The 72,089-nt window shown below is 33.6% G+C and overlaps 3 protein-coding genes and 1 long non-coding RNA gene across 7 annotated transcripts; 3 read left to right on the top strand and 1 right to left on the bottom strand.

The window, feature by feature from the left end:
- The first annotated feature begins 15,244 nt into the window (after nucleotides 1-15,244).
- LOC121202945 (two-component response regulator 24) lies at nucleotides 15,245-16,512 on the top strand. 2 transcript variants are annotated; one of them, XM_041099111.1, is made up of 3 exons: nucleotides 15,245-15,354; nucleotides 15,484-15,753; nucleotides 16,320-16,512. In XM_041099111.1, exons 2-3 carry the CDS (start codon nucleotides 15,499-15,501, stop codon nucleotides 16,503-16,505), a joined length of 441 nt encoding a protein of 146 aa, XP_040955045.1. In that variant the 5' UTR covers nucleotides 15,245-15,354; nucleotides 15,484-15,498; the 3' UTR covers nucleotides 16,506-16,512. The 2 variants fall into 2 exon arrangements, with proteins under 2 accessions (XP_040955045.1, XP_040955044.1); XM_041099110.1 differs by having other exon boundaries at nucleotides 15,248-15,354; nucleotides 15,480-15,753.
- Nucleotides 16,178-23,008, bottom strand: LOC107909443 (uncharacterized). Of its 3 annotated transcripts, none has more exons than XR_001687251.2 (5): nucleotides 22,665-23,008; nucleotides 22,252-22,431; nucleotides 21,595-22,099; nucleotides 18,026-18,088; nucleotides 16,178-16,469 (listed from the first exon to the last, which is right to left on the bottom strand). It is a non-coding gene; the product is annotated as an uncharacterized lncRNA (long non-coding RNA). The 3 variants fall into 3 exon arrangements; XR_001687249.2 differs by lacking the exon at nucleotides 18,026-18,088 and having other exon boundaries at nucleotides 21,595-21,954; nucleotides 22,037-22,099; nucleotides 22,665-22,912; XR_001687248.2 differs by lacking the exon at nucleotides 18,026-18,088 and having other exon boundaries at nucleotides 22,665-22,918.
- An 8,161-nt stretch (nucleotides 23,009-31,169) lies between these two features.
- On the top strand, nucleotides 31,170-32,673 carry LOC107906635 (uncharacterized). The gene is made up of 3 exons (XM_016833687.2): nucleotides 31,170-31,514; nucleotides 31,903-32,035; nucleotides 32,144-32,673. Exons 1-3 carry the CDS (start codon nucleotides 31,170-31,172, stop codon nucleotides 32,671-32,673), a joined length of 1,008 nt encoding a protein of 335 aa, XP_016689176.2.
- A 6,376-nt stretch (nucleotides 32,674-39,049) lies between these two features.
- On the top strand, nucleotides 39,050-41,453 carry LOC107909453 (ribosome-binding factor PSRP1, chloroplastic). The gene is made up of 5 exons (XM_016836972.2): nucleotides 39,050-39,542; nucleotides 39,901-40,044; nucleotides 40,133-40,420; nucleotides 40,892-41,000; nucleotides 41,087-41,453. Exons 1-5 carry the CDS (start codon nucleotides 39,243-39,245, stop codon nucleotides 41,215-41,217), a joined length of 972 nt encoding a protein of 323 aa, XP_016692461.1. The 5' UTR covers nucleotides 39,050-39,242; the 3' UTR covers nucleotides 41,218-41,453.
- The last annotated feature ends 30,636 nt before the right edge of the window (nucleotides 41,454-72,089 follow it).

The raw sequence follows: 72,089 nt of genomic DNA, 5'->3' as shown, positions 1-72,089 counted from the left end.
ACCAAAGTAAGCTAATTACCTATGTCTTCATTTGAATGAGTTTAGAAATTAGTTTTTTGAAGTCCCATTTATTTATGCAGTTTTTAATTCTTTATTTATAAAAACCCCAAAAATCATTCCTTTATATTTTATCGTAATATAATTTATTTAAACTACTAATTAATTCTACTTGCATTTAGGTTAACTTTTATTTAGTACTTGCCTCCCTTGGGTACGATGCTCGGAGTACTCACCTACTTCATTGTAAAATTATATTACAACCTAACTCATATACTTTCAGACACCGCCTCAACTCTATATCTTCAGTTGCACTATTCACAGTCTGGATGTTAGTACGTCTGGAGGTGGTCAAGTTGTTGGCGCCATTTTTGGGGAGGCAACGTTACTGAATTAGTTTTAATCTTTTTGTTCAATAGAATAATTATGAATTTTTTTAATTATAGATATGATTTGTACTAATTTAGTTTACTATTTTTTCTTTTTCTTTTTCTTTTTCAATTTCAGTATATGCCTTAGAGGAGAAGAACACATGTTTAGTCAATCACTGATCCATAGAGACTAATCCAGCAAACTCATTCAAATATGGATGAAACTAATTACATGTTGTTTAACGATGAGGTGATCTTTAACGATGAAGCATACGTCGATGGAGTATATGAAGAATGAGAGATCATGAAAATAAAAAATTATTCATGATAGAGCTGAGCCAACACGGAAACAAAGTCTGAACTCCCCAGTGGAGAATGATCAAGGTACTAATATTGTCGAACATCCACATGAGTTCACTGGTAATTTGTATAAGGCACTTGAAGAAGATAATGATATGCCCAAAAATTCAGACAGGCCTCCTTGTGATTCTTGTAAGATGCTTTCATGTGAAACGACCAGGACGGACAACTCTAAGTTATTATCAAACATGTCAAACATGATAGCGCAAATGTTGAAAATGATGCAAGAAATATTTGAAATGATGCCTCTAAGGAAAGAGGACATGTTTGACATTCACAACTCGGATCATGAGAACCCTTGTACTATTGATGACCATGATGAGATTTACGGTGAGATTTGACCAGAGCTTGTAACTAAAAATCTTGTGGATAAGTTGAACATAGTTGAAATTGTCTCTGATCCAATTAACATAGCAGTAGAACTAACTGTAAATGTAGAAGGGAAAGATGAGCTAACCACTAACGTGGAGCCTAAACTAATATTGAATGAAAGTGTAGAACAGCTAATACACTTTTTGGCAGTAGTAGAGAATGTGCCAACCGATGAGGTCGAGGAGTTTGATTCATTCTCATTCAAAAATGATAGCAAGGCTTGAGTAACCAAAGTCTCATGCAACAGGGAGAGAAGGAAGCTTAAAACAATAGTACCCTGGAAAATAATTTCGGGTTGGCTCAAATTTGGTACAAAATGGCATACAATGTAGATGTCACATCGGTCGAAAATAAGAAACCATCAATAGAATTGACTGGAGAGGCTGGTTCATACACATCGATAAAGGAACAAATGTCAAATCAAAGTGTCAAGAACCAGTTGGAAGTTCTTCTATGGTGCTGACATGGATCGTCCAAATTTTTAAAGAACTTTTATTTCTTGCTGTAAATTTTGGTTTGTTTATTGTTTTACTATAGTGTTTATTTCATTTGATTTTATTTCCTTTATATTATATCACATATTTCATATTTCTTGTCATAGTATTTACTTGTAGGTACTGCCTGTCCGCTTGCAGCAAACAAATCCCAGTGTTACTAGATCAACAAGGATTCAGCCTTTACAGGGAAGTTTTCTTGTTCGCACCTTAATCATTTTATAATAAGGGAAATGTGTGCTCTAAAGCATGGGGAGAAGTACACTAGGACTCAATTATATTAGGATTTAATTTTTTTTCAAAGTAGGTTATAGTTGTTTTACACAGTTTGAAATTCGAAAAGAGGGATCGAAACAATGTCGGTGTTGTAACACGAAACCTCCATGTCTCAATACCACTAATAGGTTTAAGAAATTGGGCAATTCAGCTCAATGTCGCGACATAGCACCTCTGTGTCACGACAAATTAATCATTATACCCCTAATTTTTGCATTTCAAAGTGTGTCGCAACATTAGCATCCTACCAAGGGCGTCGTGACACGGAACCCCTATGTCGCGACATCGCTACAATTTTCTACAAGGTTGTCCCGACTCGTCACGCAACCCATGGCTTAACTGTTGTTTTAACCCAATTTTTAAGGACAAAATATAAAATTTAAACCTAAAAACAATTTTAAATAGATTTAACCATTCATTAACCTCAAAACCTCTCAACAACCTCTCAAAACCACTAAACCTTAAAATCTATTTTCTTCTATTTTCTCTTTATTTTTGCTATAATCTTTCTTCTCCTCTTTTTTTTAACTGTAGGTTAAACAATCCACATTCATAAGGATTGTGGAACAAACCTTCAAATGGAGTAACAAGCCTTCAAGTCAAGGTTAAAAGTTCTAACTTAGACTTTTAATATTTTGTTGCATTTGAAATATATTACTTGATATCTAGTTAGTTCTTCTAATTAAAAGTTTTATCGAAAATGCCTCCTAGAAAAGCTAGAAGAACTAGCGAACCCAAACCATCGGTGGTGACAAACCCCTCAAGTTTTTCAAACCCAAACGTCAAGAAATTTTTTTTAAACTTCAAGGAAAAATGTTTCTACAAGAATGGGGATTTGAACCATCGATGATTTTTGGTTCAATACCATAAGTGGGAACTATTTTGTGTAACCCCTAAATACTCTGTCGTAGTCCAAGTAGTACAAGAATTCTATGCATCTTTTAGGGACAAAGAGTCTAAGAGACCAGAGGGTTCCAATTGGGAAACTATACCAGTACAAAGGAAAGAGGTGCTCGTTACCCCTAGAGTGATTGTGAGTTTTATAACACTTCATATTATGAATCTAATTTTTCGGAAGAAAACAATTTAGAATATTTTAGAGATATTAATATGGATAAAGTTATAAAGTATTTAACGGAGGGTGAGGGTGAATGGAAATGTTGCCCTGGTACTGATATCCCCACGCCCTTTAATCAAGTCATTATGTTTCCAATTGCAAATATGTGGATACAATTTTTATGCACCCGAATTGCCCCTACCTTAATTGTTTTTAATGTTAATACTTTTTGAGCAGTTTTGCTATATGTTGTTTTGCAGAAGAAACATGTGTGCATCGAGACTTGGATCCACCATAATACGAAGCAGTACATTAATGGTCAGAAAGTCGGGGTTTTCTTCCCCCACTTAGTGATGGCCTTGTGTAAAAGAACAAGAGTTCCAATAAAAACTATTGAACATTTCATAAAGTCAACCGAAAGTATCATAGGGGATACATTATAAATGCAATATACGAAGCTTCAATGAAAACAAATAAGGGATTGGAACAAACGTCGAAAAGAAAAAATGGACGACCTGGCTTCGCTCAAACAAAAAGAAAAATCGAGATCTCAAAAAGAAATTGGTGAGAGTAGCATTCCACAAATAGAACGAATGATAGGATGGATTCAAGAAACGAGCCAAGTTCTTTAAGAATTTGTGCAGCAGAACAATATAAGAGTACAAAATTATCCGCCAAACATGTTTGGTCTAATACTTCTCATCATGAAGCAGAAGAGAAAGGAAGAGAAGAAAGGGAGGATAGCAAAGATGACGAAGGTGAAGAAGAATGGGATGAGATGGATTTCAAGGAGGAAGATGATTGACCGAAATTTTTATTTTTATTTTTGGATTATAATTAATTTTGGACAATTTTTATTTTTTAGGAATAGGTTAATATTAGATTTTTTATATAAATTTGTTTTATTTGTTGTTTCAATTTTTCTATGTAACAAAGAAAGAAGCACGCCATTTACAAGCTTGTAACAAAGAAATGAAGTACCCACTATTAGACTACGCCAATGTCACGATCAATCAGGTAACTTCTTTCCTTATCTATAGGAAATTTGTTTTTAATTTGTTTTACGCTTTTCTTTTAATTTCTATTATCAAATGTGTGCTTGAGCTTGTAGAAATACAATTGATTGGTTAGGAGCATGTATATAGTTTGACTGTATTTATTATAAATTTGACATGATAGTAGATGGTTTTAAATTTTTATTATTAGACTACCAAGTTCTATATATTACATTGTAAATAGGAATTGAGAAATTAGAGGTACCAAAGGATATAGAGAATACAGGAAAAGGAGCATGCTAGTATGTATGATAGATTATTGAATTTGTGATTGTTTGATTGATTAAATTTGTGAATATTGAGATACCTAAGGATGACCTAAGGTATTATTTTGGATACACCAGAGCCAAAAAGCTAACCCTATTTATTTATCTTTAGTACCTATCTTTGAGCCAGAATACATTTCTTGATGAACCTTCATACAAAACTCGGGACAAAAATGCTAATTTGTATTTACCTTTTTTACTTGGTCTTAAACTGCACGACTATAGACGTCTGGCCATACATATTGGGGGTTAAATAGATACATCAAGATGAATTTTGTAAAAATAAGAGTGAAATAGGAAGAAACAATTTTATATAGTGATTATAGGTTAGCCATTATGTGCCAAATAAAAGAAAATTACTAAAAGAAAGAAAGAAAAGCAAAACAAGTAGAAAAAGTACTTGAAAAAGAAAAAGAAAAGCATTTGTGAGTGAGACATACTAAAAAGGAAAAAAAATGTGACAAATTCAAAAAAGTAGAAAAAAAACCTTGTTCATTAGTGCACAAAAAATGTGACTTCCTATATGGAGAAATAGGGAAGGTGAGAAAAGGAGAAATAAGACGGTGAGCGGGTAAGGGTCACTAAGGGGGAGAATAGGGAGCAATACAATGTGCCAAACTATTTTCATGCTTGAAACTATTGTGATGATTCTTGTATTTGAATTTTATACCTATCTTAAGCCTTAGAACATTCAAGGCCGAAAAGCCCTATGTGATCTAGGTAGACTTTTTCATAAATTGACATCATACCAAATACTTACATTTACGACTATTTCTATTCTGCTAGGATAATCAAGTTACCTGTATAATTTATTGATGGATCTATACATTTGAAAACCTTAATTTTTGTATACTTTGTAATATACTGAACTTAGGTGTTTGGTATTAAAAATGGTAACTCGTCTACATATCATGTCAAGATTATGCATAAATATGAAATACCTAGTTATGTATTTTGAAGCCAATGTTGTACTATACTTGCTTAAGGGTCATCTCTTAATTGTTTGTTTTTGTTTGCTTTGCCCAAGGATAAGCAATAACTTAAGTGTAGGGGAGTTTGATCTGCCGCAATATGGTGTAGCAAATTAAACTAGTTTTTACACTTGAGGAGCTTGAATACAAGAACTCTTATTATGTTTTAGTCAATTTTTTATAGTTTAGTTTACATTTAATAAAAAAGTATATTTTGAGTATTTTATTAACCTTAGAGGCCAAATAAGGCCTAAAGGTGAGCTAACATACTTAGTCAATGTATAGGAGACCATGCAAGGGCATAAGAACACAATACTGGACGTTGTGTTGAAACACGGGGAGTTTGAGGTTGCAACATAAGGAGTAGAATGCAAGAATTGCCATATTGCCTTTGGTGTTGCGACACAGACATAGGATATCACGACACACCCCTGAAGCCATCCCTGAACTACAAATACTTCCCTCGATGTCACAACACAAGCACTAGGATGTCATGACATCGGCCCTGTATGGGAGATATTTACGAGCCAGGGGCATTTTGGTCTGTACAATCAAAACTTCAACATAAGAGCATCAGCTAACCTAGGGTTGAGGATGATGACAACCCTAACTCTATAAAAAGACTCCAAAACACTTGTTAAAGGACAAATTTTGATATTTTAAGTTTTACTTTGTAATTTAGTTTTCATTTTTTTTCTTTCTATTAGGGTTTATATTTTTTCAATTCTTTTCATTCATGTTTTTCGGAGAACTTGATTTGTAGACGCAATAAACATTTGAATATTTTTGCGCTTCATCAGTCTAATACAATTAGGATTCTCTAAACTTTATTCTTGATTTATTTTTCATGCTTATATTTATCATCAAGTTTACTATGTTTATGGATTCCATGAGGAACTAATCCTCTTATGGGGGATTAGCGAGTGGAGGTTTGATTCATTAATTGCTATGCAGGGTTTTCTTAGCAGATCAGTTATTCAAGAGAAGGAGAACTTAAACCCTAGACTTGACAATCCTAGGAAGTCATTTTAGGTAGGAATTAACCCAAAATTGGTATGGCCTATTAGTGAACATTTTATCCTTGAACCGATCTAGACTATGAGGTCGAAAAATACGTAGTTCTATCTAACTCATTAGTTTAGTGGAAGATCGAGAGATCCTGCTAGGGTAATGACTAATTGATTGAATAGAAACCCGAAATAGGAATTAGTTTTGATCACCAAAGCAAGCTAATTACTGATGTCTTCATTTGATTGAGTTTAGAAATTAGTTTTCTGAAGTCCCTTTTATTTATGCAGTTTTTAATCTTTATTTATAAAAACCCCCAAAAATCTTTCCTCTATGTTTTATCGTAATATAATTTATTTAAACTACTAATTAATTCTATTTGCATTTAGGTTAACTTTAATTTAGTACTCGCCTTCCTTGGATGCGATCCTCGGAGTATTCACCTACTTTGTTGTAAAATTATATTACAACCTAACCCGTATACATGCAAACACTACATCAAATCTATATCTTTAGTTGTAGTATTCACACTCTGGATATTAGTCTGTTTGTAGGCAGTCACTTACCATCCTAATCTGATTAGAAATCCTTGTCTACTTATTTCCATCTCATAGTCCGCCCATCATTTAGGCGACCACTACTACTTAGTCAAATATTCCTTCATGTGATTCCTTAATCATTCCTATTACAATGGGTCGTATAAATGGAACATTCTTAGTTTGCCTATTCTATATGCTAATATGGGCCTCTTTGGGCGAACACTTCTTCATGTGTCATTTTTCTATATAACTGTATGCCTAATTCAGAGAATTAAACACTCTTACCATTATTCATTGAATCGTCGTACTTAACTTAGGCATAAGTTTTGTTCCTCCAAAATACGCCAAACTAAGGCATCGCAAATGCGCTCAGAAAGCAACTTATAATTAATCCAATCCTAATGTTGGAAACTTAATGCTATCCTTTTAAACCTTATTCCTATGGACTATATTTCAAACTTTTAGGACTTCGTCGAAGGGCGTACTCGTGAACTCTTATTTCTTAAATGAATCCATCACTTTACTTATTCAGAACTCATTTCAAAATTCTTACGTCTAAAGCAGCACTCGAATACTAGGGCTTCGCCAGGTGGGATGTTATAACTCTCCCCCACTTAGGAAATTTTGTCCTCAAAGTTTCTCACCCTTCTCAAAGTTCTATTGCCTAAGTAAGACAACATTCATTCATCAAGGATAGTATTACTTCTTTATTAAGTTTCCAATATCTATCCTTTACTGGCATATCCTTTGAAAATCTCCTCGAAAATCGTCACTTATCTACTTTTGAGGACATAAATTAATTTTGGCAGTTAAACACTTAAAGGCGAATCTTATGCGATTTCCTTAGGACATTGTTAAACTCGTACTGAGGAATATAAGTCGTCGTTTTGACTTACTATGCATGTTTTTCCTTATTTATTGCTACCATTTCAGTATTTATCTCTTATTACAATTTTCAAGACCCTATTTGAAGAAGTCGAACAATTCCCACCAGATTAACTACCTTGGCAAAGCTGACTTTTCTTACAAATCAGCCATGCTTCTACCTTTAACTTTGCAAGGTTAATTGAAATCCCATCCTTCCTCTTGTTACACTCTTCCTACTTTCCTTATCCTCTGTTTCAATTTCCCTCTCCTTCTTTGTCACATTCTTTTCTTACTATTATTTCAGAAAAAGAGTGTGAATTTCCCTTTAAGGGAAAACAACTTCATTACAAAGAAAACATCATTCCTATCATTCTAATTCCATATGAATCTTTCCAAAATTGAGGATACTTTCCTCAGAAGAAAGGTCCATGCGATGAAACCAAGCAACTATCCAAACATCATTAAGACGACATTGCTCAAAGCCTTATCTCTCTTTTTCCTTAGGGGTCCCTAGCCAAAGGACAGATTTAGATCTTGGTGTGGGTTACTTAATTTCTCCATTATCCATTCTCATGAGGGACCTCCATCAGCACCTCGCAGCCAGAAGAGACTCTTCAGAAGATCACATGGAACCCAAGGAATAGCCACGTTACTTGGTATAAACTAGCACCATACATGTGAGACAATTTCTCACCGTTGTTCCATAGGGAGAAGCCATGAAGGCAATCACTATTGAGACCTTCTCTCAGCACCGGGCGTTAGCTTCTTGAAGTCTTTAGTGGTCCACTAGCTAGAAAGGCCACTCTTTTTCAGCACGTTCACCATATTGCTCGTTACCCTTCCTCCCAATAACCTTACTAATTGTTTCCTTAAGTGTTTACTAGCTCTACACAAACCTAGGGATGGTGAAACATACTTGGAAGACTAAGCCAGGGGTGATGTGCTATGTATACAGGGTTCCTTCATTTCCCTTCATCCGAGAACCAGCTAAACCATGCTTTAATACCAAAACTTGTAACACCTACGACCTAACCCGATCTACCAGATCTGAATCTTAAATGTTACGTCCTTCTCACATATGTAACTTGGAAATTTTCTTTTACTCATTATTGTAAACATCTCTATGAGTGTAACAAAATTTCTTATTGGCGTACATTTACATTTCGCCTATGTACAAACTACTATCTATGGCTATTACAGAGTTTCTTGTAAAAATACAATGCGTGGTTATTATTTCGACTCAATAAAACTTCAGACATTCCTAATTTATCTCTTAGTCTATTGGATATACTTTTGGGGCACTACTTAATGAACTTCAGCGTAAACTCTAACATTCCATTTAACTTCCTCTGTATGCATAATAGCCCAGCATGTCGCTTTCTTGGCGTAGCCCTGGCATTGTCTCTCGACGCATATTCCTTTACAGACCTGAAAATAGAAACAAATTTTGTAAGTTCGTAAGAACTGAGTGAGCTAAACCTTAGAATACATTTTCATTCATTCTACATTGAATATGTTATTTTGCATATCCTTGGGGTATTTCTTGACCCTTCTTCCTTCTTTGGCGGGTACAATAATGATATTACCATCTTTCTTTCTCCAGAACCATTTTCCTTTCTCCTGAGCATACTATACTAACATTTCTTTACTTACTACGTCATTTCTTAAATCTTACGTTTACATAATCCTTAACCTCTTAATTTACCTTATTATCAGGCTTAATACTTATTTCATACTTACTAGTCTTATCATTTTTTCAGGTGGGCTAAACTATGCCCAATACTTAACTCAGAATTTGCCCAGGTTTACCATACCTCAATGCACTCTCTATACATACTTTCAACACATAACTTTGCCTCGCCATGTACTCTAGCATACACTAGCCTTTCTATTCATTCCATCTAACTATATGGGGTTCGTCATTCATTTGGTGTCTACCCAAAGGCATTGTTTTTAAATGATCATCACGAGATCCGTTCTTCAGATTTCACCGCAAAGGTGTTCCTTTCCAAAGATAGCCATAGAGGCTTTCCTTTTAGAGTCTCTCCATATAGGTTTCCTTTTAATAGAGATAGCCACAAAGGCTACCTTTAATAAACATCGCCACAAAGGCTTACTTAAACAGAGATTACCCACAAAGGCTTCATTTAACAGAGATTAGTCACAAAGGATTCCTTTAACAGAGATTACCCACAAAGGCTTCCTTTAATAGAGATTAGCCACAAATGCTTCAATTTAAAAAAGATTAGCCACAAAGGCTTCCATTTAACAGAGATTGCCACAATTGCTTTCTTAGATTGCGCCACAAAGGCATCTCCTTATAGATTACCATAAAGGTATTCCTTATCATAGATTTTCCAAAAAGGCATTTCTTTAATAAAAAATAGCCATAAAGACTCACTTTTATGAAAAATGGTATTTTTGATAATAGGGATTCACCTAGACTCATCACCGTGAAGTTTGCCCCATACCGTCTGGTATTCACCCAATCGTCCTTTACATATTCCATATGATAACATAGCCCAGTCATGGTCTTAAACTATATGATCTTTAGAGTGCCATGGATTTTTCCTTTCACAGATTCATGTTTTTAGTCACGATAGACCCCTTTAGACGACTCTGAAGACAGATACAGAAACTTCATGCAGGCTCATACTTGATAGACTCTGTCAAAATAGACTTGTTCATATCCTAAATACACACGTTAACTCACTTTACTCATTCAGATACCTTAACCATTATCCACAAAGATCATATTTATATAAATCATTCATATAAGTTCATCAGACATACATTTTTCACAGAATCATCACATCATACATTCTTAGCTTATTTTTACTAAAGGTACTTAACATGTATAATACATTTGCAAGAGTCAACTTAGGGACTCACCTTATAACCTTAAAGGTAGCTTAAGTTTTAGATATATCCCTTTCTTCTTGGAATCAATCGCTTGAGCACCAAATCCTTCAATCAACCAGATGTTATGGCTTCCTTACCTCAAGAAACTTAGAATCTATTTTGGTAACCTATTTCATCACTTTAAACCCCAAACGTAATACTAAGCCTTATTTATTCAAGTGTACTTACAGATATGTGTTCCTTTAACAAGCATAACCTTAGAACGTACCTTAGGGGAGGAAAATCACAAATAGAAATCGGGATTTCAAACTTATCTGTTGGGAGGCAATCTTCAACTGCTCATGGCCCTCATCCTTAAAAATAAAGATAACCCCATTAACTTAACTCGGGTATCTTTTTAACTTAACCCAAGTCTTCATGAGAACTTGGTGAACGTCATGTCAAGACTAAGTGGCTTATCAAAATCTGCCATGTCTAAGAAACGTACCTAATATTTGTGTATCTTTTAACTCATCTGGTTCACATTTGGTTAGTTCCCAACTAATTTTTTTTACAAATTAACTGGTATGAGACCACAATGGTCACTAGAGGTATTTTACCTTCTGGCTTAGCCTCATACCTCATAACCATCCTTTTCGTAACCATCACTTTCATTTCACTTACCATCCTAATCTGACTAGGAATCATTGTCTACTTATTTCTATCTCAGAGTCCGCCCATTCTTTATGCTAAAAATACATTTAGGCGACCACCACTACTTAGTTAAATATTCCTCCCTATGATTCCTTAATTGTTCTTATTACGGACGGTCGTATAAACAGAACAATCTTGGTTCGCCTATTCTATATGCCAAGATAGGCCTTTTGGGAGAACACTTTTTCGTCTATCATTTTTCTGTATAACTATACATCTAATTCAGATACTTATACACTCTTACCATTATTCTTTGAATTTTCGTACTTAACTTAGCCTTAAGTTTCGTTCCTCTAGTATACGCTAGACTAAGGCATCACAAATATGCTTGGAAAGAAACTTTTACTTAACCCAATCCTAACGTTAGACACTTAAAGCTATCCTCTCAAGCCTTATTCCTATGGACTATATTTCAAACTTTCAGGACTTCACCTAAGGGTGTATTCGTAAACTCATATTTCTTAAATGAATCCATCAATTTACTTATTCATAACTCATTCCAGAATTCTTACTTTTAAAACAACATCCAAATACTAGGGCTTCACCGGGTGGGATTTTACAAATCATCTGACTTGCAATCATAGAATATGAAGGAATCTTCTACTTTAGATTCGAACTTTAGTTTTAGGCCAAGGACAACAAACCCTAGATGGCTTCCAAAGAAAGCCTTAAAAGCATTTTCAAAGGAAAGAAGAAGATAAAAATGTCTATCTCTTTATCCCATTTAACTAATATGTACTTATAGATAAGACCCATGTTCCCCTAATGAAACTTGACACATGTCATACTCTAATAACATGGTGTACTATGCCTCCAGTGAGTACTCCCTTTAAAATCATCTCTCTACCTAGTTGTTATCTCATTGAATGGTAACCAAATACTAGGGCTTCACCGGATGGGCTATTACATACTCTTAACCACTTAACACAATCTTCTCCTTAATATATAGTAAACTATCAGGAAATCAAGTTCTTACTTACTCTTGTGGTAGTTATTAAACATCCACATATACACACTAAATAATTATTTAGGCATATAACACTACGCCAGACAGACTCTTTACTATTATGCGCCAAATCTTTAATCCCGCCAAAACTGGAGTGTTACAATATAGGTGAGAATGAACCCAAATGTGGTATTGCCTATCCGTGAATACCTTACTTCAATTCGGTCTAAACTGTGAGGTCGAGAGATAAGTATTTTTTGCTAAATCATTAGGTTAGTGGAAGATCGAAAGATCATGTTAGGTTAATGACTAGTTGATTGGATAGAACTCGAAATAAGAGTTACTTATGACCACCGAAGCAAGTTAGTCTTTTGTACTTAAAATTGATAAAATCTGCAAATTGTTTTCTCTTTTGCATTTTTATGCCTTTTAATTATTATAAAATATGATTTTTCATCACCTTAGGATTCATCATATTATAGTTAAATTAAATTACTAATTAGACTTGTTAATATAGAAATTAGAATTAGTTTAGTTTAGTTTTGCCTCCCTTAGGTATGATCCTCGAAACACTCTAATACTTCATTGTATAAATCTAAATTACAACCTAACCTATATACTTGTAGAAATCATTTAACTCTTCTATTTGGTTACAGTATTCACACTCTAGACATTAGTACATCTAAAGGTCGTCACAAGGTCTACATCACTATTGCTAGTGCCAAACGTTATGTTGCTTTGACTAAGAATAACATTATCGAATAGCATAATATCGATGAGAAAAGATTTGGTGGTCATGCTATTGACACCATTTTAGAGAAGAATGATCTTCTCATCTCTGCTCAATTTGTAAAGCCCTAAGTCAAACAGGTAGTATTGGATTTCTATGCTAACTTGCTTCAGAGCTTTGATAACCCTACCAGCAAGTTGCACCACAAGTTTTTTATGAGAGGTAAATTTTACAAGTTCGAGCCTGCATAAATCAGACACTTGGTCCACCATCCCTATATCAAGGATGTGGAATTTAGAGAATCAAAAGACACCATTACTTCCTAGATTACAAATGAATTTCATCTCACCTAGCCTATTGGTTCACAACGTCACTCATCTATCTTGGAGCCAACCTATGTTGTCGTAAATGTCATAGCCATAAGGAATTGGCTTCCCAATAACTAGAGGCACAATGTGAGAAAAAAGACAATTATCCTATTGAGTAAGGTGGGAGTTGGAATCCAATTTGATATTGGAGACTTGATCTTCACATAGATTTTTTGACATGCTGAAAAGGTGTACAATAAGCTAAGTCTTCCCTATCATTCTCTCATATTTCAAATACAATATTTGTAAAATGACAAAATTATCAAGACTGCTAAGAAGTATGAAAAGATGTATCCTGAGTTGAAGTTCTATCACAAGTGGTTATAAGGAAGGCATGCTCCCCTGGACCTTGGGAATGTGCAAGACGAAGAATCCCCTATTGAAGACACAATAGTGCTGAAATTGTTGGCACAAATGCAGACATAGTTCTTGGTTCCTCAAGCACATCAAATGTTGTTTATCAGAGGCTCCTCAAGTTGTTTTCTGATAAGATTGTTGCCAATGAGAAGTAGATCAATGACCTCAAAGCTCACAAAAGTAAGCTATTGGCCATGAAGTTGATATTTTGGCCAAGCAGCTTTAGTGATCCCTTTGCAATCATTGAACAAAAAAGGGATATTGATGGTGTAATAGTTTTTTGTGCACAAGAATAACCCCAAACTTAGGGTTTCAGTTCTTATAATTTGGTATGATGATTCTTTTATACATATGCTCACTCAATCCAGTAATCTTATACTCCTCCCCATATATGTTTTGGATCATATTAACAAGCTTATGCTTTTGTCTTTATTGTATTCATACATTCATCAATGAATAGATCTCTTTGTTATGATAAAGATAAGAGAGTTTGATTAAGGGGAATTACTTAGGGGGAGAATATGTAATTGTGACGAGTTTATATTTCCCTGTTTATGTTTTGTTAAAAAATTGTCAAAGGGGGAGATTTTTGCCACATTTGAAGGCAAGGTTTATATTGAGGTTGTTACTATGGCTAAAATAGTGGCCACAACTTCAAGCACTATTTCATTCCCGAGCTTGCCTATTTTTAGTGTTGGCAAATTTTAGATCAAAAGTATTGGGCTATTTATTTTGAAGACATTTGGACATGGTAAAACCCAAAACATGAAGACCAATTGAGTTGAAATTGAAGACTTGAAGATTGGTTTCTCACGAATTAAGGCTGGTTACTTGTGGAACAAGTTATGTTACTTTCTATGATTGAAGAAATTGGATTACATCAGGACTCTTATGAAATTATTATCCTATGCTGAATTTTAGCTTTACTTTATAGAAAAGTGATTAGAATATAACTCTTATGCAAACAAAACTTAAGTAGTACATAAACTTCAGTTTTGTCTAGGTTAAAGGGTGAGACTGAAAGATTAAAAGAGCACAAATTTGTTCAATTTAGTAACATTCTATGTCTGCCTTGTTTTTGTAAGCAATCAAGAGAGTCTCTTGAGTTGCAAAACTAAGCTTTCGAATGAGAAGCCTAGAGGGAGAGTGATCTAGTCTTTGTACAACGGTGAGGTCACTAAATTGGTAAGTATTAGGCCAGTGTTAGGATTTAAATCATTGGTTGTACTGTGAGAAATATAGTGAATTACGTAGATTGAGGTTGAACTGCATAAATAATCTTAGTATTCATCCTTACATTTTCGCATTTTTGATTTCGTGGTTGAAATTGTGGCCACAGTTCCAAGCACTATTTTAGCCACAGTTTATGGTTTGAAAAGCAATTACACCTCGTTTCTACAATATCTTACATTTTTAAATGCGAATCTGAGAAAGATAACATTTATAATATCGTTGTCAGAACAATAAAAAACGAGATTTTCTAATTTTTTATTTTTGAAAAAAGTTGTTTTAAAAGGAAAGAAAAATCCAAGTTACTAGATTACGTCTTTAAATACTTAAAATCTCTTTTTTCCTTTTCGCTCTACACGACAAACTACATATTTAAAAGCAAATCCTAAACTATTAATGAATATCAAATTTCTTTAAATGTAAGAAGGAAGGTACCACTTTCCATTGCCTATATAAACTTACCTAGTTTAGGGATACAATCATTGGCATCGAAAATTTCATAAGCATTCGAGCAAATTAACAAGATAGCGTTGAGGTAATCAAATTAAGTTGGATACATACATTTTTACCTATTATTTACTTGTTTATTGTTTGTAGTTTTGAGCAAGTAATTTTCATGATTTGAGTTATTGAGCTCATATTTTCAATGTGTTTTCAAAGAAAGGTGATATCTGAAAAAATGTCGGGAAATGGTGCATCGAGTTCATCATTGAACATGATATCAGGTGAAGACGTGGTTAACAATAACTTGAGTGCGCTGGTTGTTGATGATAGTCCACTTCTGCGATTGCTCCATGATATACATCTTAAGAAGTATGGACTAAAGGTTCAAGTTGCTGAAAATGGGAAAGTTGCTGTCGATCTTTTCCATTTGGGAGCTTCTTTCGATCTCGTTCTAATGGACAAGGAAATGCCTGTCATGAATGGTGTTGAGGTACGTAGATACACATAATTTACCATATATGCTTTCGAGAATTCTATACTATATAGGTGCACCTTTGCAACTTACCCCTCCGATCCAATAAACCCATTGTCTATGGATTAGGTCTTGAACAGACTTTTTGCTGAGTTAAGATCCACTTGCCCCGAATTTACATTTAATAATAATTTTTTATATTTAAATTTAATTACAAAAATATTTTTAATTTTAAATAATGAAATGGAATTTTAGGCTAACCAAGCTGGAAATTAAAATAAAATTCAATTCGCGGTCTAACCCAAAAAACATACCTTCAATTGTAGAGCATAAAAGATAAAATTTTCAAAATTTTGAATCTATTTACCTAGGAAAGCAATCAGCCCTTCTAATTTGTTCCATTGCCCAATTAAAAGGGTTACAAAAAGCATGATACGATCTGTTGGTAAAATAATGGACTTTCAGTTAACAAAAGTGTCAGAAAATGCATTTTCCAATGATAAATTTCATCGAAAATACTTCCACCCCTTTTAACAGAGTAATTAATAATCATACAAAAATTATATTATAAAATATTTTTACAGGCTACTAAGGAGCTGAGAGCTATGGGGGTGACTAGCATGATCGTTGGTGTAACTTCAAAAGACGGACCGGGTGAGCAGCAAGCTTTCATGGAGGCAGGCTTGGATTATTGCTTTGAAAAACCTTTGACTCCTGAGATCATCAGTTTTCTTCTGGAAGAGCTCAACAAGCACAACAACAAGAATTAACACCACCACCACCAATTTAGTTTAGTGAGTTATGAAATAAAATGCAAGCCTTCTTGCTTTATGTAGGCATATATATATAATATATATGCGTGTGTGTAGGTTTACTTTGGCCTTTATGGTTGTTCCTAGGTTATTGTAATTTCCCTTTTCCTATCTAAATTTAAATAATAATAAAATGTTTAATGAATAATGCCTTTTATTTTAGAAATTAATTTTGGTAGAACTTTTAACATTTTAATCAGTGTGTATCAAAGAACGATGTTTAGTATGAAGTGATCTCTTTAAAATCGAAATTGATTTAATCACCGTGACTAAATCAATGTGTTTGGTAGTCACCGATAGTGAACATCTAAACCTTGTCCAAAGAGGTGAAAAAGTTGTCACTGAGGAAGAATGGTATTTAAAATTAGTTTTTTCATTTTATTTATATAATTTAATAAAAAATAATTTCATTCTTATAAATGATTGTCCACTATTTTTTTTAAATAAATGCGTTTCATGAAAAATCAAACACATCCAATTATTTAGGACTTTATATATCTTATTAGTAAAAAATTTAATTAAGCTAATGCTACAAATTAATTTGATATTGATTCAATTAATAAAATATTAAAGACTTAAATTTTTTAATGAATAAAAAGGCAAACTTTAATTATAAGTCTCATAAGCAATTAAGGTTATTATTATAATTTACTTTAAAAAATAGTTTTAGTGACATGAAATAAACTATTTTATTTTTTTAAAAAAATTTATTGTTAACTTTTTATTTTACATTTTTTTAAAATATAATTTTTTTAAAATTTTACTCATATTTAGGTGTACAATATTTAATATCCATTAAATATGAATATATAAGAATGAGTACAGGTTAGTCCAAGAGTGCTTTGCTTAGAGAAAGCAGTTAACTACTACGACTTGGGATGGAGGAAAGTGGTGGCGGCGATAGAGAGGGGACGGTTGAGATCTCTCTTCTAACAGAAGAACTCATTCAGTTATCAGTTAAAAGTTCGATGGTAGTACCAAGTGCAAGTCCAACCTTGAGCTGTACAATCTAGACAGGAAAATTATACAACCCGGAAAGTTTTAAGGCACAGATGAAAAGCATATGGAAGACAAGGAAGAAATTTGAAATTCGAATGGCTAGGCAGAATTTATTCTTGATCGTGTTTGCTTTAGAAAAAGATCTGGAGACAGTGATGGAAGGGAGGCCATGGCTTTTTCGTAAAAATCTTATATTATTTGACAGATTAACTAAACCGATGGAAAGGAACCAGATTCGGCTCAATTCTTCACTGTTTTAGATTAAGATAGGTTCGTGTTTACCAGATTTTGATAAAAAAAAAAGATCTTTTGCATGTTATTGGAGTCACATTTGGAGGTGTAATTAAATCTGAAATTATTGGTGATTCATGTCGTCTCAGGATAAATCTTAATGTGCAGCAACCCCTTCGATGAGGTATTTTTGTTTCAATAGATAATATAAATAAATCGTGGGATCTCGTTCAAATATGAAAAATTACCAATGTTTTGTTTTGGATGTGGAAGAATGGGGCATGATTTCAAGGGTTGTCTTCGGCTAAGTCCTACAGAAAAGAATAAAATTAAAGATCATCCTCCATACTCTGTAACACTAAAAGCAGAATCAAATTTAATTTGGAAGGAAAATATGAAATTTAATGCACTCTTCAAAAAGAAGGCGTCCCAATACTCTTATACTAGTAGTTCAGAGTCACCATTGAATTATGCCAAAATAGCGGTAGATGGGAATAATATGTTTTGGAGGTCTTAAGAGAACTTAAAATTGGTAGGATCGAAGGAAGCGCCAACGGAACAGGGGGAAGGAGATACAATTAATAAAGACGAAAAGGTGAATGCAACAAATTTAAATTTAGCAAAAAAGACAAGCTGGAAAAGAATATATCAAGTGGCTGCGTAGAATCAAAAAAGGGAAGAATGTACTACGAGGAAGAGGAAACCCTCAGAAGAGGAAATCAGTGTCTTATGCACAGAATTTGAATATGATGACGGAGCAAAAAGACTGAAACACGAAGAAGTAGCGGATCAAAGTAATGTTCGAACAGGTATGGAGATAGAAAATTTGGAGCAAAGTGTCAATTCAAATTTTATAGGATCGAGAGGCAAGCCGACCGGACGTAATGAAAATCTTAAGCTAGAATGTCCGTGGATTGACGAGTCCACAGGCGGTAAGAAGCCTGCGATATTTTTTAAAGCAGAAAAATCCCCATTTGGTCTTTTTTATGAAGACAAAAATTGATAAAAAAACATATGGAGAAGGTTAAAAGGAGTTGTGGATTACTGAACGGGATCGATGTTGAGGCAGAGGGTTCTCGTGGTTTATTATGTTTGGCATGGAAAGCGGATATCCCGGTCAATTTAAGAAGTTTTTCAAAAAGCCACATTGATGTCACATTAAAGGAGGAAGGCGTCAAAGAATAATGGAGATTCACGGGATTTTATGGCTCACCTTATCTTCATAAGAAGAATGATTCTTGGAGTTTGCTAAGAAACTTGGGTCAACAACAATCTTTTCCATGGTTAGTAAGTGGAGATTTTAATGAAATCATGTTTTCTTTTGAAAAAAGTGGGGGCATACCAAGGGAGGAGAGACGAATGAAGGCCTTTTGTAAGACTTTAGAGGAATGCCAATTAGAGGATACAGGGTATTTAGGGGTTTGGTTTACATGGGAAAGGGGAAACTTGCCAGAAACAAATATAAAAGAAAGGCTTGATAGGGGTGTGGCGAATGAAAAATGAAAGCAGCTATTTCCAACAGGATACGTTCAACATTTAACCCAGTCATTGTCTGATCATTGCCCAATTCTTTTGAATACAGACAGCGGTAACTTGTATAGGGGAAATTCAAGGTTTAAATTTGAGGTGTGGTGGACCATGGAGGAGTCTATAGAGGAAGAAATTAAGACATCATGGGAATCAGCAGCGGGCACGCTAAATAACTTGAGAGATTACAAATGCATTTAAAGAGCTGGGCAGGAAAAATAAAAAAAGGCGAGAGAGGCTTAAGAGGAAGCTTACTAAAGACTTAGAGATACTGATTGAGAAAGAAAGGGATGATGATATGTTGGAAAAGATTATTGATACTAAAATTCATCTTAATATGGAAATTGATAAAGAGGAAATGTACTAGGAACAGAAGGCAAGGGCAAACTGGCTTAAATTAGGAGATAAGAATTCAGCCTTTTTTCACAAATATGCCTCAAATCGTAAATGAGTAAACACAATATCTAGGCTGAAACTCGATGAATGAAGAGAGGTTACAGATGAGATTGAGACACATGAGGATGCTACATCATTTTTTTAGAAGCTATTTACGTCAAACGGTGTTGGAGACCGATCTTATCTACTAACAGGTATTGACAACAGTATTCTGCAATATGTTAATACTTTTCTATTGTCAACATTTACAGCAGACGAAGTGTATGTGGCCCTAAAAGGTATGGGGCCTACTAAAGCACCAGGATCAGATGGTTTTCCCGCATTATTTTTTCAAAAATTCTGGCACATCGTAGGTAAAGACGTCACAACCTTTTGTTTGGGAATTTTGAATGAAGATCAAAATTTTGGCTCTTTCAATTCAACAGATAAAGTGCTAATCCCAAAGACCCCAAACCCTACAAATCTTGTTAATTACAGACCTATTAGCTTGTGCACAGTTATTTACAAAATTATGGAAAAGACACTAGCCAATCGACTTTAAGAAGTAATTGGGAGATGTATTGATACGACTCAGAGTGCTTTTGTCCCTGGCAAATTAATCTCTTATAACGTGCTTTTAGCTTATGAAATTTTACACTCTCCAACTAAAACGTACAGAGAAAAAAAGGATATATGGCAGTGAAGCTAGATATGAACAAAGCCTATGATAGAGTTGAATGAGATTTTTTAAAGGATGTAATGTTAAAGATGGGTTTTTCTAGGGAATGGGTGGCATTGATTCTGAAATGCATTACCACAGTTTCGTATGTAGTAAACATTAATGGAGAAAGGGGATAAATTTTTTAATCTACTAGAGGGTTGAGACAAGGAGATCTTTTGAGTCCTTTTCTTTTCTTTTCTGTAGTGAGGGACTTTCATCATTGATGAGATTGGCAACAAAAGATGGTCTGTTAAAAGGCATAAAGGCTAGTAGGCGGGGTCTAGTGATATCACACTTGCTTTTTACATATGATTGTATATTGTTTGGAGAAGCAACATGTAATGGAACGATGGTTTTAAAAGGTATTTTGAAGGAATATGAAAAATGTTCAAGATAATGTGTGAATTTTAACAAATCTACGATTTTTTATAGTTCAAACACATTAGGGAGAAAATGCAAAATTTCGGCATTAATAAGGGGTACGAAGTTCAACAAATCTGGAGAAATATTTAGGACTTCCCAATGTGGTTGGCAGACAAAAGAATGAATCTTTCCTGAATCTTAAAGAGAGGGTCCATGCAAGAATTGAAGGCTAGAGTGTCAGATTATTATCACAAAGGGATAAAGAGGTTTTTATCAAATCAATGCTTCAGGCAATACCCACCTATGCTATGTCTTGTTTTCTTCTACCAAAATCTTTCTGTGGGGACCTCGAAAATATCTTTACTAAATTTTGGTGGCAAAAAGTGTATGGGAAAAGAGGAATTCATTGGTGCCAGTGGAAGTTTCTGTGTCGACCGAAAGAAGAGGGCGGAATGGGTTTTTGGAGTATGACCTAATTTAATACTTTTTATTAGCAAAGCGAGGATGGAGAATTTTAAATAGTCCAAATTCTTTAATCACGCAAGTTCTTAAAGCGAAATACTTTCAAAATGAGAATTTTTTAAATTCGCGCTTGGGAAATAATAACTCGTATACATTGAAAAGCATATGGGCAGCAAAAGGAATTTTGGGGGAGGGACTTTGCTAGAAGGTAGGTAGGGGCACGAATATCTCAGTTCTTCATGATGCGTGGATTTTGGATGCAAGAAATTATAGATTATCATCGATTGTTAACAGTTTATGTGATTTTAAAGTTGTTGAGCTTATTGATGTTAATAACAAAAGCTGGGTAAGAGAGAAGATTGTCAATACCTTTTCGAACGAAGTAGCTGAGAAGATTCTACATATTCCACTGGCGAAAGCACCTCATAATGATTTCTTGGCTTGGAGTGGTGAACTCTCGGGAGAATACTCTGTCCATCGTGCCTATAAACTATTACAAAGGTCGGAAGATCCTAGTGTTTATGCTTTACAAACCGACTACAGTAGTTTCTATAAAAAAAACTATAGCTTTTAAATCTACCCTCCAAAATTAAGATTACAATTTGGAAAACCTCCTAGAATCACTTGCCTACACGAGCTAACATGCAATACAGAAAGCAAATTACTAATGCAATTTGCCCCTGGTGTGAATCAGCATGGAAACGATGGACCATCTTTTCCGAGAATGCCCTATATCAGTGTTAATATGGACAGAATTATCATTCTAGAAGCTTCTACAGGAATCTAATATGGAATTTCTATAATGGCTAACCTAGGTGTTTGCTCAGAATAACATTTCCCTATGCAGATTATTTTTTTGGGCGTTATGGGCAATCTGAGGAGAAAGAAATAGTAGATTACATAAGAAAGTTAGTAGATCTGGGAAAGAAATTGTAAATTTTGTCCAAAGCTATATCAAAGAGTTAGATGGGAGTGAAAAAGAAACACAAAAAATTACCCAGAAAGTCAGTAAATGGAAACACCCACCTGATCAGACAGTGAAGATTAATTTTTACGCAGCATATGATGAAAGATCTAGTCAAGCGGCTTCGGGGATAGTGGTTAGAAACAGAGAAGGAAAGGCCCTAATATCTTGCTCAGAGATTCATCACCAGATAGGCTCAGCTTTCGCTGCGAAGGCACTCGCTTGTCGCAGAGCAGTCCAAACTGGGATAGAGATGAAATGGTCCAAGATCATTATTGAAGGTGATTCATTATCAATCATCAAGAAATGCAAGGAAAACAGATAGGACAAATCACATATCGGAGCATATATACATGATATCTAGCAAATAATGTCTAGCTCTAGAAACTTAATGTTTGAATATATCCCAAGAGCAACAAATAGTTTAGCACATATACTAGCCAAAAAATCAATGAAGAAAAAGGAGGAGATATACCTGGTGGATAGTGTTCCTGAATATGCCGAATTTCAGAAAGTAAATGATAGTGTGCGAGAACCGGATTAAAAATGGATAGAGAATAAGAGAAAGAAAGGGAAGCTGTGAAATGGGCAAATCAACAGAAAAAGTGTTAAATGCTCCCCTTGGAATTGTGAAAATGTCTTGAAGAAGAAATGCCAGCCTAGCAGACAAGACATGCATTAGTTTTCTGATTGAGCAGAATAGGGGTTATAATTATGGTATTCTAGAATACTCTTAGTTTAGTTTTGAATTTCCTTCTGGGCCAAAGCTTAAGTGTTGGACCTCCTTTTGTTTAGTTTATTTCTGTTTTTGATCTGTTGGATATTGTGTTTTTATAATTAAATAAAGCCCAATCTGATTTTTCTCAAAAAAAAAAAAAAAAGAATGAGTACAAGTTCATACTTCACAATCTTTTATAGAAGAGTAATTTTTTTTATAAATTATTAACTCAATAAAAATGTAAAGTTGTTATTTTATTAAATAATTTATGTTTTTTAGATTGATGCACAAATTAATTATATGTATTAATTAAAATGTAATTTTTTTATTTAATACTAAAAATTTTAAAATAATTGATAACACACAAAAAAAAATTGAAAGTGAGAACATAGGAAAATGATAACTTTTAAATTTAATGAAATAATTAAACAAAATTTAACTTAATTTTCTAAAAATCTAATGATAACAAATCTTAATATTATTTATATTTATGATAATTTTATATATTTTACTTTCCTTCATAAAAAATTTATGTAAAATTTTTAAAATTTATCTAACCCTTTCATATTTTTACTCAAGATTTTAATTTTATTTATTTAAAAATAATAATTATCCACGTGACAATTAAGTAAGTTGTCCATATCAATTTTGGGTCTTAGACCTTGTAATATATATATATGATTTGATTATTACCAACAAATGTTGGGTAAGTGGCAATGCACATTGCACTCTCAAGAGAGAACACAAGTTCAAAAATTAGAGATGACATTATTGAAAGGTGTAGACACAAAGCTTAAACATATGTATAATCGATATAGAGAATACCAAAAAAAAATTTATCATTAATAATAATAAAACACCAACTTCTGCCCATAATCCCTTTCCAATCTAAATTTGAGATAAAAACGCGTTTAAACACATTTGAATTGTTACCATAAAAATAATACTGACTAACGAAGGCTGAATCCACTTTTTTATGCATTTTCAACCATAGAAACTTAGGATAAATAGATACATAATATTATATCAAACACAATAATTTAAGATAACCTTAGTGATCTTTATTACCATGAAAATTAAATCATGATGGCGATCTTAAAAATGATGCTAGTTTTACCTATAAACAATATATAAAAGGAATATCCAAATTTACATGTGGCATATGACGGATTCTTTTAAGTACTGTGCCATATAATGGATGTTCCCTCTGTTTCTTTTTTTTTTTTGTTATAGTTAAGTGGTTTAATTTTGATTTTAGTCTCTATTATATTAAATTTTTATATTTTAATTTTTAATATAATTTTATCTTTATATTTTTATAATATTATTAATTAGTCTAAAAAGTTAATTTTATCATTTTTTATTAAAAGATTACGTAGTTATATATATAATTTCTTTCTGTTTCTTTTGAGTTTGTCTTTTTTTTTTCTTTTTACATTATAAGACTATGATCAAATTTCATTTTTAGCCCCTATACTATACTAAAACTTTCTGTTTAATCTATATGTTTTAATGTTTTATATTATTTGGTTCCTTTACTTTTACATTGTCATTAGTTAGTTCAAATAGTTAATATTGTTAATTATTTCAATCAAAATGTAGATGCCAAATTTTCTTAAGATCACAGCTCCAACGAAAAAAAAAATTTATCGTGGCAAGTTCAAATAGTTCTTTTAAGAAAAAAATCTTATTCAGTGTTTTCAATATTATCTTTATTATTGCATGACTTCCAAGTAAATATATATAATTTTAAAATATCAAACAAGTGAATTAATATAGGGTTTTAGTTTTATTTTAGGCTACTATTATCTCCCTACTATGAGAGATTTTTATTTTTTAAAATTAATTTCTATTTGATATTAACAAGTGGTTGGGTGTAATTATAACGACCCGATAGTCGGGGGTGTCAGAAAACGTATTTTCAGGACTCAGTTTTCGTAAGTCGAACTCATAAATATTTAATTAAATATTTACGAAGTTAGTTGGGTAGCTAATTAATTTTTAGATTAGTGAATTTTATGAAATTAGAAGTTATTAAGATACAGAGACTAAATCGCATAAAGGTTAAATTTTGAATTATAAATTGAAATAAATTAAAGGGGCTAAAGTAACAATTAAACTATTTAATAAATGGTTGTGTATAGGTTGCCGAATATGGTTGAGTGTAAATGCATGTATATATGTTATATATGTTATATTATAAAGTTTAATAATAATAATAATAAATTAAATGAAAACAAATTAAATGAAATAGAAAGAAAGTGGAAAGAAAGAGATGAAATGCATGCAAATTAGAAAACAAAGAAAAAGAAAAGAGAAGAAGCTCACAGCATTTGGGGGTTTGAAGCTCAAATTCAAATTTGTTAGTGCAATTTAGTTCCTTTGGGGGTTTGAAGCTCAAATTCAAATTTGTTAGTGCAATTTAGTTCCTACACTTGTAATTTTTATATTTTTGAAATTTCGATACTTAAGGCTATCCGACCCATATAGTAATTTTTAGTATTGTTCAAGATTTTAGATGCTGACATTGTTGAATAGTTTAAATTTTAGGGATTAAATAGATAGATTTTTAAGTTAGAAATGGAAAAGGACTAAATTGTGTAATTACTTGTTGATTTTGAACAATAGGGACTAAATTGTGATAAATTTGAAATTATGGGGTCGAATTGGAAAAGAGGAAGCTAAATGTGGTTTAGAGTAAAATTAGAATAAAAATATGAAGTTAATTGTGAAAATTAAAATTAGTCTCGGTTTAGGGACTAAATTGATAAATAAGCAAAATATAGTGTGAAAATTAAAATTTAATGTGAAATTGAAATATGTAGTATTAATGTGATTTAATTTTTTTATTCCGTAACTAACGTCGTACCGAAATCCTCAAGTAAAAAGGGGAAGGATAAAATCGACGTCGAATAGCTCAAAAATCACGGTTTGTGTTTCTATAATCCGAATTAAATAGTAGATTATTGCATATATAATTGTTTGCATATGGTAAGCTTTTGAGGCGAGTATTTTGGTACTTAGGAATTGAACTAAATTCACAATTGAAATGAAATGGATTGATTTTTTATATTATGAAATATATTGATTATGAATATATGAGTATTGAGAAAATGTGATAATTATCAAATTGAATATATACTTATATGTGATGATATATATTCATGAAATTGAGACATTGGTTGTATTGAAAAGTGAAATGAAATCCTATTAACTGTATTGGGCTAAGTCTGATATAGATGGTATGTCATAGGATAGAAAGAGTTCAGAGATTACTTCGACCTCGAGTCGATGAGGCACGGCGTGCCAATTTGCTTCGGTTTAACCAATGAGACACTGGGTGTCAATTTATATAGTGTTGAACGCAGTTATTACTTCAGATTTATCCGATGAGGCACTGGGTGCTAAACTGTGTTGGTTGGATCCGTATATCTGTCCGAGTCTGTATGATGTTAATAAGGGAAAATAAAATAATAATTTATGTGATTGATATTGAAATAGCTAAGATGAGAAATGAATATGATATGAGAAAATATTGAAATGGAAAATAAGAGAAATGATTATGAGATGAGAAATGGAATATGGATTGATGAATTGATAAGTGAAACTTGAATGAATACAAGTATTGATCAAATATATGAACCATGCCATTGCATGAGATGATGTATTCAAATGTTAAATGAAATGCCATTGATATATACTTATATATTTAAACATGTGAAAATCTTAGTAGGTGTGAATAAAGAATGAGAAAAAATTATACTATTGAATTGAAACACATGAACATAGCTTACTTGTTGCATTTTTCATTTTAAATACTTACATCAAGTTTATGTTATTTGGATTATAGAAATACCACTGAGTTTTACTCAGTGTGCGATTTTGTTTTCTGTGTGCAGGCTAGGTACTGTTTGAATTATTGTCAACTCAACATCAAATCATAGATCCCTAGCTCAAGTGTGGTGATATTTCATTTTTTAATAGTATGTACCTAGGAAGTGTTTTATTGATATCGTTTATAAGATGTGGTTAACTTAGTTTCTAGTGAAATGATGGTTAAATGTGTATATGGTTGTGATTGAAGCTATGTTGGTATGCTAGCCTAGTTTATATTTTGGTATGTGATAGTTTAAAGTTGGTAGTTTAGCATAATGATTGGTATGTGCTTAGTTTCAAATTTGGTAACTTTAGAAATTTGAAAGTTAGTTCAAATATGGTAAGTGTGATATGAATGAAAGTCTTGAATGTGTGATGTGTTGTTGATGTATTTGAACATATAAAATGTGGTACCAATGAGGGTACATTGGTTAGGTATATTAGGTCATAAATTTGGTGTATTTTGGGCATTTTTAATCGTGTTTTGAATAGGTTAAAGAATTGGTAACTTAGTTGTTTAGTGCCCAAGTAAGTAGGAATCGGTAAACTTGAGTTTTAATGTGCTTTTGGGTACACACGGCCTGGCCACACGGGTGTGTGACCCCTAAAATCAAAATTTTTGTAATTATTTCTTTAACTTCCAGAATTATTTCAAATTAGTCCCTGCCTATTTTAAAACTATTTTTCGGGTCCCGTGGACTCATAATAGGGTCTGTAAGAGTAAATTTTACTCTAAAATAGGGCAGATTAGCAAACCTAAATTAAGTGCATTCCACTAACATTATCAAAGATAAATTAAAAAGATAATCGTAGACGAAGTATGGACTAATACTTTGATGCTAATAATTTGAATAGTCTTATATGTATCCAAATTCTGACATTTTAGAAGGGATAAATAGTGATAAGAGTGTAGACAATGGAAGACGAAGTTTAGAAATGCATAGCATAATTTATTATTTGAATGTATAAGAATCTAGCATGAAAGTATTAGATTGTCGTGACCTACCCCTGCATATTATAATCGTATTAGTTAGTTTATAAGTTGATTATGATTGAATTAATTGTTTGATTCGTTAGTAATGCTCGTGACCCTAATCTGACGACGGAAAGGGGTTCGGGGTGTTACATTTAGTGGTATCAAAGTTATAGGTTTAGTTGATTCTCGAGCTAAATCGAGCTCAGAATTGAGTCTAGAGGTGCATGCCATAGTTGAGTCTAGTTGAGTCAGGATTTTGATGCTGATGATAATTTTTTTTGTTTTATAGTTAAATGATGGCAAATGAATCAGATAATGAAGTGGAATAAGAGTTCTACTTTAGTGATGTGCATAGTGATGATTGTGAGGCAACGAAGTCGGTAACTCCGAATGTTAACCCAACCAGTGTTTAACGACCTAATATTGAGCGAGGTGATAATGATGGAGTAGGTGATTCACATTTACTTAGACCTATCATTGATGCACTTCAGCGTGTTGCGGGAACTACGTCTGCTTCAATGCCTGCACCTACAGTTTGACGGGCTCCAATAAAAGAACTGCGGAGATATGTGCTACTGAGTTTTTGGGGTTGAAAGGAGTCGATCCCACAGTGGTGGAAGTTTGGATTGAATCCACTAAATGTGTTTTGCAACAACTTGAATGCAACTCGCGTGAAAGCGTGATTTATGATGTTTCTCTACTGTAAGGAGAAGCGTATGCATGGTGGCAGTCAATAACACGCCACGTACCTATTGTACAGGCCAATTGGGAATTTTTTCAAAAGGAATTTCAAAAGAAATATGTCGGAGAATTATACATATAAGATAGAAGGAAAAAGTTTTTGTTGTTAAAGTAGAGTGGGATGTCAGTGGCCGATTATGAGCGGGAGTTCGTACGACTTAGTAAGTACACTGCTGAATTTGTACCATCTAACATTAAAAGTTGTAGATGATTTCTACGTGGGCTACGTGATAAACTTTGGGTACACTTGGTATCGTATCGAATTACAGAGTTTTCTGATCTAGTTGGTCGGGCAAAGATGGTAGAATAAGCCTTAGGACTTGATAAAAAGGCTGAGGTTACTTGCACTTCTGGGAAGCGGTTTGGTACTGCTACTCATATCCACAACCAAAACAAACCAAGAAATTTTGCAATGGCTGGAAATCGACTTTTAAGTTTGATAGATCTGATAAAAACCGTGATCAACAATCGACTGTGTCCACGGGTACTGTGCGAGGTCTGCCCAAGGATACTGATATTCCGAATTGTGAACATTTTGGGAAAAAGAACCATGGTGAATGTTGGAAGCTAACTCTGGCTTGTTTTCACTGTGGATCTATAGAGCATTTTGCTCAAGAGTGTCTAAAAAATGAGAATGTTACTCTTGTTCTTTTCAGAGGTCTACGCATGCATCTAGGGGTAGTGGAATAAGTCACAGTGGTTCTTTTGCTAGAAGTGGTGCTATAAAGGGAAGTGATACTGTTACTCACCAGACAGAGGCCAGAGTGCCAACACGAGCTTATGTTGTACGGACACGTAAGGACGATGATACTACTGACGTTGTGGTAGGTATTTTTTATTACATTCAAAACCTGTTTATGCTTTGATAGACCCGGGCTCTTCACACTCATATGTTAATTTTGAATTAGTTAAATTGGGAAGTTTAAAAGCTGAGATGTCTAGAGTATCGATAGTTGTGTCAAGTCTTTTGGGATAGTCCGTAATAGAGGATCAGGTGTGTAGGCGATGTTCGTTAGATATATAGAATATAACCTTCCATGTTGATTTGTTGATAATGTCATTTGGTGACTTTGATTTAATATTGGGAATGGATTGCCTTACTGAGCACAGGGTGATTCTAGACTGTCGTAAAAAGAAATTTGTGGTTCAAAGTAAAGATGGTAACATAATTGAATTGAATGGTGTTCGAACGAGTAGGCCAACTCATATCATTTCGACAATTCGAGCTAACAAACTTCTCAATCAGAGTTGTGAAGCTTTTCTAGCCTATGTTATCAGCTCGAATTCTGATCATAGTTAGAGCAGTAAGATTTGTACCATTTGTGAATTCTCCGATGTGTTTCTTGAGAAATTACTAGGATTACCACTAGATCGAGAGGTTCAATTTGCAATTGAAGTGTTCCTTGGTACGACTCTGGTGTCAATGTCCCCTTATTGTATGACACCCACAGAGCTGAAGGAATTGAAGAGGCAATTGCAAGATTTGTTAGATCGCGGCTTTATACGCCCTAGTATATCGCCTTGGGGAGCTCCGGTGTTATTTGTTAAAAAGAAAGATGGCTCGATGCAACTCTGTATAGACTATCGATAATTGAATAAGTTGACGATTAAAAATTGATACCCCCTACCTCATATCGATGACTTGTTTGATCAGCTAAAGGGAGCTTCTATCTTTTCTAAGCTCGATTTGATATCTGATTACTATCAGTTAAAAGAAAAAGATAGTGACGTATATAAGACGGCGTTTAGTACGCGTTATAGCCACTACGAATATTTGGTGATGCCTTTTGGGCTGACTAATGCTCCGGCGGCATTCATGGATCCCATGAACCATATTTTCCAACCGTATTTGGATCAATTTATGGTAGTTTTCATAGACGCCATCTTGATCTATTCAAAATCTTAATCCGAGTATGAACAACACATCAGAATTGTTTTGGACGTGTTATGAGAGAAACAATTATATGGAAAGCTTAGCAAGTGTGAATCCTGGTTATCAGAAATTGTGTTTTTAGGACATGTTATCTTGGAAGATGGAGTTAGAGTTGACTCAAAAAAGATCGGGGTCATTGTTCAGTGGAAAGCACCGAGAAATGTGTCAGAGGTTTGCGGTTTTCTAGGTTTAGCCGGTTATTATAGAAGATTCGTAAATGGATTTTCCAAGATAGCTTTACGGATGACAAAGCTGTTGCACAAAAATGTTTAGTTTGTTTGGAGTAAGGAATGTCAAGAGAGTTTCGAGAAATTAAAACAAATGTTGACAGAGGCACAGATTTTAACTTTACCTGAACCGGGAAAAGATTTTGTGGTCTATAGTGATGCCTCATAGAGTGGCCTTGGTTGTTTTTATGCAAGACGAAAAAGTGATTGCGTATGCGTCTCGTCAACTAAAAATGCATGAACGTATCTATCCAAAACACGACTTAGAGTTAGCTACTGTGGTCTTTGCTCTAAAGATCTAGAGACACGATTTGTACGGTGAAAAGTGTCACATCTATATCGATCACAAAAGTCTTAAATACCTCCTAACACTAAAGGAGTTGAATTTGAGACAACGACGTTGGGTCGAGCTTCAAAAAGATTTTGATTGTGTTATTGATTACCATCCTGGTAAAGCTAACATTGTAGTTAATGCGTTAAGCAGGAAAACAATCGTTAAGTTGTGAGCGATGTTTGCTCAACTTAGTATCAATGATGATGAGAGCTTGTTGGCTGAGTTGAAGGCCAAGTCGGTGTTGTTTGATCAGATTAAAGTAGCACAGTTAGATGATGTCAAGTTAGCGAAGAAAAGAGACATGGTTCAAAATGGCACACTAGAAAGTTTCAGTATTGATGATTGTGATTGTTTGAGATTTCAAAATCGAATTTGTGATCCAAATGTTGCAGAATTAAAAGAGTTGATACTTCACGAAGCTCATGATAGCCTTTTTACTTTGCATCTTGGAGGGACGAAAAATGTATCACGATCTGCGAGAATCCTATTGTTGGCCAGGAACAAAAAGAGACGCGGTCGAGTATGTGGCTAAATGCTTAACTTGTCAACGAGTTAAGGCAGAACATCATGTTCCCACTGGATTACTTTAGCCCATTTCTATTCCTAAGTGGAAATGGGAACGCATCACGATGGATTTTGTAACAGGGTTACCTTTATCCTCGACTAAAAAAAATGTTGTATGGGTGATTGTTGATCGACTTACAAAATCAGCTCATTTTATTGTGGTCAGGACTAATTGGTTACTTCAAAAACTTACTAACGTGTACATTCAAGAAATTGTGAGATTACATGGTGTCCCTATGTTGATTATCTCTGATCGAGATCTGCGTTTCACTTCGAGATTTTGGAAACAATTGCATGAATCTCTTGGCATGAGACTCAATTTCAACACAGCCTTTCATCCGTAGACAGATGGACAATCTGAACATGTTATTCAGATTTGGAAAGATATGCTCCGCACTTGTGTAATTGATTTTGAATCAGGCTGTGAGCATTATTTGCCTTTGGCCAAATTCGTATACAACAATAGTTTTCAATCAAGTATTCAAATGGCTTCGTATGAAGCTTTATACGGTCGTAGGTGTCAAACACCTATTTGTTGGATGGAGTTATGTGAAATAAAATTTGTTGGGCTGGAATTGATTCAAGAAACAGAAGACATTGTTAAGATAATCCGAGATAGATTAAAAATAGCTTTTAATAGAGAGAAATCATATGTAGATTTGAAACGTCGAGATATTGAGTTTTCAGTTGGAGATAAGATATTTCTAAAGGTCTCACCATGGAAGAAAGTCCTGCGATTTGGCTGGAAAGGAAAGCTGAGTCCTTGTTTTATTGGACCGCATGAAATCGTTGAAAGACTAGGACCAGTGGCATATCGATTAGCTTTGCCTGCGGAATTACAGAAAATGCACAACGTTTTCCATGTGTCAATGCTTAGAAGGTATCGATCGAATCTGTCTCACGTTATTTCAACAGAAGAAATTGAAATTCAACCGAACTTGTCTTATGAAGAAGAACTGGTTGAAATTTTAGCTCGCGAGATGAAAGAATTGCGTAATAAACGTGTTTCGTTAGTAAAAGTTCTATGGCATAGCCATAGTGTTGAGGAGGCAACTTGGGAACCTGAAGAGACGATGAGATCTGAATATCCCCACCTCTTTTCAGGTAAATTTTAGGGACGAATTTTAATTAGTAAGGGAGAATTGTAACGGCCCGATAATTGGGGGTGTCAAAAAATATATTTTCGGGACTCTGTTTTCGTAAATCGAACTTGTACAAAGTTAGTTGGGTAGCTAATTAATTTTGGATTAGTGAATTTTGTGAAATTAGAAGTTATTAAGGTACAGGGACTAAATCGCGTAAAGGTTAAAGGTTTAATTATAAATTGAAATAAACTAAAGGGACTAAAGTAACTATTAAACAATTTAATAAATGGTTGTGTATAGGTGGTCCAATTTGGTTAAGTGTAAATGCATGTATATATATTATATATGTTATATTATAAAGTTAGTAATAATAATAATAATAATAAATAAATAAATAAATAAAATGAAAACAAATTAAATGAATTAGAAAAAAAGTGGAAAGAAAGAGATGAAATGCATGCAAATTAGAAAAACAAATAAAAGGAAAAGAAAGAAAGAAAAAGCGAAGCTCACGACATTTGGGGGCTTAAAGTTAAAATCCAAATTGGTTAGTGCAATTTAGTCCCTACACTTGTAATTTTTATATTTTTGAAATCCCGATACTTAGGGCTACCTGACTCATACTGTAATTTTTAGTATTGTTCAATATTTTAGATGTTAACATTGTTGAATAGTTTAAATATTAGGGATCAAATAAATAGATTTTTAAGTTTGAAATGGAAAAGGACTAAATTGTGGAATTAATTGTTGATTTTGAATATAATAGGGACTAAATTTTAAAAAATTCAAAATTATAGGGTTGAATTGGAAAAGAGGAAACAAAATGTGGTATAGAGTGAAATTAGTATAAAAATATGAAGTTAATTGTGAAGGTTAAAATTAGTCTCGTTTAGGGACTAAATTGATAAATAAGCAAAATATAGTGTAAAAATTAAAATTTAATGTGAAATTGAAATGTATAGTATTAATGTGATTTAATTTTTTTATTCCGTAGCTAACGTCGTACCGAAATCCTCAAGTAAAAAGGGGAAGGATAAAATCAACGTCGAATAGCTCGAAAAACACGGTTTGTGTTTCTATAATCTGAATTAAATAGTAGATTATTGCATATATAATTGTTTGCATATGGTAAGTATTTGAGGTGATTATTTTGGTACTTGGTAATTGAATTAAATTCATAATTGAAATTAAATGGATTGATTTTGTATATTATGAAATATATTGATTACGAATATATGTGTATTGAGAAAAATGTGATTATTATCAAATTGAATATATGATTATATTTGATGATATATATTCATGAAATTGAGACATTGGTTGTATTGAAAAGTGAAATGAAACCCTATTAATTGTATTGGGTTAAGTCGGATATAGATGGCATGCCATAGGATAGGAAGAGTTCAGGGATTACTTCGACCTCGAGTTAATGAGGCACTGGGTGCCAATTTACTTCAATTTAACCGATGAGACACTGGGTGTCAATTTATATAGTGTTTGGCACAATTATTACTTCAGATTTATCCGATGAGGCACTGGGTGTCAAACTGGTGTGTTGGTTGGGTCCGTGTATCTATCTGAGTCCGTGTCGTGTTAATAGGGGAAAATAAAATAATAATTTATGTGATTGATATTGAAATAGCAAAGACGGGAAATGAATATGAGATGAGAAAATATTGAAATGGAAAATATGAGAAATGATTATGAGATGAGAAATAAAATATGAATTGATGAATTGAGATGTGAAAACTTGAATGAATTCAAGTATAGATCAAAGATATGAATCATACCATTGAATGAGATGATGTATTCAACTGTTAAATGAAATGTCATTGATATATACTTATATATTTGAACATGTGAAAATCTTAGTAGATTTGAATAAGGAATGAAAAAAAATTATACTATTGAATTGAAACACATGAACATAGCTTACTTGTTACATTTTGCATTTTAAATACTTACATCAAGTTTATGTTATTCGGATTATAGAAATACCACTGAGTTTTACTCAGTGTGCGATTTTGTTTTCTGTGCGCAGGCTAGGTACTGTTTGAATTATTGTCAACTCAACATCAAATCATAGATCCCTAGCTCAAGTGTGGTGATATTTCATTTTTTAATAGCATGTACCTAGGGAGTGTTTTATTGATATCGTTTATAAGATGTGGTTAACTTAGTTTCTAGTGAAATGATGGTTAAATGTGTATATGGTTGTGATTGAAGCTATGTTGGTATGCTAGCCTAGTTTATATTTTGGTATGCGATAGTTTAAAGTTGGTAGTTTAGCATAATGATTGGTATGTGCTTAGTTTCAAATTTGGTAACTTTAGAAGTTTGAAAGTTAGTTCAAATATGGTAAGTGTGATATGAATGAAAGTCTTGAATGTGTGATGAGTTGTTGATGTAGTTGAACGTATAAAATGTGGTACCAATGAGGGTACATTGGTTAGAAATATTAGGTGATAAATTTGGTGCATTTTGGGCATTTTTAATCGTGTTTTGAATAGGTTAAATGATTGGTAATTTAGTTTCTTAATGCCCAAGTAAGTAGGAATTGGTAAACTTGAGCTTTAAGGTACTTTTGGGTGCACACGGCCTGGCCACACGGACGTGTGTCACACTCGGGCAACACACATGGGCGTGTGACCCAAGTCAGAGAGTTACACGGTCTTGGCCGTGTGAGGCACATGGCTTAGCCACACGGGTGTGTGACCCTTGAAATCAAAATTTGTGTAATTATTTCCTAAACTTCCAGAACTATTTCAAATTAGTCCTTGCCTATTTTTAAACTATTTTTAGGGTCCCGTAGACTCGTAATAAAGGTTGTAAGAGTAACTTTTACTCTGAATTAAGGTGGATTAGCAAACCTAAATTAAGTGCATTCCACTAACATCATCGAAGGTAAATTAAAAAGATAATCGTTAGCAGAGTATGAACTAATACTCTTATGTTAATAATTGGAATAGTCTTCTATGTATCCGAATTCTAACATTCTAGAAGGGATAAATAGTGATAAGAGTGTAAACAGTGGAAGACTAAGTTTAGCAATGCATAAATAGTGATAAGAGTGTAGATAGTGGAAGACCAAGTTTAGAAATGCATAGCATAATTTATTATTCGAATGTATAAGAATTTAGCATGAAAGTATTTGATTTTCGTGACCTATCCGTGCATATTATAATGTTATTAGTTAGTTTATATGTTGATTATGATTGAATTAATTGTTTGATTCGTTAGTAATGCTCGTGACCCTAATCCGACAACGGAGAGGGGTTAGGGGTGTTACAACAATGGTAAGACATATTGCACTCATAAGGAGAGAATGTAGGTTTGAACCTTGAAGACAATACTGTTGTGGGAAAGCGCAGCCACGAATCCTGAACATAGATAATAAAGCAGACATGCATAATTTAAAATAAATTGTTAAATTATAATTATTTAATTTTTTTATTAATTATGAAAAACTAAATGTATTATAATTATTCAAGATTGAATATGAATTTTAAATCAATGGTGTCACCAACCATTTTAAATATATCATTTAAAAATAAAGAATTTACTTTTTGGTAAGAAATGATTACTATCTATCTTAAAAATAAGCAAAAAATGGCAAGTAAATCAGTTACAATTTATAATTTTTTTAGTAATACAATTTATAAATTTAAAATGGACATGCTGGTTTAACCTTTTGAATGTATCCTTTTAAATTAAATTAAAATTAATTATTTTAATTTATACTTTTTATAATTGGGAGGATTAAATCTTAAATCAATTCACAAATCATCCATTTAAATATGTTATTTAAAAACAAAAATATGTAAATTAATAAAATGTTTTTTTCTCTAAATTGGATTACCCAAATAAATTATTTAAATATTATATTTGATCTTTTAAAAAATTGAAAGAAAAGAAAACACATTTTTTTTATTTAATCTCTCTCTTTTTTTTTCTTTTTCTTTTTTTTTTCTCCTTCCTCTCCAGCCTCCCCGCAAGCCCTTCGATATTGTATGTGCATATATATAGCAGCTGAGGTAGGCAGATTACACAGCCTAGCTACAATACCAATGTTTCTTACTTTTATATAATAGATACAAAAAAATTGAAGTATTTATCTTCTTTTAGCAACTATTAGATGTTTTGTTACAAAAGGGAGAAATGTATATCAATTTTATTAGGAATAATTTAAACAAAAAATTTGTTAGGAATAAACAAGAATATATCTGAATAAATTATTGTCCTCAACAAAAATGAATTAATGTTTTCATTTCATCTTAATATATGACAATATGAAAAATAAACACTCTCAAACTTCCATTTTTAAAATTTCAAACTTAATTGTGTTTTATGTCAAAATATCTTAAATTTTTAAATGGTCAAATCAACAACAAAAAATATACTAGTAATTTAGATTTTTCTTTCCTTTTAAAACAATTTGTTTTCAAAGATAAAAATTAGAAAATATATTTTTTGTTGTTGATTTGACCATTTAAAAATTTATCTTTGAAAACAAATTGTTTTAAAAGGAAAGAAAAATCTAAATTACTAGATTACGTCTTTAAATACTTAAAATCTTTTTTTCCTTTCCGCTCTACACGACAAACTACATATTTAAAAGCAAATCCTAAACTCTTAATGAATATCAAGTTTTACTTTGTAACACTTTATATCCGACCTGATCGTTAGATTTGAGTATGGAGCGTCACAACTAAAAATCGACTGGTCTAACAAAAATATTTGAAAATCGAATACTTTAGCTCGACGAAAGATTCGCGCAATGGGCGATAACCCCAAAATATTGAATAATATATGATACTTTTTTAAAACACTTTAAAAACAATAATACTCCGCTTATAACCAGGCTATGGTTAAACACCATTTGGCGGAAACCTTATAAACATTGGCAGGTTGGTATAAAACGCAAAATGAGATAGCACTCATGCAAAGTTTAAAATTCACTACTTGCTGATCAACATCATTCAAAATGGTTTGGCGTGAAGCCTAACAAGACTGCTCATAAGAATCTGGAAGTACAAATCAACATGTCAAATACAACTCTTCAGATTTAAACTGGCGGACACTAACAATTATCCTATTCCCCAACGATTTCATATTACAAACAAAACTATAGATGGCTCATAAAATAAGCCTCAGATCTGGCTGAATCCTTTCAATAACTCGTCCAATCTAAAAGCATGAAAATAAGAAGAAGAAAACTAAACAAGTTAATAAAAACTGAGTGAATTCCATGGTAGCATATCCTCACAATAAAATTCAACTGACATGTGAGGCTATGACATAATGACACGCCACATTTGGCGGACTCAATTTCCTATTTCTAAAGTATGCTGACGGATACTTCCGCAAGCAGACCCTGCCTATTGGCAGACATTATTCCCTATTAGGGATCTGCATAAGACGAACACAAGTCACGACTACTCTATTTGTATGTCGCATTATGGACTACCCCTTTATGACCATTTCTTGTACTTTTTACACTTTCATGCAATGTCCACACATGATTTAACATGATATACACCATTTTTATTAGTATACTTCATTCATTTTTATAAATGGGAAACATAGAAAAACTACGTTAAAAGAGATGTAGAAGAGAGGAAAATAGAGGAAGAAGCAGAAGAGAATGGAAAATAAAGAAAAAATTAAAAAAATTAAAGAAAAAAATTAAATTGTTCAAAATGAAAAAATATGGGGATCAATTGTATAATTTAACCTAAAAATTTTGTTATAACACGTTAACGTAAGTGACTAAAACGTAATATTTCAAACATAAATGACTAAAATATAATCTGAAGATAAAAATGACTATTTTAATAGTTTACCTAAAATTTTATTTGTGTGTATAATGGATATAAAATTATAAATTATCTTAATCATACAATATTATATTGTTTTCACACAAAAATTTAACAAGCTTGTTGGCGGACAAGGAAAAGGATGAGGGATGTATCTAAAAAGACAAGGGAACACCCGTCTAATTGAATAAATGGTCCCATTTACATTCTCCATCCCACCTTTATCCTTAATTTATGTATTTATCTCAAGGCAAATATTTATTGGAAATGTTCTTCCAGTTCATATTTAATATATTTTGAAAAATAATATGGATTATATATTATAAAAATGTGCGAAATTCTTTATGGTTTAAAATTTAATAAAATAAATAAATTACTAAGAATTAAATAAAATTTACAAGTGCAAAAGGATGACATGAATCAATCTGAAAATTTGAGATATTTATTTATAAAAACAAATCAACTTTGAAATTTATATTTACAGACACGAATCCTGCAACAGATGTAATACTTTTTAAATATTAAAAAAGATTTAACATAGAAATAAATAAATATATATATATATATATATGAAAATTTAAAAAAAATATATATGTGATATTATTTTTGTGAATTTTGTTGATTATACTTTATAAATATCTAGCCCATGCCATCTCACGTGTCCTTATCCATAAGCCAGACGGCATAATTCCCCCCTCCCCCCTTCTCTTCGCCTAATACCAGATTCCTGTATTTTCTTCCATTTTCTTTCAATCCATCCAAAACCCTGCTCTCCTTGTCGAAATGGCGACGACTCTGTTAGCTTCCTCTCAAACAAGCTTCCACCACCCACTCTCTGTCTCTGACTCATCATTTTCAAGTCCTTCATCCTCTTCTTCATCGGTCTCTATGTTCACTCTCACAAAACCTCGAATCCTTTCATTACCTTCTTACAAATCCAGTTTCTTCAACCCAATTGGGAGCTATTTCAAGTGCATTGAGATGGAACCAAGAAAAATCAGGAGCTCTTCACTAGCGGTTCGAATGTCATGGGACGGTCCACTCGCTTCCGTCAAATTAATCATACAAGGCAAAAATCTCGAAGTAATTTTACTCTTACTAATCATTTACTTTATTTACAAAAAAAGAAAAAAGAAAAAAAAAGAAGCTTTTCCACTCAACAATGAGATTTCTCTTCCTAGTTTAAGTTGTAACCCTTTATTGTTTTAGTGATGATGCGTCTTTTTCCTATTGGAAGCCCAAGTTTTTTTACTTGAAGCATGTGAGAGACCAACTACATCATAATGATTAATGAAGCACTTAGTTTGACATCTATATTTGCTTTGGGTTTTTGATTTAAATGATTTTTATTATAAGGCCCATGTCGAAATTGTACTTCAATGGTGGGAAAGTTTAGAGAAGGTTTTGTCTGCTGTAATAAACTTGTTTTCGTCGGATACAGTTAACAGATACAGTTAAGCAGCATGTTGAGGAGAAGGTTGGTAAGGCAGTTCAGAAGCATAGCCATCTGGTGAGAGAAGTTGATGTTAGGTTGTCTGTTCGTGGGGGAGAACTTGGGAAAGGTCCCAGGATTCGAAGATGTGAGGTACTTTCCCAATCCTGATATTTGAGGTTTGCATTTTGAATTTTAGACACTTAGCTTACTTTTTGCTCTGATGGGTTTTTGTTTGAAGGTGACTTTGTTTACAAAGAAGCATGGAGTAGTTCGAGCAGAAGAAGATGCTGAGACAGTATATGGGAGTATAGATTTGGTGTCCTCAATTCTACAAAGAAAGTTAAGGAAGATTAAGGAGAAAGAATCAGATCGTGGCCGCCACATGAAAGGCTTCAGTAGATCAAAAGTTAGAGAACCGGTGGCGGTAGTAGTAGATGATGATGCAGAGGCCTTTCCCGAGCAGGTAGTAGCAGATGATGATGTAGCAGCGGTTCCCGAACAGGAGGATGATAGCTTTATAGATGAGGTTTATTTCATCAACTTTTAACCTATTGATCTGTTTATGGAATTAGTTTTCTTGCAGATATTTTTCATATATTCTACTTAGATGCTTGGCTGCATGACATTATATTAAGGGGCTTTTAAAACATTTCTTCTTTTGAGTTCATCAACTCTCATTTATGGTTTTCGTTTCCTAATTGGATATGCAACTTTTATTCAATCTGGGATAGAGGAAAAATAAAACAACAGGAAATAATTTGCGGTGTTATTGTTTATTTTGATATCTTTTGGTAGTTTTGCAAAAGGTATCGTAGTAACATGTATGATGATTATTATTAGAAATTCTGAATGAGTTTTTGTCGATCTTTTCTTGCTTTAATTTGCGTCGAGAAAGATGATCAAACAAATTGATACAGCCCCTTCACAATTGATGCTGGTACTTGTTTTCTTTTTCCTTTTCCTCTCCATTAACGCACCTGCATTACGAATGTTTCAGATTGTTCGTACAAAATACTTTGAGATGCCACCACTGACTGTCTCTGAAGCAGTTGAGCAGCTGGAAAATGTTGATCATGACTTCTATGGTTTCCGCAATGAAGAAACTGGTATGACGTTTTCCAAGCCCTTGTTCATTTCTTCAGCCTTAACTGTTATGAGCTAATAAAAAGTATTATATTTGTGCTCGGCACAGGTGAGATTAATATTTTATACAAAAGGAAAGCTGGAGGGTACGGACTCATTATACCTAAAGGAAATGGTAAAGCTGAGAATTTAAACCCGCTGGTGGTCGAATCTGGAAAAGAACACTCTTACGTGGAATAGTTTGTCTGAGATTGTGAGAAAGAAAGTTGCAAGCTGTTCTGTTCATCTGTAGATTTTTCATGGCAACACTATAGATGAAGGTCAAGGCATGTAGAGAGACATAGTACAAGGTTTAAGATTAAGCGAAGATGATCATGTGGGGGTTAAAAATATCAGTGCCTGAAGTATGGGGGATACATGAATAATGATATTTGTACAATCACCATGCAATCTATATAACATCTCTTACATCTTAATTTGCTCGAATTTTTTTCTCAATTTGATAAATTGGATACCGTTATGCCTTCTGCCTATGCATTTGCTCGACTTATGCTGGTTGTGACGGGACCTTTGATTTTGTTACGCTGTAACGTTTTCTGGTTGCCTTTCAGTACAGGTGAAGCATAAAGTGAAGTAGTTTTCAAGCTTATGGTCGAGTTACATCTCACTACAAAGGAGATGAACTTCTTAAAATGAAAAAGATCGATGATTGGGGTCGCACTGCCATATTTATGCAAGATGCGAACTCAGCATTGGCCTTGTACTTGGAGTGAGGCAACAATTCTGGTAAGAATTGTTGGCTTTTTGAGGCATGGGAAGATTATGGAAGGGAGACTTACGCAAGGGTGAACCCTAAAATTTTTTTAAGGGGTGAAAATTGAATTATAAATTTTTGAGAGGTTAAAATATAATTTTATCATATGATAATTTATGATTTCATCGTTTTCAAAAGAATTAAATAGATTTTTTTTTTACATTTTTAAAGGGTTAGAAGTGTAATTTTATTATATATTAATTTATAATTTCATTATTTTTTCATTTATGATTTCATCATTTTCAAAAGAACTAAATAGTTTTTTTTTCATTTTTAAAGGGTTAGAAGTGTAATTTTATTATATATTAATTTATAATTTCATTATTTTTTAAGGATTGAATTGCAATATTTTCATTTTAGGAGATTAGGCGTCTGCTTGCTCCATTAGATTCGACTATAAGTTAAAGGATTATTTGGAGGGGCAAAGTATTGGATTTTGTTTAGGATACATTGACCAAAGTCATGTATACTAATGCTAATTGTATCGATACAAGTCTAAAGACTTTTTACAAGTATTGAGACTTTTAAGGCAATGCCATAGGCTTTTTTGAGAACAACATGGTATTGATACTTTAGTATTGAGTCTCAATGCCTTAATTCTTCTAATAGCTATTTTTCAATCGATTGAGAATTGACCCCGTAGACTAAATTTAATGTACGAAATCAATGCTTTCCATGGCTCCAAATGTCTTCCAACTTACTAGAATGTATAAATACAAGTCAAAAACACTTGAAGGCTTAAAGAGAGACTCATCCAAACATTGAAATCAAGAGAACTCACCTCAAATATTCTCTTTCTCATATTCTCTCATACACATTCTCTTTGGTGCTTATTGTAATATATTTTATCATTCTCATTTTCACTTTTCACTTTGTAAGATTGTTATTATTTATAAACACACCTTTTTAAGAGATCTTAATTGTTTATACATTTCTCTTTGTATTAAAAGGTTTACTTAAGGTTTTTTGGTAGAAAGCTTTAAGGGGATTTTAAAGGGTTTCTATTTGAGCCACCAAAGTTAGAGGGTTTTTTTTTACCTCAAAAAAAGGAATGGTAAATGTTATAACTTAGCCTTAAAAGGTATCAACTCTAAATAGTGAATTAGGAAAATTCTTGGTTGAGGTATACCAAGATAATGGAGTTAGACAATTGGGGTTGAATCACTATAAATTGATTGTGCAAGTTTCTCTCCCTTTTTCATTTTATTTTAGAAAAGTTTTGCAAAGTTTTTAAAATACAAATTCACCTCTCATGTGTATTTTCGATCAAGCAATTAATATCAGATCTAGTTCTCCGACAAAGGTTTCACCCTTAAAAGAGGTGCAAAAAATACCAAGTTCAAAGATGGCACAAGATTTCGACTCAACTAGCTTCGGCGAACGCCAATCCATTGTGAGACTACCCTACTTCAATGGAGAGAGTTAATACTTATTGAAAGATAATGATTGAACTTTTCATTCAAGAAAATGATTTTCATGTGTAGAGGATTATCTCAAATGGTGATTTAAAGGTGCCCAAGGATGAAGATAAGTGGGAAGAAGATGACAAGAATAAGGCTCAACTCAGTACCAAGGCCATGCACACTCTTTTTCTTTTTCTTTTTTCTTTTTTTTTTGCATTAAGGCTTAATTAGTATAATATAGTATCCCAATGTCAAAGTGTTAAGAAAATTTGGGACAAACTTGCCACCACTTATGAAAGAACAAGACAAGTCAAGGAATCCAAGATTATCTCAAATGGTGATTTAGAGGTGCCCAAGGATGAAGATAAGTGGGGAGAAGATGACAAGAATAAGACTCAACTCAGTACCAATGCCATGCACACTCTCTTTTGGTGCACTAAGGCCTATTTAGTACAATAGAGTATCCCAATGTCAAAGTGTCAAGAAAATTTGGGATAAATTTGCCACTACTTATGAAGGAACAAGACAAGTCAAGGAATCCAAGATTGGTCTACTCACACTTTCCTATGAGCTTTTCATGATGAAGTCAAGAGAGAGCATCAAAGAAATGTCTGATAGATTCACTAACATCATCAATAGCTTAAAAGCACTTAGGAAGACTTATTTCAACAAAGAAACTGTAACACCTTGAAAATCTCAGTATAAGGTTTCGTGCAATAGTTTCTAGTGTTTTTCTAAAGTTTCAGTACTGTTCCTATGGGCATGACATCGGACTTTTGCATTTCATCGTTTCCTGAAAAAGAATTTTTTTTTTGAAATATTGTGGTTGTTTTCCCCAAAATTTCCATTTTGTTATGTATGCATGCAGACTCATTTTTGAAAAAAAATCAAAATTTAGTCCGAGGTTTTGAACCTTGACTCTGATACCACTAAATGTAACATCCCAAACTCGACCTATATGTTACGGCCAAATCGTGAAGATCAAATTGATCACCTAAGCGAAATGCTACCCCATTGTCATTCAAAACCTTAAGTTCCCTCTCTTTTAGAAAAAATTGCAGTTTGCTTTTGTTAATTTTGGGAAAATGTTCATTAATTAAATTAACCATTCTTAGATCATGTTATTAGCAATAGCGTGATTTTAGAAAACATTCAACCCATCATTTTTATCGAAACTTTGTTATCTTTAATTGCAGCAGAAAACTTGGTATTTAACAGATTAATTGTTTAAGCCAAGTATCAATGCTTTGTATAGTTTTGGATATTTCTATAAAAACAAAATCTATATGACAAGTATGCATGCATGAAAATCCCAAAGAAAAAAAAACCAACCACGGTTCAAATAGCTTTATAGTCCAAAAACCAAATAAATTTAATTAAAACTCAAGAAAAAGAAGAATAAAATCGGAAGTCCGTCATATGTCCGCATGCCATGTTCGATCCTAGTCTCGAGCATTACCTGAGATACTTGAAACTATGGGGTGAGCTAACTAGCTCAGTGTGAGTCTAAACCATAAGTACACTCAAACAATCATGCAAAAATCATTCACCATTGATCAACTTTGCAACACAATCATAACATAAACATTATCATTCATAACTGCATGGACATATATTAATGCATAATGAATTCCTACCCAAACCAACCGCTACACACCACGAGTTCCCTAGAACCCATTTGCCAAAATCCAATCATTGCGAGCAAAGCTCGATGTGGTTAAACCATCATAATACATAATGCAGTTATACTGCAGTTTAACATAAAGTGCGATATAATCGCCAATCTCCTTAGTACTCTCGGTGCAGCGCACTGACAACATATATATATGGATTTAATATACAACCATTACTCTACAAAACTCCTTCGTCATCCACAATATCCCACCCCGTGCACATGCGATATATTATACAAATTTCAATCAGAACGAATTTCAATTACATTATCATTTCAGTAGCATGCCCAACATGCCCTCATTTTCTCATTCACTCTCATTCACTAATAGCACTTATTAAACAATCAATTTCACCATTAATACGGTGTCGTTCAAACATTCCTTAATTTTCATATCATTTCATAAACATTGTTCTCAATGCATGTATAGCAAACTTTCATTCCGTACATTTCATAGCATTTGAACCAATCATGCGTTTCATGCATTCAAACTTTATTTTCATTTGATTCATGCTATACATACAACCAACATACAATATATTAACAAACCATTCATATTAGTACCAATCAAACAACCATTCAGTCAATTAAAAAACTTTGCAAACATGCCATTTAGTTAGGGCTCGTAACGTACCTGATTCGTCCACTTTAAAACCATTTACTTAGCCATTAAACTAAGTTCGACCAACAAGCTTAGTAAACATTTATAACATTAAAAATATTATTAAAGCATTCAAGTTAACAAGTTAGGACCCACACCTTATTTTTGCACTACTGCAACACTATTTGCGAAACACACAATTTCTCATTAAGACCTTAAACTGAAGATTGGTTTAACCCAAAATGTACACGTAAACGTCCAAAGGCTTCATTATTGGTTCAGGGCAATTAAGTCAACACTTAACACGATTAAAATACTAAAAAATTAGTAGCTAAAAAACCATTGAAAACCCTAATCTAATCAATTAAAACAATCCCTAATAATCAAATTGAAAACTTCACATTAACCCGCAACTATCACACTTACGCTTCCCGCTACGTTAGATCTGAGTTGGCGAACAATCAAGATCGAATTTTCCTAATTCACATATGGTTAAAGGCTAATTAGGAAGGGTTTAAGAGACTAAGATCTTGTTGAAAATAATTGGTAAAAATTAATAAAACAACAGCCCCCTTTTTATGCTTCTAGGCGTGACGCACCACCACCAACAATGACAAATTGAGGTTGTTTTGAGAGCTTATTAAAAACATTTTTGAAGGTTGGAAAATTACCCATAAAATCATAAAAAAAATAATCCCAATTCTAGATCTAGAAAATTGGGTATTTTATTGAAAAATCTGATAAGAAAGCGAAAGAAAAACATCACTTACTCTAAGAAGAAGAAAGGGGTGGCAATAGAGACCGATTTTGAATGTAAAAAAAATTAGTTTTAAGTCTGGAAAAATTATGATAAAATGAAAGCTAGGAAAGGAAGAGAATGGTGCAAAAACTCGTCGTTAAAGAAGGAAAAATGGGTAGTGGAGCTTGGTGGTTTGGGCAGCGGCACACAAGGGGAAAAAAAGAGAAAATTTGAAGACAATGGGAGAGAAGAAGAGGCTGGGGCGGCTAGGGCTGATGAATAATGACTAAAGGCTAAAAAAAAGTAATACTTATACCTAGGTTTACTAGATAAGGGTGGCACAAAAGTAGGTAGAAGGAAAAATTCTTGAAAACTTTTAGCTATTTAGCAAGGGGAAGGGATTCAAACTTGAAACCTTGATCTAATTACCTTGCTCCTAATTTTCCTAATAACCACTAGACTATTTACTCATCTTTGAAATAATTTCACAAAAATTTAAGTTAAAATTTTGGATGTTACAACTCTACCCCCTTAAAAAAATTTTGTCCCCAAAATTTACTTATTTAAAAAAGGTGAGTATATTGAAACCAAATTGAATCCTCCGACTCCCAAATAGCCTCTTCGACGCCATGGTTTCTCCAAATCACCTTCAGTAAAGGAATTCACTTCCTCAAAAATTTAATCTCACGATCTAAAATTCAAATAAGCTCCTCCTAAAACATTAATTTTGGTCTGACTTTGATCTCCTCAACTAGAACAATATGCGAGGGATCAGATCGATACCGCCTCAACATTGAAACATGAAAGGCATCGTGAATGTGATCCAACTCAGGAGGCAATTCAAGCTTATATGCAACAAGACTAATTTTCTTAAGCACTCGGTAAGGTCTAATGAACATAAGGCTTAACTTGCCCTTTTGACTGAACCTCTGAACCTTCTTCCATGGAGAGACTTTAAGAAAAACCAAATCTCCTACATTGAATTCAATGTCTTTGCGCTTTAAAATGGCATACGATTTATGCCTGTCAAAAGCTGCCTTCAACTCATCTCGAATTAACCGAATTTTTCCTCAGTCTCCGAAATCAAATTTGGACCCATTAACTTCTCACTCAACTCAGCCCAACATAGAGGTGAGCGACACTTACGACCATAAAGAGCCTCGTAAGGTGCCATTTGGATACTTGACTGGAAGCCGTTATTATAGGCGAACTTTGCCATCAGTAGATGCTCTTCCCAACTACCTTAAAAGTCAATCACACAACTTCTCAACATATCCTCTAAAATTTGAATAACTCTCTCTGACTAACCATCAGATTGTGAATGAAAGTTGTACTGAAGTCCAATCGAGTACCCAAAGCCTCACGCAATTTCTTCCAAAATCGAGACATAAAATGGGGATCCCGTTATAAAATATTTGACACTGGCACACCATGTAATCTCACTATCTCTGAAATATAAAGCTTAGTTAGCTTTTGAAGAGAATAATTAGTGCGGATGAGAATAAAATGGGCAGAATTGGTCAATCTATCCATTATGACCCAAATTGAATCTTTCTTAGTACGTGTTAAAGGTAACCCACTAACAAAATCCACTATCACTCTTTCCCACTTCCACTATAGAATACAAATTGACTGTAATAACCCCAATGGAAATTGATGCTTAGCCTTAACTTATTTTCAAGTCAAGCACTTCAACACCAACTTAGTTACCTCTCTTTTAAGACCTGGCCACCAATAAACTTCCTTTAAGTCATAATACATCTTAGTAATAGCATAGGGGCTTCTATGTGCTTCATGTAGTATAGATTGTCTCAAACTCTAATAATTCAATACACAATATCTACCTTTGAAGCACAAAATTTCATCAGAATTAACCTCAAAGTCATCAGTCGACCCATCTTCAACTTGTTTAAATCGAAGTGCCAAGATTCTTTCAAACCTTGCTTATCTTTAATTTTCTAAACCCAAACAGGCTTTATTTGCAATCAGCTAGAATACCCCTATCATCAAACAAACGAGCAAACATAGCCCTCAAATCAGTCATTGCGCTTCTACTCAATGTATTAGCCACAACATTAGCTTTCCTAGGATGATACTCAATCGTAAAATCATAGTCCTTTAACAACTCAATCCACTTGCACTGCCTGAAGTTAAGCTCCTTCTCAGTAAAAAGATCTTTGAGACTTTTGTGATCTGTGTGAATAATACACTTCTCACCATAAAGGTAGTATCTCTAGATTTTAAGATCGAAAATGACAGCCGCCAACTCTAAATCATGAGTAGGGTATTACACTAACGTAGCCTAAGTTTTTTCGAGGCATACGCCACTACCTTACCATCCTGCATTAAGACACGTCCAAGCCCAACATGCGAAATATTGCTGTAAATAATGTAATCTTTACCATATTCTAATTGAATTATAATGAGAGCTTCAATCAACATGAATTTTAATCTCTTAAAGTTGGCCTACTGCTCCTTTTCTCACTTAAATGGAGTATTCTTCCTTAATAGCTTAGTCAATGGGGATGCTATCAAGGAAAAACCCTTAACAAACTTTCAATAATGCCCAACAAGACCTAGAAAACTTTGAATCTCTGAGACATTCTTCGGTTGTTTCCAATCTAAGATGGATCCTACCTTTTTAGGATCCATACGAATATCCTTAACTGATACCATGTGACCCAAAAACATAACCTCCTTCAACCAGAATTCACACTTACTGAGTATGGCAAAAAGTTACTTTTCACAAAGTATCTATAGGACCAACCTTAGCTGCTTATCGTGCTCATATTCTATCTTGGAATAAACCAGGATGCCGTCGATGAACACAACAACGAATTGATCTAAGAAAGGTTGAAAGGCACGATTCATAAGGTCTATGAATATAGCAGGTGCATTAGTCAATCCATAGGGCATGATAAGGAACTCGTAATGTTCATAACAAGTCCTAAAATCAGTTTTGAGAACATTAGATTCTTTCACTTTTAGTTCGTAATATCCGGATCTCAGGTTGATTTTAGAAAAGATAATTGCACTATTGAACTGATCGAATAGGTCATTATTCTTTATGGTTGGCTTATATAGCTGTCTATAATTGATGCATAATCGAAGTATACCATCCTTTTTCTTTAAAACAATACCGGTGCACCCCATGGAGAAACACTAGGTCTAATGAAACCCCTATCCAATAGTTTTTGTAACTGTACTTTCAACTCCTTAAGCTCTTAAAGTGCCTTGCAGTAGGGAGAAATAAACGCTGGTGTCGTTCCTGACAACAACTCAATACCAAATTCCACTTCCCGATCCGGAGGCAACCCTAGCAGTTCCTCGGGAAAAACATCAGGAAATTCCCTTATTGTATGAATACTATCTATAGAAGGATCAATTACACTCGCATCCCGCACATAAGCCAAAAATGTTTTACACCCCTTTCGAACCATCTTCATCGCTACCATAGTAAAGATCACATTAGATAAATAATTTTAGAGTTCCCTGACCATAACAACCTCCTTTCCAAACTCAGACACCAAAGTTACCCTTTTCAGTGCAAAATCCAAGCGGACTTGGTGTTCAACCAACCAGTCCATTCCTAGAATCATATCAAATTTTTTGAAAGGCAATTCCATTAAGTCAGCAGGAAAAATCTCTTCTTGAATTTCTAAAGGGCATCTCCTATATATCTTACTTACAAGTACAGATAATCCTAAAAGGCTGACTATAGTACCAATGTTATCAATTGTATCTACCCCAATCCTCAGTTTTACAACCATATCACATGTAATATAAGAACAGGTAGATCCTATATTAATTAATGTAAAATAAGGCACCAAATAAATAGTGAAGGTACCTACAATGACGTCAGCTGCATCTCTATCCTCTCGGCGTTTAGCCGCATATACCAAAGTAGGAGGCCTAGCTTCAGCTAGATTTGCACCCTGTTTCGGTGCTCTCTATCCTTGATTACCATTCTCATTTCAGCTCTGATCATGACTCCTTAGAACTCCTTGAGTACCCCTCTAATTTTGACCCCTAACTAGGCCCTGATTCTAAATCAGAGCTTGCATCTGATCATTTCAACGAGGACAATCCTTAATTCTATGCTTTATCGAGCCACAAACCAATCAAGCACCCATTCTTTTCTAACACTCGCCTGGATGGTGCCTCTTGCAAAAATGACTTACTTGAATGTGCCCCTTTCTAGGACCCACTATTTTCCTATTCAGTGGTTGTCTAGACTATCTAGCTCGCCTAACAAGTCACGGATTTGGGCTAGCAAAGCACACTTCTCTCCTAGGTTGATATTTTTATTTACCCTTTTTCTCGCGCTCTATGCGATTAATTTCCTCAATAATTTTGGTCTTCTCGACCAGGGCCTCAAATACACACTCCTGATATAGAGCTACATACACCTTAAGATCATACCTCAAACCCTCCTAAAAATAAAAACTCTTTTCACACTCTAATGCCACCATACTAGGTGCATAGCGGCTCAACCTCAGAAGCTTCACCTCATATTCAGAAACTGTTATGTCACCCTGTTTAAGATTTATGAACTCCAAACATCAAGCCTCAACATAGCGTAAACCCACAAACTTACCTTGAAAGGCATCCTGAAAATAGGCCCAATCAATACGCTCTGGTAGTGTACCTTTAACCATTAATTGTCACTGCCTGTATACCTTGTCCCTTAACAAGGATACGACACCCTTAAGGCCTAAGAGTTTTAGGGGTAATTTAGGAATTTTAGCCTTAAAGTGTTCAAAATTTTGTGGCATGGTACATCAATAATGTTTTCGATTATGATTTTTAGAAAATCAAATCAATTTTTGAAGAAGTGTTTTAGAAACCTATAATTTTAGAACAAAGGACTGATTTGCAACATGGTCAAAATTGTGAGAATTTATGCTGCAGTTTTACCAAAATTTAAAATTCAACCTAAAACCCCTCATCTATATAGCTTATTCTCATGATAGTTTTCACTTTCTGTTTAGTGTTGTCATCCCTTCCTTTCAGAAGCTCAAAGAACTCAATTTTCATTTCCAAACATATTCCTCTTGGTTTCCATCATTCCCCAAGTATTAAACCTCCTTAAATCTTCAAGAAAACATCTTAAAATACCATTAATTTCTTCATCTCTTCACTTGTGGGTTTCTCAAATTTGCATCAAAAACTCATTTTTTCGTCAAAGGTAACCATTCATTTTATTATTCGTTTTAAATGTTATTAGGCCTTTGAAACTGAGTTTTGAGTTATCAAATTGCATGTTTTAAATAAAAGTCAAGAATAGAGTCGTTAATGGTGAATTTCGTATTTTCAAGTAAAAATGTGATTTTAAAGTGTTAATAAATAGGTTTTGACATGACTTAGAGATTCCTAAACTTACTTTGAAGTTTCGTTAAATATTTCTTAAGTTTTAATGAATTTTTGAAAAATAGCCAAAAAAATGTCAAAAAAACTGATACCATGAATTGAGTAGTTTTGTGTAGTTTAAAGGTTGGGAATTAGTTGTAGGTGAACTATAAGATGAAAATAATTTGTTTTAGGCGAAAAGATTGAGTATAGACCGAAATATTTAAATTTAAAGTTTGCTATGGTAAAGGTTTCGATTACATGAGAACTTAGTTTAGGCTTATGTTTTTTTATTGCTTGTGGTAAGTCCTTAGCTAAATTTTGAATGTATTGTTGTGTGAATTATTGTGCTAAAGCTTCGTATTTGTTAGGACCATCTACGAGTTGGGAAAGGCTAGTTTGAGCTTTCAGTTTTTCAGCGAAAGCGTATCGGTAAGTGTTTGGAATAATTTCTTGTGGACACAATTCAATGCTTTAATTGGGAATTTAGTAGTAGCCTAGACTCCTACTCTAAATTCTGAGTGTAAGCTTTCTTGTGCTCATGTTTATCTTGTGGAATATATGCTTGTGTTATTATGAAAATGTGAACTGAAATGAGATGCCATATATGTGTTATATGTTCATGATTATTGTTGAGAAAGAGTATATGTAAGCATGTTATACATGTTAAGTGGCAATGAAAATGTCAATGCAAATGTGCTGTGATAGTAAACAGAAATCAGTAAGTAATATGTGTTTAAATATGAATATTTTGGCTGTGTGATTCTTAAAACTGTTAGATATAGTTGGCATGTCATAGGATTGTGAGTATTCACTTATATGTTATATGATTTGGGAGTTGATGCTCTGGGACACGTTTGGAGAGATAAGGAAATGTGAGCTAAGCTCCATTCAATAGGACATGTTTAGTGTGTTGGAGAATGCTAGCTTTATGCTTCACTTTTGGGACTTGTTTGACTCTATGAGTCTATATGGTATGCTGGAGATCTGTGTATCTGATGAGTGGTGGTAATACCACCTTTACGTTTCATAGCTCAAGTGTCAAATTATCCATAAATATATTTGTGTGTATTGTAATGTATGCATGAATATGTAAGTATTGTCTCTGTAAATAAATGATTGAATATGCATGAGAAGTAAAATATGTCAACAAAGTTGAGGCTGCTATAATTATGCTACTTATATGTTTTACTAATGCTTGATGAACTATTTGCATGGCAGTTGTTCTAGGCATTCATTGAGCTTTTTAAGCTCACCCACTCCCTTATTAAACTATTGCAGATTAGTCGTGTTTCGGTGTGAGCGGTGTGGTTTCCGGGGGTGATCCAAGCAAGCCCGTTTCCATTTTTTTGTAGGTGTTATTGTTAATTGTTTATGTTTTGGGAATAAGGAAATGTGGTAGACTTTTATTGGTATTTCTCATGATGTTTTTAGATGCTTCCATAGACAGTTCGTTCTTAGGATTATGAGATTTGTTTTGTATCATGTTGATTATTACTTAGACTTAATTTTGGTGTTTGAAATCATTATTATGAATGATTTGATGTTTATTCGATATAGTAATGGATGCATGTTGAATAGGTTTTGTGTTTGAATGGTTGGTAGGCTTATATGTGTTGTATTTTTTAGGTTTGGAGTAGAGGTATCGATATTCGTGTGTTAAAAATGATACTTCTGTGATTTTGAAATGTGCAAGAAGTCTGAATCATAATATGGTATAGATACCATATCACGAGTATTGATACTCAGGGTAATTTTTACTAATATTTTTGAAAAGTACCAATATTTTCTTGAGTGTTAGTTTTAACTGAGAAACAAAATGTTGATTTAGTACCGATTTTTCATACAGTATCAATACCTTGTAAAGAAAATGTTGATACCCATGTTCAAATATCGATACCTACATGTTGTGGAAATTTTGCTAAATAGACCCTATGCATGTTTAATTATTATTGTAAGAACATTCGATGTATGTTTAGCATGAGCTAATGATTAAAGAGTATGATTGACTTAAAATCTGTACAAATGTTCAAATGGAAGATGTACCCTTAATAATGAGTTCATTTGCCTGTGTGTGACATGAGACGGTGGTGTGACGTCCTAATATTTGGGCTCGGTGACCGGCCGAGTATAGGTGTTACAGTACGAGCTTTTGAGACACAGACGACTCAGCAGGAGCCATTAGAGGTCGCCCCCTACCACGAGTTATCATTCCACGGGTATTCATTTCGATGTTTTATAGAACTACAATTTACAAGAATATCTTTAGTATTTTGTTTAATCTTTTAGCGTACTCTTAATCAAAGTTCTTTCATTTAAAATTTTATGCAATAGTTTCTAGTGCTTTTCTAGAATTTCAATACTATTCATATGGGCACAACATTCACCCTTTGGACTTCGTCGTTTCCTGAAAAAGAATATTTTTTTAAAAAATACTCTGGTTGTTTTTCCCAAAATTTCACTTTTTTTATGTATACATGCATGAAGACTCATTTTTGAAACGAATCAAAATTCAATCTGAGGTTTTGAACCTTGACTCTGATACCACTAAATGTAACCTCCAAAATCTGGCCTAGATGTTATGCCTGAATCATGGAGATCACATTGATCACCTATGCGATAATGCTACCCCATCGTTCATTAAAAACCTTAAGTTCCATCTCTTTTAGGAAAAACCGTAGTTTACCTTTGTTAATTTTGGTAAAACGTTCATTAATTAAATCAACCATTCTCAGGTCATGTTATTAGCAATATTGTGGTTTTAGAAAACATTTAACCCGTCATTCTTACCAAAACTTTGTTATCTTTTATTGCAGTAGAAAACTCAAGATTTAATAGGTTAATTGTTTAAGCCAAGTATCAATGTTTTGTCTAGTTTTGAATATTTCTATAAAAACCAAATCTATATATGTCAAGTATGCATACATGGAAATCCCAAAGCAAAAAAAAAAACCCAACCACAGTTTAAATAGCTTTACAGTCCAAAAACCAAATAAATTTAATTAAAACTCAAGCAAAATAAGAATAAAGTCCGAAGTCCATCGTATGTCTGCATGCCATGTCCAATCCAAGTCTTGAGCATTACCTGAGATAGTTGAAACTATGGGGTAAGCTAACTAGCTTAATGTGAGTCTAAACCATAAGTACATTCAAGCATTCATGCAAAAATCATTCACCATTGATCAACTGTGCAACACAATCATAACATAAACATTATCATTCATAACTGCATGGACATATCTTAATGCATAATGAATTCCTACCCAAACTAACTGTTACACACCACGAGTTCCCCAGAACCCGTTTTCCAAACTCCAATCATTGCGAGCAAAGCTCGATGTGGTTAAACCATCATAATATATAATGCAGTTATACTGCTGTTTAACATAAAGTGCGATATAATCGCAATCTCCTCAGTACTCTTGGTGCAGTGCATTGACAACATATATATGGAGATTTAATATTTCGCCATTACTCTACGAAACTCCTCCGTCATACACAATATCCCAGCTTGTGCACATAGGATATGTCATACAAATTTCAATTAGAACGAATTTCCATTGCATTATCATTTCAGTAGCATGCCCCACATGCCCCCATATTATCATTCACTCTCATTCACTAAGAGCACTTATTAAACAATCAATTTCACCATTAATACAGTTTCGTTCAAACATGCCTTAATTTCCATATCAGTTCATAAACATTGTTCTCAATGCATGTAAAGCAAACTTTCATTTAATATATTTCATAAGATTTCACCCAATCATGCATTTCATGCATTCAAACTTTGCAAACATGTCATTTAATTAGGGCTCGTAACGTACATGATTTGGCCACTTTAAAATCATTTACTTAGCCATTTAACTAAGTTCGATCAGCAAGCTTCATCTACATTTATAACATTAAAAATATTATTAAAGCATTCAAGTAAAAAAGTTAGGACCCACACCTTATTTTCGCACTACTACAGCACTACTTGTGAAACACACAATTTCTCCTTAAGACCTTAAATCGGACATTGATTTGATGCAAACGTACGTGCAAACGTCTAAAGGGCTTACATAACTTTACCTTGTTTGATAGTTAAATCAAAACATCTTAGTATATATTTAAGTTTTTATTTTTAAAGTAGTAATTTATGCTTTCAAGTAGTTTTTATTACATGAGCTTGTTGGTCAAGTCAAGAGCTAAAGATGCTTATTCGGGCCAAAATTGATGCTAATGTCGTGACACTAAGATGTTGATGTCTCAATATCGAAGACAAGCTAAAAACAAGTTCTGGAGAGAAATTGCTCTCGATGTCGCGGCACAGCCCTCCTGTGTCACGACATACCCCCTGTGGTTGGTTGCAACACCGTAAGCCTATGTTGCAACGAAGCCCGTGCATAGCCCAAAAATTCCTGCACGTTTTAATTATGTTTTGGAGGGAAATTAGGTGTATTTATCCTAATTGAACTCTAAGGACTTCAAGGATAATTTAGAAACTTTAATATTCCAAGTTGAGCCTATATAAAGGCCATTATAATCAAGTTAGACTCACAATTTTAGGGAGACATAAAATATACTTAGGGTTTTTATTTTATTCTTAGTTTTATCTTAGGGTATTTTATGTTCTTGTTGTTGGAAGATCCTATTCCGAAGTGAGACTCTCGTGAGTAGAGATTGTTCCGGAGCCACACTTTCATCGATAAATCTATGAGCATCTCTTTTCCTTTATTTTATTATTTATATCTATTTCTTTAACAGTGTTTAATTGAATTTTTGTGTAAAGATTAGAATCAATTTATGCTTCATAAATATCTTGCATGTTTTAATCGTTCTAATGTTATTAATTAATTGAATGATAGAGTTTCTTAGTGGATCAACTGTTTGGGAGAGGAAGAACTTAAACCTTAGGCTTGACGAACTTATGAAGTCATTTAGGTGGGAATTAACCAAAAATTGGTATGACCTATCTGTGAACACCTTAACCCTGAACTGGTCTGGACTATAAGGTTAGAAGATAAGTAGTCATTGCCGACTCATTATTTTAGTGGAAGATTGAAAGATCCTGCTAGGGTATCAACTAGTTGATTGATTAGAACCCTACATCAATAACTAATTAGGTAAAACAATTGGATCTAGGCTAAAAGAACTCGTGTAGTCGAAACAAGGGATAGGAGAAGTCGATACATCAACTTAGGAGTGGATTTAGATTTAATTCAATTTTTTGTTTACTATTATTATCATATTGCTTCTTGATTAACACTACTAATTTGTGACTAAAGTAAATTAGTAATTATTTTTGGTAATTGGCTTAATAGTAGTTTTCTCCAAATTACAATCCCTTGGGTGCGATCCTCGGAATACTTACCAAGTGCTTTGTTGTAAAAAAATATATTACAACCTAGCTTGTATACTTGCGTACATTGCCTCAAATCTATATATTTAGTTGTAGTGTTTACACTCTGGATGTTGGTACGTTCGGAGGCGGTCAATTTCCCTAACTGGTGTGTAAGGATGGATAGAGATTGTGTGTAGCAAATGGGGGTAGGTTTATATCTGTATTTGTGTGTGCATTCATATTAGTATTTGCATCTATATCTATAACCGTGTTTGTATCTATATATTTCTTTCATATTGCATCACAAGATATGTCATGCTTTTGTATCTATTCAATTTCAAATTTTTGTGTGAATTTGCTATGTGATCTGTTTATAAGGGTTGAGTTACACACTGAGCTTGTTAGCTCACCCTGCATTATTATCCTCACAGTTAGTCATCAAACTTAAGACCGGGCATCGTGCGAGAGCACTGACTGGTTTCTCAGTAAATTAAATATGATAATTTACGTATTTAAACTATTCGGGACATTTTGGAAGTTTTTGGGACTGTGCAACTGTTTGGGATTGTTTTTTGTTAAGATTTGTTGTTTTTAAATCTGATAACTATTATGTTTTTACAAACTAGAGTCATGGTTTTCAAAATTTAATAGTCTGGAAATTTCGCTACAAAACAAAGTTATCAATTAAACGAATTTCTGTAAAATGAACAACTAAAAAGTGAATTTTCTAAAAATTGGAAAGAGGTTTTCAAAATTAATAATGTCAAGACACACATTTTATGAATTCAAAATCGGGGTTTAAAATAAGTTTATGTAATTCCTCAAGATTCGGCCATAACAATTAGACTGGTGTGAGGTGTTACATTTGATGGTCTTAGAGCTTAGTTTAAAACTCCAGCTGTGATTTTTGGGTTAAAAATTTTTTCATGAAAATTGTTTTAAATTATTTAGATTTTTTTATTAATTTTGATACTTGGGTTTATAAAAAGTGAATCCAAGACTCCAACGTTGATCCAAGTAAGAAACTTTATACTTTAGTTACTTTAGTAAAATTGGAGTGCTAAGATTACTTTTCTTTAGTTAAAGGTTGAGTTAACTTTGATAAAACTTTAGACTTAGGATTTTTAATAACCTAAGCTAGTACATAAAATTTCTAAACTGTAGATAATTAAAAATGAGCACATGAAGTGTACGAGGTCACGATACTCGATGGAGTGGCGAATACCGTAAAGAGGTTCGAGCTGAGCCTTCTTCTTTGGGTAGTAACAAGTGAGTAGGTAGAAAGACCTACCGCAGAGACTGAACCTCAAACTCAGACTGTAGAGGACGACGCATTGTCCAAGCTATGTTAAGGGTTTTGCAAAGGGTCGCTGAGACCCAATCCAGATATAGTGGCAGAAAGGTCGGTAACTGAACGCATCTGGTCTAATGGTGTTGAGTTGTTTCGGGGTGTTTTTTGGATTACCTCGACAGTGGCTGAGTATTGGTTGGAGGCCACTGAGAGAACCATGGATGACCTGAACTGCACCCAGAGTAGAAATTGAAGGGTGCAGTATCTTTGCTTTGGGACGAGGCATATCAGTGATGGCAGTCTGTTGTACGAGGCACTCATTCTAAGCGTGTGACATGGGAATTCTTTCAAAGTGTATTTCAAAAAAAGTATGTGGTGGGGAGGTATATTGAAGCCTGTAAGTTGGAGTTCATTGGGCTTAAGCAAGGCGAGAGATCTGTGGCTGAATATGAGGTCGAGTTTCTGAGGCTGAACAAGTACGTTTAAAGTTTAGTAGCCACCGATTATAATAAGAGTGTACATTTTGGAGAATACTAAGATTATTAAGGAGATTAAGTGCGTGAAGCATGAGAGGAGGGAGCAAGAGAAGTGTCAAAATAAAGATAAGAGGGATCCGAGTCCTTTTAGTTCTGCTTCGTGGCCTAAGAAACGGGCCAGGTTTGATAGGCTTTAGCAGGTTAAGGTGACGATTAACTCTGGTGGGGTTTAGGTTTGTGCTGGTTGTGGTAGACGCCATCCAGACAAATGCTAGAAAAGGACAGAAGCATGTTTGTGGTGTGGGTCTATGGGTCATCGCATTAAGGACTATCTGTATCAATTTGAGTAGATGCAAGCTTCGGTTCATGGTTTGGTTCATCCTTAGAGGGTAGTTCAGCAACTTTCAAGAGGTCGTGGTCAGGTTATTAGTGGTAATGTTATGGGTCTAGGATAGAGGGCATCAGGCAAAAGTGTTAATTAGACCGATGCAAGGTAACCTGCTTTAGTTTATGCGACGAGGCACCGTGAGGATAGAGATATGACTGACGTGATAGTTGGTACATTTACTATTAATTCCCACCCATATTTTGAATTGATTGACATTGGTTCCACACATTCATACATAGCTAGTACTGTTTCTGGTAATTTTTGAGTTCCCACTGAGGATACTTCTAGTGGGATATCAATCATTAGTCCATGAGTCACTCAGTGCAAGTTAGTAAGGTTTATAAGAGGTGCCCATAGAGATACAATGGGTTATGTTTTTGGCAGATCTGATGGAGTTACCATTTGGGGAATTTGATTTGATTTTAGGCATAGACAGGCTTGTGGAGCATCAATTCAGTTTGGATTGTGCGTCAAAGAGGGTGACTCCGAAAATCGAGGATGGTGTGGAAATTTTTATGGTAAGTGAGTGTCGATATTACCTCTCTAATGTGATCTCTGCTGTGGTGGTTGAAAAGTTTTTCTGAATAGGGTGTGAGGCGTATTTGGCCTATGTGAATGACACGAGGGTTGTGGATTCTTTTGTGGAAGTAATTCAAACAGTTAAAGAGTTTTCAGATGTCTTTCCTGAGGAATTTTTGGGGTTACAATCAAAAAGCATAGTTGAGTTCGAAATTGAGGTTCTACTAGGGACAACTTCAGCGTCCATTGCTCCATACCATATGGCACTGAAAAAGCTAAAGGAACTGAAAGTGTAGCTTCAGGAACTTCTTGATAGAGGGTTCATTAGACTCGGTGTGTCCACATGGGGAGCACTGGTACTCTTCATCAAGAAGAAGGATGGTATTATGAGGATGTGGGTGGATTATCAGCATCTAAACAAGTTAACAATAAATAATAAATATCCACTACTTAGGATCGATGATTTGTTAGATCAATTCTGAAGAGCGTCTGTGTTCTCCAAGATTGATTTGTGTTCTGGGTACCATCAGTTGAGGGTAAAAGAATCTGATGTGCATAAGACCACCTTTAGGATTTGTTATGGTCATTACGAGTTCCTACTTATGCCTTTTGGTCTGACTAATGCACTGACTATGTTCATTGATCTCATGAATAGGGTGTTTCAAGTTTGTTATTTCAACATAGTTGTTGGGTAAAGGTTATGAATTGATTAAATGAAGGAATTTAATAATTAATTAGCTACTGATTTTCCAGTATATTATTGAATTAGGTGCTGACCCAAACACCCCAAATCATTCGTAAAGGCGAAGAACGATTGTACATACGGTTCGCATCGATACAGTGTAAGGAATCTAACTAGTTTGGATTCATAAAATAGTTATAATTTCAACGATTGGTTTAAACTCATAAGTGAGTGTTTGGGGGCTTTTTTAATGGTAATGTTATGTATTTATATTGAATTTTGGTTTAGGTTCGTTTAAGGAATTATTAAGGAAAATTGGAAGATTCGCTAGTGTGCTGCGAGGAAACGGAAAATAAGGTGTGGGTCCTAAACTCATAAAATATCATGTTATATATGATAAATTAGCTTGCTGACTGGATTTCCTTAATATCCAAATTATTGATTTTGTGAGTGGTCGAACCAGGTATGTTTTGAGCCTTAAAAGATTGACTTGTTGGCAAAATTGCTAGTTTGATAGTATGAATGTTTGATTGAGTTTGTAATTTCATATTTGAGTTATGAGATATGAGAATGTTTGACTGAATGATATAATGTGTTGAGATATTAAGTTTATGTATGATTTAAACGCATGAGATATTTGTTATATTGTGTACTGAAAAGGGTGCTATTTATGCACAATGAAAATTTGTAAAGTATGTGAAATTGAAAAATATTGATTAATACCAACACAATGGTAATTTGAAAGATTAGAACACTGTTTCCATTTACTGAAAGTATGTGATTATTGTGGACATGTTGAGCATCTCAAATGAATGTGAAAAGTATTGAGATATGATTATGTATGAGATTGTATGACATATTGCATATGCATTGGGTTGAGATTTTGTGGTTGACAGAGGAGTTCCGTGGAGTACCGGTGCCTATTATTAAATCTGCATTATTCGTAGTCAGTGCACTGCACCTAGAGTACCGAGGGGATTGGTGATTTTATCGCATATTATATGTTATTGACAATTGTATCGCACTATTTGATATCCAATAGATTTTCTGCATTATTGATTATTCGGTGGTTTTACCACCTCGAGCTATGCTCATAATGTTTTAGAGTTTGGCAGACGGGTTCTGGGGAACTCGTGGTGTGTAGCGGATGGTATGGGTAGGAACCTTTTTTCATTGCATGATGTGCATGACATATTCGAATGTTATTAATTTACGCTACGCATTGAATTTTGTTGTATTAAATGGTATCGAAATTAATGATTGTTACTCGAATGAATGACGACCTATGCTCATACACCGGTCGAAATCAATTTGATAATGGCTATGTAATGATATGAAACTCCTAATGGTTCTGTTTTCTTTTGCTAATGCTAATATGTTTCACTGTATTTGATGTTTTTGCCCGTTTAAATAATTATTCTACTCACACTGAGCTTTTCATAAGCTCACCCCCAATAGTGTTTTACTTTTCAGGTAAACTTCAAAATTAGGACTGAACTCGGCATTCAGAGAATCAACTTTGACCTCGGATTATTATTTTTTAATTAAGTATTATTAAGTCTTTATTGGTTTTGGCTGATAATTTTTAATTATTTCTGGTCTGTGGCTTTGTAACTTTTCATTTGGGGATTTTGCATGCATGAATTACTCAAGCATAATAACTGGATAATGCATGATAACGGGTTTAAGTAAAATTTGATATTGTTCTCTAGTTTCCACTACATTGCAAAGGAACTATTTTTGAAAAACAAATCAATAAGGCAACTAATTTTCTAAAATGACTTGAAAATTGGTTTTTTCGCTGCATTAGTTTAACTTCGAGTTTTCTTTTAAAGAAGAGCAACAAGCAAACAGTTTTTCTAAAACAACACTGTCAATAATAAATTGAATCTTAAGCATACATGACCTAATAAATGAATGTTTTTAAGCTCACTCAAAGTACAATTACAGTTTTCTCTAAAATGAGTTTATTTAAAGTCCTAAAAAGTAATGTAAGTTAGCTTAGCCATTTCGGTGGCTAATGTAGCCTTCTCAATCTAGTCATAACGTCTAGGCCGGGTTTGGGAGGTTACAAAGGATGCTCTTATAGTGGACTCTGTGCTACGTAATAGGAATATCCTACATTGTCCCTAAATGTAAACAATAAGAGCAATAAGTATGAGACGTATCTATGGGTATAATGATAAGATATTTAATATGATTAAGATTTGTATAGAGATAGGGAATGAAAGAGATATAGTGAAGTAATGAAAATATATTCTAGAAATGAATGTAAAAATGATACACTATAAAGAAAATATCGATCAACTGTGTATAGGTGTCTTTCTAAAACTTGATGGAGTCATGGCTTAGTGATTGAAGAACGTAGGTAAGGTCTCAAAGACACTAAAGAGATAGAAAAAGGGCCTTAGGGTAAGGTATGGAAATGAACATGAGTATAAGAATGACAATTGAGGAAGTAATATGGAAATGAACGTGAGTATAAGAATGGCAATTGAGGAAGTAATCGTTAAAGGAAAAATAAAGAATAAGGGTGACGAGACAAAAATTGAAACATTGCATGTAACGCACAAGTATGTTTAAGGTAAATGAGTGTTTGACTTACTAAGTTCTTTCGAACTTACATATCTGTGTTATGTTTCATGTGAGTTTTTAGGGTCTTAGCCTGGAGAGACGACGCCAAGACTACACTGAATGAGTGGCGTATTGGGCGTTATGTATACAGAGAGAGCTTGATGGCTGGACCGAGTCTATGCTGATACATTTTTAAAGGAACCTTTTCCATAGGATATCTATATTAGGCCAAGGCCTCAATTTGGTTGTAGTTGTAGCTAAATTCTTGATGCTTGTTAGTATGATTTCTTCATTGTTTATACTTACGTATTTTATTAAAAAAATTTAAAGTTAACCAGTTGTATTCAATTAAAACATGCACAAGTAAAAATGAGTTTTACTTGTATAAGACCTGGAATGCCCAAGATTCAAATTCAAATTATTGGGTTGAGTTTGGGGCATTACACCCCTGTCATTAGTTTTCATCATTTTTTCAACCCAAACTCTTTGTCCTCTTATTCTCTCTTGATACTCCCTCACACTCTCTAAAATCTTCATTTTCCTATTTTTTTTCTTTAAATCTTTTGTGTTAAAACACCGCCCACTATCATTACACATCAAGACTTCCATCAATATCATCACATCATCAAATAATCAATTTCCAAAATCATCAAGGTATAAACCCTAACGTTCTTGATTTTGATTTTTTTGTTTAAATTCATTGATTATTTTCTTAAATACATGTTATTTAATTCATATTTACTTAGTATTTATCAATTTTCACTTAATTAACCAATTTTTCTAGGTTTATCTTTGAATTTTGAAAATTCTTATATTTTTTATGTTTTGTTCATTTTGAAAATAACATGATTTTGTATACATTATTGAAATCTTTGTATACAACCTTTTATTTTTATTTTTTTTTCAAAAGAAAAATCATTCTCTTAAAGCATTTTTAATTTTTTTAATTTTCTATTTATTTCAAAATTTGAGAAATTTTTGGAATTGATACGACATGATGAATTGAACCGAGGATATTTTTGTGATCTTTTCTTGCGAGTACATTTTTTTTAATTTTTTTCCTTAGCTTTCTTAGTTATGCCATAGTTGCTAGAGTCAATCACCATGGCTCCGAAACCTCTGAGAAAAACATGTTGCTTGTAAAAAAATGGCTTCCCTTCCTGTTCCTCCCATTAAACATGATAGGTTCGATGGTGTTTCGTTTAGATAAAAAATCGCCTAATTCTTTTGATAATTGTTTCAAGGATGACGAAGCTTAAAATTGATATTGTACTTGCTTTTCTTTTCGTTCTCTCACCTAATATCATCTCGTTGGTGTTCCCTTTCTCTAAACATTCAGAATTTCACACCTTCCTACCTTTGAAAGATGGGGATGGCTCTCTTTTCTAAATCTCAAATGCAAAGTCCACCAAAACCATGTTTAAGCATTCAATAGTAATGCTACCTTTGAGACCAAAGTGGATGGTCACATCACCACTTACATCACTTCTTACCTTATGGATAAAGAAATCACCTTTACACCTATCTTGTTTCCCGAATACCTTGGTCTTCCTTATGCATATAATTACAATATTCATGGTGTTTATCCTGACTCCTAAGTTGCCCTCTACAAAAATTCTAGCTTACTTCTTTTTCATGATTGTTTGCTTCATCTTTTCCTCACTTGGCTTTGGAAACCAATCGCCAAATATACCAAGCTTCGATTCATTAATCAATGGTAGTTTTACTATGTTAAAGAAAACCATAAATCCAACCTTGCGACTATTCTTTTTCGAGATATTGCCAATGGTATTAACTACCTTCTTCGCTCCATATACCATTTTTGTTTTAACATATACCTTAGCCACATATTCAATAAACTTGAAATTTATACATTTATTGATTGTCATAATTGAACTGGTTTGCTCTAATACTTAAATAAAAAAATTTTGCCAAACGACTTTATTACTTTATTTGGAATGTTTTTTTACAACAGGAACCTTAAACCAAATTTAATTTAACTGTCTTGAAATTTCTATATTCGAAGAAAAACTACTTAATGACAATATATCTAACACCGAGGTGAAGCCTCTGAGGGTACCCCTTCCTATGTGCATAACACCTTTCAGATGATGATCCTTGGTCTATCATGGTCTGGCTTGGTCCCTCCCTAAGATCCTTAATCACGCACAAGTCCTAAAAACATAGGCCAAAATTCTTTAAGTTCAAAAGAACTTAGTGAGTTTCTTTACTGCATTACTCAAAAATTAGTCCTCGTCTTGCAAGGGCAGTAAATAAAAAGAACTAAACACGTTTAACTCCTTGTTTGTTTTGGGACGTTTATCAGATGTCTCACCATAACTACAAACTCTATCTTTTCCTTACATACATTCTTTCTTTCATTTGCCCCTGTTCAGGATACCTATTTACCCATAACTTTTAATCCTTAGTTACATAGTTTGGTCGTTGGTTACCAATATAGATTCTCTTTTCCACCATAAACTTCTAAAATAGTCCTCTTGCCTACCATCCTAATAACCCTATGGTTATGTCTTCCTTGTCGATCATTCCAAATCTGACTAGTCCCCGGTGGACTCCCTTTCCTTACTATAGTCTTGAAGGGATTACTATCATTCCTTTAGTAAGGTCAACTAATAAGGACCCACGCCACTCTGGCAAACTTGATCTCATTTCACCCTATACTCAGGTTGAAAATTTGTTTGGATTCTTTCCTCGTAATCTGCCCTATTTACAATTTCTTGCTTTGAAGGTGTAACATGTCCATCTATAGTGGACCGTTATGGCCTACAGTATCCCTCAGTCTATTACGTAAGTGACTATTTGAGTTTACCATTTTTCTTATAATATGGTTCCCTTCAGAACTAACTCTGTAACACCCCCTACCCGTATCTGTTGTCGAAATAGGGCACAAGGCATTACTGGAGTTTACTGAACATTTTCAATAATTCTGAATCATTTATTATTCATAATCTGAAAATAATCATAACATCCCTCTATTGGGCTCTCGAAGCCCAAAACATTTATTAGGAACCTACTGGGATTAAATCGGAATCATAGGGAGTTTTTCGTAGAATCCTAAATATATATATAGATTTTAATTTTTTTATTTTCGAATTATGTGTAGGGTTCATACGGGCGTATCACATAACAAATCTTTTCATAAGAAATTGCATAACTGAAACCTTTCCACTCTTTCATAAGCTCAATTATATTTTCATTTAAGCACTTACCATTCCAATGCACCTTATAATTAAACATATTACCATTCAACAGTAATTTGGCACTTGCCTAAACTTCAAGCAACAACATTGGTTAGCGTACTTTAATATTGACAAACTTATTTTCTCGCAATGTCTCACTTAAATTTATTACTCGTCTTAATACACATAATTTTCCTTGTATCAACGTATCAAAGATAGTCACATATTTACATGCCATGATACATATCATTTTCTTGTTGTTTCTTCTTAAATATAAATTATTCAATTCATTATGACAATATTTCATGTACCATAATTTTTTATAAGTTCAATGTATATTTATTCCAGTAGCAGTTCATAATCTTGAATATGCATAATTATCAGGCAAGTTTCATATACATGTATTTTCCATGTCATATTTTAGTATATCAAATAATTATCATTTCTATGTATTTCAAGTTTACTTTCATGATTTTATGTTTTTTATCCCGTTGAATTTCTTGGAATTTTGATTTACAAATTCGTGTACAAATTCGGGTCCGCCAAGTCATATTCATGTGCGCACATTTTTCAATTCAGAGAGCACACTCCCGCGAACCTCATTTCTTACAGCGGGATTATCAGTCTAGGCTAAATCCCCTGTAATATAAACTCATAGAGTATTGTTGGGATTACCAGTCCAGGCTAAATCCCCTGCAACGACAATTACTTTAATGAGCTTGGATCTGAATTACCAGTCCAGCCTAAATTCAGACCCTAATTCAGATTACTCGTTCGGGCTAAATCCATTTCCCAAATATTCTTCGAGAGGGCTATATCAGAATAGGATCACTCGTCCGGGCTAGATCCTTTTTACCGTCAATTCCTCTTCAGAGATCCATCGAATTTTCCTTCCATTCAACCAGGATTTCTTCCCCTTTTTATACAATATATTAATGTTTCATCAATTTTCATATAATGAACATTCAAATCATATTCACATCAATAGCAAACATTTCAGGCATTTAAGAATATAATTCAAGTTACACAAACTTATCGGGCTAAATTGCAAAAATATCAAAACTTAGGGACATTTTGGTATTTTCCATTTTTCTCGAATTTCCACCCAAATCTTTATCTAAATCAATCTTTCGTTCAATTTATTAATTTAAATGATAAAACAACTCATTTCATGTAATTTGGTCATTTTTAACATTTTTACAAAATTACCCTTAAAATTTTACTTTTATTCAATTTAGTCCCTAAACCTAAAACATGTAAATTAGCTATTTTAAAATAAACTCATATTATATGAATATTCACATATATTATTTTTCCTCCTCCTCCACTCCATTCCACATCCTTGATATATATATTACCACTATTTACTTGTTTACTCCTAACAAGCTATTCACTTGAGTTATAGTCACTAAATTAATCATATCTTAAGCTACAAAACTCCGAATTGAGATCCGTAAATTTTATCTAAAACTAGACTCACATATATTATTACCATAAAATTTTCATAATTTTTGGTATAGCCAATAAGTAAAGTTTATTCTTTAAAGTCATCCATGTTCTACTGTCTTACAGTTTTGACCCTTCTTCACTAAAAATTAATTATCTCCTTGTGCAGGATTTGGATGATGTTTTCGTTTGTTCCTTTTTAAAATATAATTATTAAGGATTCTAATCATATAAATTATAACTCATAATAATTTTTTACAAATTGTAATGATTTTCCAAAGTCAGAACAGGGGAACCCGAATTCATTCTAACCTTGTCTCACAAAATTTATTATATCTCATAATTTACAATTCCATTCATTACACCATTTCTTCTATGAGAAACTAGACTCAATAAGATTTAATTTCATATTTTTTCATCCTCTAATTCAATTTTCATGATTTATGGTGATTTTTCAAAGTTAGCCTACTGTTTCTGTCCAAAACTATTTTAGTGCAAAATGTTGATTACTAAATTTATAACACCCTTATTCCTCTTATATTCCCTCTTTCTCCTATTCCTCTATAGTTATTTCCCCCATCACTTTCTCTCCTTCATTATTTATCTAACTTATATTCTAGCTCTCCATATCTCTTATCAATTTTCTCTCTTGGTGGCTATGGAAATTTCTTTGAATTCTAAGTGAAAATGGTGAATTTTTGGTGTGAGGACAAAATTGTAAAGAAAGCAAAACTTTCTTTCTTTCTCTCTTCTTCTCACGTTGATGCATGGAGAAATGGTGGGATGATGGCTTCCATCTTTCTTTCCACATATATATACACTGAATAAAATGATAAAATATCATTAAGAAAAAAAATCAAATCAAAATATAGTAAACTAATATTTATTTATTTATTTAATCTAAAATATCTCCGACATCATCATTATTTTCTAGATTTCTCTCTCTTCTAATTGACAATTTTGCCCTTTAGATCTTCTAAAATTCCATCCTTAAGTCATCACTTAATTTGGTAAAATTACAATTTGGTCCCTCATAATTCTTTATCTATTCAATTTGGTCCCAATTCATCCATTTTCCTTAGGTTCTAGATTATTCCACCCTTAAAATATTTACAATATTGATCCTTCAACTTTTTCATATTTACATTTTAAGCCCTCAAATTTTGAGTATTTACTATTGGGTAACAAAACTTTTCTCACTTTTACAATTTAATCCTTTCTTGAATTAATATGTCATAATATACTTCCCAATGTTTTGATAACTCAAAATTCTCCTTTTTGTCACTTTACTTTATTACTATATAAAAAATAATAACTTACTGTAAAAATTTTCGGGGTATTACAAACTCTATGGCGAGTGTATCCGTAGTAGTTTTCCTTAAGAGGAATAGTGTTGATAAGCATAACTGTCATTTGGATAATTCCCTATCAGTACCTCTTTCTATCTTTAGGTTAATGTCTATCCCCTCTTTACATATAAACTATTTGAAGCATATATTTTTGTACCTCCCCATATAAACTATGGTTTCATCGAAGCCTTATATTAAGAGTGAATCTCTCGTTAACCTTCCAAGGTCCTCCTCTAACGTATAGAGTTTCTTTGAGTGCTTACTAACGGTTCTTAATGGTGGATCCTTACCTACGATCCATAGATAAATCCCATTTCATTTGCCTCTATACAAGGCCTTATCAGCACGTCATTCCCATAACTGATTCTGGCTGGGTTACCAACCTACGCCCTACCAACTTTCTTATTCCCTGCTTTGGCAGACTTTTCTCATTTCTATTACTATTGACTTTTTCAGGGAATTCCTCAAGCCCACTGACTAGCTTGTGCTTGCCAGCTCCTACATTTCCTTCAAATCTTTTTCCTCGCTAGTGATTTTCCATGCTTTCCATCTCGTTGGCCACCCCATGTTTAATGTCTTGACGGGCCCTCAATATTGTCATGGCTGAGCTATGGTCTTACACATCATTTCCCCATGTTTAATGTCCTAGTGGACTCTCTATGTTGCCATATTCAAGCTGTGGTCTTACACAATATAATCAATGTTTAACGTCCTGGCGTACTTTCTTGTGTTTACTGCCCCGACTATGGTCTTACTCCCTAAACCTCTTTGAAGTGTCGCCCTAAAAGACCTTACCACTATCGTGATGTCGCCTCATAGAGCCTCTTAATAGCCATCGTGATGTTTCTCTATGGAACTTAATAATTGTCGTCATGGTGTCACTGTATCGAGCCAGTCGATATTATTTTGTATCACATCTAACCTTGATGCTCAAACACCATAGTGTCCCCTCAATAAGGCTCAGAGTTTCGCATATTGCGGTTTGCACACAGCAACACTAGATTGTGAAATCTATCAGAAATTTTATTTTCCCTATCCATTCGCGCGCACATCTATGTTTTCCACTTTTAACCTTGATGCTCAAACACCATGTGTCCCCTCCGCAAGGCCCAAAGCTTCCAACATCACGGCTTGTACATAACAACACTGGATTGCGGTAAATAGAAACTTTCATTTCCTAAATAATTTGCCAAACCTACTCCCTCCATACTTGTCACATGTGAAATGATATGCGATTTGTCCAAGTCCTAATGCAATATTAAAAATGCTAACTAAAATGTCCTAAAATGCAACAAAATGTACTTTAAGTACAAGCAATTAGCTAGGTCTAAAGGCATGAAATATAACTTTTTTCAAGAGGTGTCACACCCCTAAACCTAAGTTATTGCTTGTCCTCAAGCAAAATACATCTAAATGCATGAATGCGCCCATATTGCCTTGGCAAAAACTTTCTCGTACTGGCTAGCTATTCGAAAAAGAATTTATCCTTCGTTGTCAGCAATCTTCTCTTTTTCTAAAACTAATTCGAATGTCAAAGGGTTGTTCAGCAAAGGCAATGTAAAAATTTCTCCCTAAAAGTGAAATTTCCTAAGTACCTATACATTCTCTCTTTTGTCCTATAGAAAATATCTTTTTATTTACTTAGTTCATTCATTGCCTAAATAGAAGTCGTTTGCTTTAAGCTCATATCAAAATATATTATTTGCATATATTTATTCTTTTTTTTGTTTTTTAAATGAAACAGTAAAGCAAATTATTATTAAGGGATTTAGCATGTCACAAAATTTTTTGACTTGACAATCATAATGGAGCATACAATGAATTGTTGAGTACTCAATCATGTCACAATTTAAGCCAAAAGTCATTCATGAAGCTAAGGCTTTTAACTAAAGAGATGGATGGAGTATACAATTGCCTCCTTAGCTACTCAGTCCTTTTTGCTATAGCGGAGTGCCCCTAAAATTACATCACACACTCTTACTTAGGTCCTCATTTCTAATCAACAGCAGGATAGAGCAAACAAAGTAATGCTGACCTACTTAGCAACTCTAAGCATTAGAGTGCATACTTATTTAAACAAAATGCCACGGCAATTTAACAATTGTTCGGTCTCAAAAATCACTAAGGTCATTAAAAAGATACTTACTATATTTCGAAAATCCATAAAAAATAGAGTATAAGACATCTCATTTTTAGAAATCAATTTCCAAGAAACTTAGCCTAAGCTAACTTCACCTAATCCATTGTTACTTGTTTTAGGTATATCGAAAAAAATTTAAGCTCATCATCTAACATCATAAAGAAAAATTGTACTTCTTCTAGACAAAGTAGTATTTCAATAGTTATTATGCCAAGGAAAAATATCCTACATACCAAAATGAACATACAAAATGCAACCTAGATGCACAATACACCACCAAACCTTAAGGATGCATTATCCTCAATGCATGCAAAATCATAAACTGTATATAACAAGTATGAATATGCCCACAAACGGAAAAAAATTATGCAATGCATGAGAGAAAATCAAAACTAAACTTCCTTGGACTGGAATGTTGGCACTTCATTCAATTCTTTCTCATGGACTTGTGAGCACTAACTTTGTATCATATCTTCCGTTTCCATAGGTCAACTTCCTCACCTTCTTTATTGGTCTCCATTAGTTCATCGATTAGTTGATCGATTGCTTGGTCATGTGTAGTCATGGAGATGGGTGAAGATGTTGATGTAGGAGTTTTACCTTTTCCAGTGGCAGTAGTCAGTGTCATGGCAGGGACATTTGTTTCTTCCTTTCCTTCTTCTACTTCTTTCTCTTGGTCGGTTGAGGTTTACTTTTCTAACTCCTCTTCAACAGCTTTTCCTTTATCTGCAGTGACTTCCGTAGTCATGGGTTTAGTTCTGGCAAAGGGTGGAACTGGCTATTTTCCGCACTCATAAAATGAGTGCTAAGTAGTTGGGAAAGTAGGAAATTCTGGCATGTGTTTCAAAAAATCTGTCTAGAGGGATCTTAATGCCAAATCCATATCTTTCACATACGACCAGGACTGAGCTTGGCATTCGTTGTTTTGTTCCAACTCCTCCATCATCTGGTATTACTACACCTTAAACAGAGACAACCTTTATTCTAACTGTTTTAGAGAAATCAAGATTTCCTGGTCATGAGAGACAGGAGATGCTGCTATAGGAATACGTGTGGTAGGGGAAGCTTGACTGTGTTAGGATGTTGCGGCAAACTCAATTCCTAGAAGCTTGGCAAAAATTGCTCACGTTATCCCACCCTTAT

The sequence above is a fragment of the Gossypium hirsutum genome, chromosome D08 (genome assembly GCF_007990345.1).
Source record: "Gossypium hirsutum isolate 1008001.06 chromosome D08, Gossypium_hirsutum_v2.1, whole genome shotgun sequence".
Taxonomy (NCBI): Eukaryota; Viridiplantae; Streptophyta; class Magnoliopsida; order Malvales; family Malvaceae; genus Gossypium; species Gossypium hirsutum.
The sequence above is the reverse complement of the archived record's forward strand: the minus strand, read 5'-3'. Positions and strand labels throughout refer to the sequence as shown.

What these genes read in the sequence shown, in the direction of transcription:
- LOC121202945 (XM_041099111.1), top strand. Translation starts at nt 15,499, where the DNA reads ATGTCGGGAAATGGTGCATCGAGTTCATCATTGAACATGATATCAGGT. An exon ending in CTGTCATGAATGGTGTTGAG is followed by an intron (nt 15,754 to 16,319) that starts GTACGTAGATAC and finishes ATATTTTTACAG; the next exon opens with GCTACTAAGGAGCTGAGAGC.
- LOC107906635 (XM_016833687.2), top strand. Translation starts at nt 31,170, where the DNA reads ATGTTTGCTCAACTTAGTATCAATGATGATGAGAGCTTGTTGGCTGAG. An exon ending in ACAAAAAGAGACGCGGTCGA is followed by an intron (nt 31,515 to 31,902) that starts GTATGTGGCTAA and finishes TTTCATCCGTAG; the next exon opens with ACAGATGGACAATCTGAACA. An exon ending in CAACAATAGTTTTCAATCAA is followed by an intron (nt 32,036 to 32,143) that starts GTATTCAAATGG and finishes AATTGATTCAAG; the next exon opens with AAACAGAAGACATTGTTAAG.
- LOC107909453 (XM_016836972.2), top strand. Translation starts at nt 39,243, where the DNA reads ATGGCGACGACTCTGTTAGCTTCCTCTCAAACAAGCTTCCACCACCCA. An exon ending in TACAAGGCAAAAATCTCGAA is followed by an intron (nt 39,543 to 39,900) that starts GTAATTTTACTC and finishes CGTCGGATACAG; the next exon opens with TTAACAGATACAGTTAAGCA. An exon ending in TTTCCGCAATGAAGAAACTG is followed by an intron (nt 41,001 to 41,086) that starts GTATGACGTTTT and finishes TGCTCGGCACAG; the next exon opens with GTGAGATTAATATTTTATAC.